Genomic DNA, 72089 nt, shown 5'->3' on the forward strand with positions numbered 1-72089 from the left:
GACTAAAGCATACATATGTAAGAATAAACACACAATTTTTTATAAACAAATTCTGATTTTTGGGTTCCCCCTTGTATGAATTACAACAAGTCCTAAGATTATGTAGGTGCTGCCAGTTCAGGAACCACATTTGATTGAGAATCACTAATCTGAAAAGAAAATACTACACATACAATTTAGCACATTTGTGTGGTAGTTTTTTCTTCACTCATGGTACTCTCATTTTCCCAAAGAGATAGTGGTTTTCTGGAAGCTTTCATTTCTCCAAGATGTTCTCTACTTAATATCCTCTACAGATAGAGGAAATAAAAACTATGTGTGAATTCTTTAAATAAATTATGAGCCAGGTGATTCTTACATATTTACCTTGGATATACAAAATTTTAATCACTGTCTTATATTACACTAAGCATTTTAGTGTTTGTTTGATTACTATGCCTATTATGATGCCTTTAATTCTTAGGATGGCCCTGGAGCCTGCCCCAGCTCAGAACTGAGTGTATATAAATGCATATGTATTCATATGTATATTGCAGTGCACACATACATATATGTACATGTATTTATAAAGTACTAGGTTAAAACCGAACTACCAAATAAATATTCTGATGAATGAATAATAAATAAAAACAGTTTAGAACATCTGTGAGTGAAGAAAAACAAGTCAGATATAATAAAGGTTAAAGTTACCCAGGCAATGAGATACATACAGGGTCTGGAAGGAGCAACTCCTGCCTTACTGTGGTTGGTAGGGTAATAATTTGGGTGTAATATTATAGTGTTAATTGGAGCATTTCACCTAAAATGTCATATGGTGTGCTTGAGTGTGATAGTGTTATGTTACAGATTACATGCTCATGATTTTGTCACAACAGATTTTGTCAGAAAAAGGGGTGTTATTTGTGCCAGACCCTTCATTTTGGTGGTAAATGGTGGTTAGTTTAGATGCTAACTTAACTAAAGCTCAATATTCATACCAATATTCTATTTTAAGTTTGATTGATGTACTGCATCTTGAAATAATGATATACATGAATTAAGGCTACCTGCTACATTTTATACTCTTAGTAGATGAGATGGGGTAAGAGGAAGCCAGCACACTTTGCATGCTTTGTTTTGTCACGGTTTCCAAAGTTCACCTAATATTCAGCAGTTAAGGTTGTTGTTGGGAAGCTACTCCATAAGAAAAAGTGGCAGAGAAGAGAATGCAGTTTCCAACCATGATTCATTTTAGACTATATATTTTCTTTCAGTTATAACACTTAAACAAAAAAATTGGATGGGATCCCAATTGAATTTTAGACACCACAGATATGCAAAATTTAGCTTGAGCTAGTCTTCAAGCATACATATGTAACACATTTTGCTATTTTATACTAAAATTGTTGAATCCTTCACAAGTCTCTGAATTAAAATGACTACCATGTGAAAACGCATCCTCATTAAATTTTGAACAAACCTGTTTAACACTTACTAAAGGTCAAGATTACAATTTCAAAATGGACTCAAAAGATTTGTTTAAGTGAACACTCTGATATGTTTGAGAACAAGGATCACAATTCTGTTGCATTTATCCTATAATACAAACTATTGTACAGCCAGTGACTCCTTTGAAACTCCTGAGGACACAAGCTTTTATGAGTGTACATATACAAAGATGCTGGGATTCAAATTAAAAAAATTTTAAAAACATTGCAAAATAGGCCTTGAGGAAAAGCTGAAGGAACCAGCTAAATTAACTATAGGTAATTGTAAAGCTATGAGGAGAAATTGAATAAGCCCATGTAAGCAGTCACTGAAAGAAAGATACAACCTTCAAATGTGGTAGAACTGAGTTTGAATCTTGATTCCACCTCCTACTGGCTCCATGATTTAGAAAATTTACTTAATGTTCTCGAATCTCTAATATGAAAGTTACAATAATTCTTGTATAGGATTAGTTAGACTTAATTGACCTAGAACAGTCTGCCTCATAGTGAACACTGACTTATTTTTTTAAATGTGTTTTAATTGTTCAATATGGAATTTCATATGTACACTATGCTTAAAATAGGCTTAACTGAAAAGAAACAAGGCTACTTTTCTACCCTACATAAGTTACTTAGACAAGATGAGCCTTAAGATTCATTTAAAAATTAGAGGAATTAAATTGGATGATTTCCCAGGGCACTTATTTATTATTCTATTATATTCTAAATAGCTGCTCTAAGAAATTCTCAATTTAAATTATATTAAAATTCTGCACCAGATAAATTACCCTAACATTAGCTAATAAATGTCTAATGTCTGTGGCTCTCAACTCTGGCTGTATATTAGAATCAATTGAGTGCATTTAAAAAATACTGACACCCAAATATTAAATCAAAATCTTTTGTGTGGTACTGAGTATCAATTTTTAAATTTAATTTATTTTTCAGTTGCCTGGTAATACACATTGTAGTTAGAGTTGTGAACTAACACCTTAAAGGGAAGTCATAAATGCTCCAGGCATGAGGGAAGTTAAAAGCAGATTTAGCAAGAATCTATTTTTTCCCCAAGCTAAAGACTTTCTGAAATAATCTATTGTTTTCCAGCTAAGGATTCTCTGTACTTCACAGAATCCATTCAGTTTCCTCATCCAAAATCTATTCTCTTATTTCCATCTGTCTGGATATCACAAAACCCCTTCAAACTCAGCTTGTTCAAAACTGAATTCATTTCCATTCATTAGTGCCTGTTCTTCAGCAGTATTTTTATATATCTGTTAAACCTCCATTCTCCAACTTCCCAAGATCAAAATCACATCATGAAATTTAAAACTTTTCCTTCTATTAAATTTGCAGGTTCTCTCTCTCCGTCCCCTCCCCTTTCTCAATTTCTTTTTCATCTTTAAAAGTCACTAATTCAGAAAAGCCTCCTTTGAACCCGTCAACACTGGGTTAGAAATGATGCTACAGGTGTTCGTAAGACCCCTTGTCCTTTCCGCCATAGGAGTTAATATGAATTCAATTTTGGGTTTATTTATGTGATCTGTTCAATGTAGAACATGAGTTTCAAAAAAGCAAGACAAAATATTTCCGCTATTCATATTCAGAAGCAACATAAGCTCTTTAACACACAAGAAGCATTTAGTAAATAATGGTTAAATAGTGAAAAGTAAGAACATTCTTTGTTATTGTTGCTTTGTACTTATTTAGGCACAACATCTTTACATGAGTCTAGTGGTATTGTGCATTTTTTCTGTGAATTAGTTTCACTATAGTATAATCATCCTGACTTATTCAAGTACTGCAGTCTGTTCATCGGAAGACAGAGATTGGGTCTTGATTGGCATATGTGAGATTAAAACTATCTCTTTGGTGTCAAATGTACAGTTCATCACTGAAAACTGACATATAGCATAAAAACATCCAGCAAATTGACCTAATATCCTTAGGTTGTATATGTCATGAAGTAAAATCCTTTCAGTCCTATTCATTACAAGATTACAGAATCGTATTTCTACAGATCCTAAAGGTGAGTGATCTGTCCTATGCATGGGTTAGGTGCTATCTCACTAGATTCTGCAAGTTATACCTCTGGCAATCATACCAGGAGGAAACTAGGTCTGGTTCTGGAGACAGCCTGGGCTCTTACCCCAGCAATTCCTCTGTGGACTTGAGTGACCCTGAGAAAGTGCTTCACTTTTTTTTGCAGCTCTTATTTTTTAACTGAAAAAAAAAAAGAGTTCAAACCAGATGTACTCTCAACTATTTCTTTTGTTCTAATACACAATGATTTTTAGAATTATTTATGTATAATTATTGAGACTTGATTTTTCCCTACAAGTTCTGAGGAGTTAGATGTGTTACTCTTGCATGTGTGCCTGCATTTGTGTCCACGCGTGTGATAACATTATCAAAGTCAGAAATGAGTTTTATTAAAAAATATTTTACTTTTGCCCCTAACAAAAGTAAAGGTATTAGTTTAAAATAACACTAATTTTTTTTTAACTCTTTTAGTTCTAGTGTGTCAGAAATACAGGCACAGCTTAGCTGGATTCTCAGCTCAGGGTCTCAAAAGGTTGGAAGCGAGTGTTGGTTGGGGTTTCGGTCTCATCCGAGGCTCAGGATCTTCTAGATTCCTGTGCTTGTTGGCAGAATTCATTTAACTTTAGTGGACAATTCATAAAACCTAGTTTCTTCAAGGCTAGCAGGATAGAGTTATTCATTCTTCCAGTCTATCTCCTTTTGAGCCCTTTTAAAGATCCCAACTAATCAGGCTTCAACCAGTGTGGTTCAGTTGGTTGGCCATCATCCTACAAGGTGAAGGGTCACCAGTTAGACTGCCAATCAGGGCCTGTGCCTGGGCTGTGGGTTCTGTTCCCGGATGGGGCATGTGCGAGAGGCAGTCAATCAATGTTTCTCCCCCTTCCTTTCTTTCTTCCTTCCCCACTAACAAAAATAGCTAGCTAGCTAGCTAGCTAGCTAATAGATAGATAGATAGATAGATAGATAGATAGATAGATAGATAGATAATAGATAGATAGATAATAGATAGATAGATAAAGTTTAAAGGTCCCAACTGATCAGGTCAGGTCCATCAAATAACCTCCTTTTTCATTAACTTAAAGCCAACTGATTATGGGCTTTAATTACATCTGAAAAATATCTTCACTTTGCCATCTTCAGTGGATTGAAGCATTTGAAGGACCAGCTTATACTAAAGGAGAGGGATATTATGCAAGGTATGGGGCATGAGGTTCATCTCAAAATTCTGCATACCACATTCATATATGGTCTACAATATAACCCAAATAAATCTGCTATATAAGACCTCTGTTTTAGACATATTTCAAATGATATTAATGTTTAACTTTAATTGTCAACCTAAACATTTTATGAAAGTTATTAATGTTTAATTTTAACTACTTACTAATTTACTTTTAATTGGGCTAATTACTATAATACAGTTTTTTATCAGTTATTAACTATTATGTACCTCTTGAAATAGGCTCTCAAATAAAATATAAAGAACTTAGTTGCAAATATACTTATTTTTATCAATTCTACATGACATTGAAAGAATGTAATGTTTTAAAACTCAGAATTGGCAAAAGAGACAATTTATTTGTTTTCACATAATAAAGAAACTAAAAGTGCCAAAAGAAATTATTTGCAAAAATGACTGTTTTGATTTATTTACCCTTACATTACAGGCATAAAGTTCTTTATAGAAATTCAGTATGTCAGAATGTTAAATAATCTCACCTGGATTTTTCTTTCTTTAGGATGAAATACCCAGAAATAATATATTAACATGAATCTAAATTTAATTCTTATAAAAACATTATAGAATGATTAACAAAATCACAGCATTTGGAGCAAGACGCCTGGGTTTGAATCCCGGTACCATCAGTAACTCACCAGTTCTATAACATTGGAGACACTACCTATCATTGTGGGTTTCATTATCCTCATGACAGATGTCAAACTCAGTAGGGTTATAGAGAGGATTAAACAAGTCATTTTGTTTCTACATGTATAGAAGAGCTTGGTGGGAGGTGTGTATGGGTGTGTGTGTGTGTGTATAAAATATATAGTTAAATATTTTAATCCATATTAACATAAAAGTACATATTTAAATTTTAGATGTATATATATATGAAACCCCTAAACAAATATTAAAACATAGAGGGACAAAATAATGAAAAATATATATTTTAAATTCTTGATTCAAAATATTCCTGGCCTTGAAACTGTGGAATAGATATATATTCCAACACTCTACTGCAAGTAACAAAATTCACATTATCATACCAACCTGAGTGTTTTAATGGTTAGGATCAATATATACACAGGGTGCTAATGACTCAAACATGATGGAAACACAGAATATATATTTAATAAACTTGAAATGTAAAAGCAAAGTTAGATCTTCCAGAAAACAAGTAAAGGGTAGCAAGTGAAAAGAAGTGTTGAAGAAAGTAAGAACACTAGTAACCTCCCTAAGGATATTGGGAGTTCTCAATATGCTGCACAAACTGACGGCACAAAAAATCCAAGTTCAAATGAGGCATGTGTATAAGCAAAATTAATCGAGAGAATAATTATAAAAAGTATCTCTATATCACATACTGTGGGGAATGAGGAAGATTGGAAGGATAATATAATTGCACAGCAGTCATTCTTCATAGGTGTGTGCCAAAATGTTATCATCACAAGTTGATAAATTGAGAAATAGAGGTATATGCTTATTATTTACTGGTAGTTCATGAAAGAAATGTAAACCAAAATTTGCCTCTGAAAAGTGAGATTACTGTAGAGAATTGTAGGGGCAAATGCTACTTCTGTGCTATTTTGTGCCATGCATATGAATATAAATACATATAATACACAAATATATACACACATATATGAATAGTGTGTGTGCATACATAGGCATGTCTCTATATATCCACACACATACATACATATCAGGCTATCCATATCAACCTGTAGCTAGCTAAATATCATGAAAGAGAGGCAGAGAAAGGGGAAAATGTAGGGAACAGTGTTCATGTCAGGGTGTTTTACCCAAGTTGCCAGCTTACATATGTAATCAAGGAGCTTGTAAATTGTTCATTGCACAGCAGATATTCTATGGTTCAGGCCTGAAAATCCCTTCTTTGATTTTCAGGCCTAAGATAGTAGTTAACAAGGGTAGGACCATGATTAGCACATGGTGTGGTGTGGCATGGTGTGGCAGTGTGTGTATGTGTGAGTGTGCGCTTCCTTTAGATAAAAGTGCCCCAAAGACTAGCCAGATGCAGGCCTAGGTCCTGTAACCAGACTTGGTGAGTGGAGCTAAACTGACTTTTGGAACCACTTGACCACTCAGCTGGTGTCTCTGCATAGTAAAACCTGAACAATCAGCAGAAATGAATTGCCTCTTAACACTTCATATTCCTAATGCATGCAGCCCTGCGCAGAGACTGTTTCTGGTTAAATGATGATGTGCCCAACTGAGACTCTAAGCACCATCAAAACAAAATCCCTATGCCGATGCCCCAGTGCTACTGCACATGCCCTACCTCAGGCTTCACACTCCCCTCAGGAGGGTATACAGGCACCAGGCAGGAGCCAGGAGAAATGCCATAACATAAGAGGAAGCAAGAAGACACATAGTGCTGATGGAGTTAGTCCCCCTTCCACTGGACAGCTCTTTATTGGTGACCCATTTGGTTTGGGCTCCAATTCCTTCCATGTGCCCATGCCCTCTTCCTCTCACTTTTGATTTCCTTTCTTCTATTTTTTCATGAATTTACAAGCAGCTGTTCCAATTTAGGAGAATCACTTCTAGATGACCATACAATATCCTACAGGCCTCAGCCCAAATGACTAACAGGATGTTTTGCAAAGCAGAAGAAAATCTTTCTCCTAAGAGATATTCTTCTCCTGACTCAAGTTTTACTCCTTCAGTGCTATGGTGTATGGCTTATGTTTATAGAAATGTAAATAACCTAGGAAGCCTCAAATTCAACACTGACTAGAGCAATCCTATATTCAAAGTCAGAAGACACTTATGAATCAATTAAAAATTTGAGAATTTACTCTACAATATTTTAGTAATTTGACCATAAACCTCTTTTAGAAGACATGGAAAAACAAAATTGATCTCCACTTAAAAAATTGTGAGGGGAAAGGTGATTGACTTTGCTTTCATCATCTTAAGAAAAAAATGAATTAGCTTAAAACTTCCATGAAAATTGTAAGGGAAAACATAAACCTGTTTGTATTATTCTTTTAAAACTACTTTAGAAGCAGAATTTTCTGTTCATACTCTCTAATGTCTCAATTAGCTCCTGAGGTATTAGTTTGAAAAAACAACTCTACAAATTGCTCATTCTCAAATACATTACAAGACCATTTCTTTTATTTTTCCACAGAATGTAAAAGACCTCAGTGTATCTGTTAATTTACTGATACAAGTAAAAAAACAATACAATGTAACTTCTTTTTTGTTTGTTTTTGTTTTAGGAACACAGAAAATAAATCTTACTTCTAGTTGGAGGATAAGATGAAAATACAAAGGCTACAACTGATGAAAATCCATTACAAATAAAACATGATGCATACAAATACAAGATCCTCCGGAGGCCAGGGAAGAATAGCAGGAGAATTGGCTTAAGAGATGCAGTTCTTATCATAATTAAAGAATTAGGAGGAACACAGAACTCTACAGTAATGACATGCACTTGGTATTTAAAAGTGTCTCTGGCACGAAAGCTTCATCATTGCCTCATTTACTTTACAATTTCTAAAATATAGATATGGCAACAACCCAGATCAGAACTGGGAAATTAAAAACATTCCTTCCTTCCTGTGGGATTTATTTCAGAGATGCTAAAATATGGTTGTAAGAAAATGTACCATGGTGGGGCCCATCTCACTCTTATCTGTACTCAAAGATACTGACCATATGCCAAGGCATCAGTAAGACACCAGTTAGGAGTGTATGGTGAGGGATAACCAAAAGATTGCTCATGTACTTAACTCTGAATCAGAATGGAAGTTTTTGTTATCTTCTTTTTTTATTTCTTGCAGTCTTTGGAAAAACAAAAGCGAGATTTGAAGAAAAGATTGTTGCCAGGATGTGACTAATTTAAGAGTAGTTATAGTAATTAAACAAAGAATCTATTAGACTGAAGTGTTGCTAGTGATGTGGGAGCTACATAAGCAAACCAAAAATTTAGTCAGTAAATGTCTCAGGCTTATGAAATAAAACCTACAGACAACCAATTGAAAATGGTAATTAGGCGTTAAGGTCTAGCCAATCAGTAGCGCCTCTGCCTGAGCTTCTGTCTTGGAGCTCCCCTAACCGCTTCTGGCTGGGTGCTGCCCAATGCAAACCAATATTTGCTCAAATAAACTTAAAACTTGTAGTATGTTTTTATTTTTTAGGATTCCATGTTATAAAGTATAAAACACATGTTTCTACTCAGTACACACCTATGGAGTGTGAATCATGAAGCAAGCTCCAGTTTTAAGTGCTGGAGATGTGAAGGTGAGCAGAGAAATAAAAAACGTGCTATTATTGCTATGACTAACATCAGGGATGGTACAAATAACTTTTTTGAAACAACATCTTTAATCATGATAATGACAATTTTACTTGGTCTTGAAATCTGAAGAAAAAGTGGGAGTAATTCTGGCAGGGATAGTCCCCTTCACTCCTGACCATTAATAATACTGCAACTGAAATTCGATTAAAAAACTATGGGAAAAAAATCCAGTAAATGACTTCTTGTGTAGACAGATTCTTTATTCATCACAAGAGTTAATTAGGATGTTGTAAAAATGGGACTGAACAAGAAATACTACAATATGATTTGGAACCAAACAGTTATTCAGTAGTTTTAAAGTACCTGTTGTATACAAGACTCTCTCTCTAATAATATATAATAAATATTAATATATAACATAATATATCATTATTATATAAATATAGTCATATATAATACATTAGACATCACACATAACACATCTATAATTATATTATAATTCTATGTTACATATTAATATATTATATCTCTACATATACTCACACATACAAGGTTTAAATTATAGTAATGGAAATAAGATATGAATAAGACAAACTGCAATGAAGTGTGGGATGCAACTGGTAGGAAGAGAGGTGAAAATAAAATGTTCGGGAGTATTTGGAGACAGGGACCTCTTACGATGTATGTGTGGGTATTGAGGAGGGGCAGGGGAAATAGGGTTATAGTTATATTTTCACAGAAATTGTTTCAGTGAAATTTAAAAATGGGCATTCTGGTTCACTTGAATTTATTATAAATTTTAGCACTTAATAAAAACTCAAGACAAGCTAGTGGTCAAATCTTTTTTTGTGCTAGAACAGGCATGTTACATTCCTGAACTTGCAATATTCTAATAAAACCTAGGAATCTCCCCAAAGCCCTGAGAAAACAGCAGTAAACATGGAGTGCTGGTTGGGCTTGTGGCAACTTTCACATTGTAGAACATCCAAACTACTTTTAATTTGTTCGAGAGAAGTCAAGATTTTTCTTCCTCTGTACCTCTTCTTTCTTGTTCCCTTTGTAGGGTAGGCTGGTTATTATTTTTCAGAACTGTTAACAAAGACAATCTTTAGCTGGATGGTTTGCTTTTTTTCAAACTGCAATGATCTGATGGAGGCATCGATGCAGGCATAAACCCATAAATCAGCTTCCAACTTAAGGAAGAGAATGTCAGACATTTGCTTTGGGGATTATAGTATACATGAGAAAGCTGCAGTTGTATCACAGTGCAGCTTCGTGCTGGAAAGCTTCTTTTAGCTTTCTCCCATATGTTTAAAACGACACATTTCACTAAATCACATAATAATATATAAATCAAGAAAATAAGTTATATTATTGATTTCTACATTGGGTTAATCTTCCTAACACTCTAATTTGAGACAGGTTTTAAACAATGGGACCACAGAAATATGTGTTATTTCAAAATATATTTAAAACACATTCATAATAACTGACACACATTAGGTGCCGAGTGGAAGAAAAAACACCAAAAGGCAGCACTCTACACATGCTGAAGTACAATGAGTAAGTGTCAAAGTCACAATGGGTCAGTGTTATTATGGAGGATTCAGTGTCAGCTAGTTTCATAATTAAATGATAAATGATCTCAACAAAGGAAAACATACACATGCACAAAATCCTACCGATGCTTTTGCAAATGAAACAAGCTATCTTGGTATAGAAATGTTAAGCTAATGCTAAAGAAATGTAAGAGAGGCGTTGGCTGTTTACCTAATGTTGACAACATCTAACAGTCTGACCTATTTTTTCTAACACATGCAATTGTTCAGGAAATCTGCATTGATTGTCCCAGTTAGTGATTTATTTAGGAATAAGTTTGTACTTAGATTACTCTTGAGTTATGAAAAAATCTACCTGGAGGGCACCTGTGAAAGGTTTCCCTGGTGATAAATAGGGACACTTAACACAGATGGAGCTATTTTTTGTTCCCTGAAGACTGATGTCTGCGTGTCCTTTCTAGACTGTGTGACCATCATGCAGCCACAATGAATGGCATGTGAATGGTGAAGCCACCGGACTGCAGAAGGCAGAGTAAAAAGGTTGTGCTGTAGGCTGAGTGATAGCTCCAAAGATGTCAATATTCCAATCCCTGTAACTTTCAATGTAACCTTCCTTATATGACAAAAGTATCTTTCAGTTACAATTAAGTTTATGATCCTGAAATGGGGAGATGATCCTGAAATATCTGTGTGGATTATAAGGAAATCGCAAGTGTCCTTGTAAGAAGGAGTCAGAAGAGATCTTTTCACCGAGAGGACAATGTGATGTGAAGGGAGCACAGAAAGATTTGAGGATGTTACAGTGCTGGCTTTGAACACAGAGGAACCAGCCAGGGGCCAAGAAATGCAAGCAACACAGCTCGAGAATCTTCAAATACCAGGAAACAAATTCTCCTCTGGAGAACCAGAAGGAAAGGTGGCCCTGTAGTTGCCTTCGTTTACTCAGTAAAAAATGATTTCAGACTTCTGGCCTCTAGAATTGTAAAATATTAATTTTGTGTTGTTTTAAGACACTAGATTTGTGGGGATTTTTTTGTGGGAGCCATGGAAACTAATACAAATGGAAGGATTGAATGAGCCATTAAATTACTCTCTATTGGAACCACTTAAGCACAGTAGAGCAAGGTGTATGTGAGGATTACCTTAGTGGCATTGGTGGTTATTTTCTCTGGTAAATATCTGTTTATTGGATTGCCATTTTTGATGACTTAAGTGAGTCTTGTCCTAAATTTTCATTCAAATGTAACCTTAGACCTCCTTAGTTAGGTTTATTCCTAGATATTTTATTTTTGGTTTTGCTATATCGAATGGGATTTTTTCCTGACCTGTATGCAGAAAACTACACAGCCCTAAAGAAAGAAATCAAGGAAGACACAAACAAATGGAAACATATACCTTGTTCATGGATTGGAAGAATTAACATAATCAAAATGTCCATACTACCCAAAGCAATTTACAGATTCAATGCAATACCTATTAAAGTACCAATGGCATATTTCACAGACATAGAACAAACACTTCAAAAATTTATATGGAACCATAAACGAGCTCAAATAGCAGCTGCTATTTTGACAAAGAAGAACAAAGTAGGAGGAATCACAGTACCTGATATCAAATTGTATTACAAGGCCACTATAATCAAAACAGCCTGGTACTGCCATAAAAACAGGAACATAGATCAATGGAACAGAATGGAGAGCTCAGAAATCAACCCAACTCTCTACACTCAATTAAGGGGGCAATAACATAAAATGGAGTAAAGATAGCCTCTTCAACAAATGGTGTTGGGAGAACTGGTCAGCTATGTGCAAAAAAATAAAACTTGAGCACAGACTTACACCATACACCAAAATAAATTCAAGGTGGATAAAAGACTTAAATATAAGCCTTGAAACCATTAAAGTCCTAGAGGAGAATATTGGCAGGAAAATCTCAGATATTTCACACAGCAAAATTTTTACTGATATGTCCCCTAGAGCAAGGAATATAAAGGAAAAAATAAACAAATGGGATCTCATCAAAATAAAAAGTTTCTGCATGGCTAAAGAAAACAGTATTAAATCAAAAAGACAACCAACTGTATGGGAAAACATATTTGCCAATGATACCTCAGACAAAGGTTTAATCTCCAAAATATACAAAGAATTTACACGACTCCACTCTAAGAAGACAATCAACCCAATTAAAAAATGGGAAAGGACTTGAACAGACACTTCTCCAAGGAGGACATACAGAAGATCAGAGACACATGAAGAAATGCTCAATATTGCTAGCTATCAGAGAGATGCAAATCAAAACTATAATGAGATACCACTTTATACCAGTCAGAATGGCCATCATAAACAGAGCAACCAACAACAAATGTTGGAGAGGTTGTGGGGAAAAGGGGACTTTAGTTCACTGTTGGTGGGATTGCAGACTGGTACAACCATTATGAAAAACAGTATGGAATTTTCTCAGAAAAATAAAAATCGACCTGCCTTTTGACCCAGCAATTCCACTGCTAGGATTATGTCCTAAGAACCCTGAAACACCAATCCAAAATAACCTATGCACCCCAATGTTCATAGCAGCACATTTACAACAGCCAAGAGATGGAAGCAACCTAGGTGCCTGTCAGTAAATGAATGGATAAAAAAATTGTGCTACATATACACAATGGAATTCTATGCAGCAGAGAGAAAGAAGGAGCTACTACCCTTTGCAACAACATGGATGGAACTGGAAAGCATTATGCTGAGTGAAATAAGCCAGGCGGTGAAAGACAAATACCATATGATCTCACCTTTAACAGGAAGCTAAACAATAAAACAGACAAGCAAGCAGAATAAAAACAAAGACACCGAAATAGAGAACAGGGGGACAGAGAGCAGAAGGGAGAGGGGAGGGAATTTAAGGGGAAAAAATGGGAGGAATTTAGAGAAACATATATAAAGGACACGTGGACAAAAACTAAGGGGGGGTGGAAATGGGAGGGAGGTGGGGTGCATGGGGCAGGGTGGGCTGGGATGGGAGAAATAAACAGAAAACTGTACTTGAAAAATAACTAAATAAAAATTTTAAAAAAACAAACGTAGCCTTAAACTCCCCATTAATTGAAATAATTTTAGGTTTTATATTATCAGAAGTTATAGAGCACAGATCACAGCCCAGGAAAAATTAAAGCATTTATCACAGCTTTATGTAATTAATATTAAAACCTATCTCCATAATAACACCATACTTTCAATTGCTCCACTGAAAGATGCCGAAAACCATCTTGAATGAATTTCATCTCTCACCCCCCACATATAATCAGTCAGCACATCTTTCCACTCTCCCTTTACTATCTCCAAACCCAGATCACCAATTGTCCCCACTACCAGTGCCACCATCCTAATCCTCACTACTGTGTTCTTGTCTACACACTGTAAGCCTGGCAACCACTCTTCTTGACACTACACTTACTACACACAAAGCAGACGAGCCTTTAAAATATGCAATGGATCATGTCACTTCTCCTCTCAAACATGTTAGATATTCCTATCTCTCTTGGAATAAAAGCCAGAGTTTCCAAAATTGGCTAAACGTCCACATAAGTTATGCAGCCAATATTTCAGAATAAAGAAGACACAAGCCCAGATCTGAAACTGGCCCAAAATGCCCACAGATGACACATAACATAAAAAAGAAAGCCATCTTCACTTTTGGGAAATTTTAAGACTGGCTGCTATCTGGTAAAATCTAATAAAATGCAGGAATATGTGGCAAAAATATACCTTTTTATTGCTATTTTTAGCACCTAACATTATACATTAAATTATTTATTTGATTTTTGCCCCATGCATATAAACTCTCTGAATGTCTTTTCTTCACTACTGAGTCTTCACGCCTAAGACACAGTCTTTCTCATTTATGCTACATGAATGAGGAACACTTACTGAGAGTTACTATGCTTGCATATAAAATAATGTTATATTAATTATTATATGATAGAATAAGTGACTTCCTTAATACTGGAAAAACCCTACCTACTTTTATATTTCAGGTGTTCTTGCTTATATTCAGGTGTTCATTTCATATTTGCTGAGTGAATGATTTCTCACAAATTAGACACAAAAATCTCATATAAAAGAAATAGTAATAAAAAACTCTGTTGCTATGGACTGAATGTCTGTGTTTCTCCCAAATTCACATGTTGATATATGGAAGTAGAGCTTTTGGGAAGTAATTAAGTTATGAGAGTAGAACCCTTATGGATAAGATTAGTGTGCCTATAAGGAGAGATATGAGAGAGAGATATTTTTTCCCTGCTATGTGAAGACACAGCAAGAAAGCAGCTGTCTGTCAACCAGAAGAACCAATCACCCTGGCAACTCCCATCTCTGATGTCCAATCTACAGAACTGTGAGAAATAAATATTTTTTTGTTAAAGCTACCTAGTCCATGGCATTTTTGTTATAACAGCCCAAGCCACTGAAAACACCTATGAAGGAGGTGTTATTTATCTCATTTTAAATATTAGAATTGAAGTAGCATAGCTAAGATCATGCAGACAGCAGCCGATAGGAGGGTCCATTCTTAAAATTGCCAGCCTCAAATTCTGTTTAAAGATTCCACATCAAAATGAGATAACGTGGCCAGAAAAATTCAACAAAGTGTTGGGGAACCCCTGAAAGAGCCACGGGCTGAAACACTCAGTACTTCTTTACTTTGTAAAAAATAATTTTATTTTTCCTAGACCAACACATAGCATTCTGTCATCTGTATTTCAATGAAAGCATAATGAAAATGGCAATTGTTTCAAGGTATACACAATTATCAAAGTTTTGTAGGTGAAGGAACTAACATTTGACAAGAGACTTACTTTAGACTCTTCAGAGAGGAATAAACAAAAGGGCTAAAAAGATAAGGTTGAAGAATATTAAATTTTGTTACACAAATTTTATTTACTAACTCTTGCTCCATCATTAAGGGCACTTCTTAAGTGTTTATAAAATCTAAGACTAAAATGACAGGAAGCACTCTGTAGTAGAATGGGCAGTGGCGTTACAAATCTCCTCTCCTCAAATTCAGCATATGCTGAAGATGTACATTCATTTTCAAAAGTATAGAAAATTCACGGACAAATTATGTTACTCAGAATGTTTTTTTAATATTTTATTTATTTTTAGAGAGAGAGGAAGGGAAGGAGAAAGAGTGGGAGAGAAACATCAATGTGTGGTTGCCTCTCATGTGTCCCCTTCTAGGGACCTGGTCTGCAACCCAGGCATGTGCCCTGACTGGGAATCCAACCGGAGACTCTTTGCTTCACAGGCCCGTGCTCAACCCACTGAGCTACATCAGCCAGGGCACTCAGAATGTTTTGAGATATGACTTTAGCCCTTTTTGGTTGAGAGAACAACTGTACAAGTCACAAGGGTGACTTTTTCAGAGGCATGGGGGGATATGTGGAGTTAGATAGCTCTTAGCACTACTGTATTTTTCAGACCATAAAATGCACCTAGGTTTTAGAGGAGGAAATTAGAAAAAATTTTGAAGCAAAAAATGTGGTGAAATATTTAATAACAAAAAACATAATATTTCACCAATGTAAATGTAAACAAAACTCAACAGCAGCATTAACAACCATTATTCCTCCCAAATTTGGGGGTGTGTGTCTTATAGTCAAAAATATGGTAATCTAGTCAGAATGTTCTACATTCTTAAGAACAGCATGGAAAAATGTGATGAATTTTTTTTCTGCCATTCTCACTGTGAATGCTCAGTGATCTGCTTTAATTGTGTAAATACACAATTAAAAAATTATATGTTCCATTGATTTTCTCATTACTTGTGTCATATTATCCAAAGTATCAAGTTTGTAAGTATCCATGAATCTATGAAACTCTCTCAAGTATTGTTACAAAATAAGTGAAAAGTTTGACCAAAATTTGGTGCCTTGATAATAAATTATCCATGCCTCATTTTTATATTGAATTTGTCAGTAAACATTACCCAAACATTTTTTGCCTCTTTTCCCATGTTTATCCAGAGAGTTGGAGACATATTGGGCAGTCTAAACCTCAAATGAATTTGATGATGTTCAGTGGTTATAAACACAGAGATGCCCATCTACTGAAAACACAGGGAAAAAAATCCCATTAAGATAAAGCATTTAACTTGAAAGGCAGAAAGAAAAGTCTCATTATTGTGGGTGGTTACAAGCTAAAGTATAATGACCATTAAAAACAATTACATTATGTGGTGTATTCCCCATTTTTGAAAATAACTGAAAATCAACCCAACATAAAAGCTTTATTTTTCTGGAAACTATTTGCATTTTTAATGGAGAAATAGTTTTTGAACTCTTAAAATATTCTTCAGAATTTAATTTTCTTTTATTTTATGCATATATTTTCCTGGACATTTTATTACTGTATTATAAAGTTCTAAGTATTTATAGTATGGAAATACTTTAAAGTTTATTTAATGCTCTCTTTTATGGAGCTATGTAAATATGCTCAGATTACTTAATAGGTAAATTCTGGATTTAGAACGATCAGAAATTAGATAGTTTTAAATTCCTATCTTCTGATTGAAGCCCAGTGATATTTTGTAAGTAATAAATTGCATTTGTACTTACTAATCATAAATGAATAAAAATAATGGAGAATAGGTTTTGTTATACTATGTGAGTATATTGAATATTTTTATCTATTTACCTTTGTTAATAATATATAAAATATGAAGGAAAAGAATATATCATTCTAGTTGGATTAATTTTGCTTTAAGATTTATAATTATTTAATATGCTAGAAAGAGAGAGAAACTTTTAATTGCTGAAAAATCTTTCAAAGAACATTGTATGAATATGGATATTTGAAGATTTCAATGATCCCTTCACTTATATAGTTAAAGATATAAAATTAGTTTTGTTGCTCTAAAAATATGAGTAATAACATATACATTCTAATTTCACCTAAGCTTTAGGTGCCTTCCAGAATCTTTGAGAATTGTGCTAATAACCATTATCACACAGAGAAATTACTAAGAAAATCAACTACAACCATTATAAAAGAATAATATAAAAACAATCTCAATGCCACTAGCTTGACTGAAAAATGATTTCTTTTTTTCCATTTTCTAATTTAATTCTTTTTCAAGTACAGTTTTCTGTTTTTTACTCCCATCCCAGCCCACTCTGCTCTGTGCTCCCCACCACCCTCCCATTTCCACCCCTCTTAGTTGTTGTCCCTGTGTCCTTCATACTTGTTCCTCTAAAATCCCTCTCCTATTTCCCCCGAAATTCCCTCCCCTCTTCCCTCTGGTTGCTGTCCCCCTGTTCTCCATTTCAGTGTCTTTGTTTTTATTTTATTTGCTTGTTTGTTTTGTTGTTTAGCTTCCTGTTAAAGGTGAGATCATATGGTATTTGTCTTTCAACTCCTGGCCTATTTCACTCAGCATAATGCTTTCTTTTAGGTTCACTCCAAAACAACAGTAGGTCCTTGTCATACCATGTTATTATCAGAATTTAGAAGTTTTACTTTCCATCTACAGTTTTATTTTCTGAGTTTGCTCTAGTACAATAAGTAGAATGGTTCCTGAATATATCCCTATTCTAATTCCTGAGTCCTGTAAATATGCTACTTTACAACGGCTAAGTCCCTTGGCTGATGTTAAATTACAGATCTTATGACATGGAGATCATCTCGTGCTGCTTTTAACTGGGTGGGCCCAATCTAATCACAGAAACCCTTACTATGGGAAACCTCTGGCTGAAGCAGAAGAGTTGTCAAGTAAAAGAAATGTGAAATGTAATAAGGGCTATCCATCTTTGTTCTTTTGAAGATGGAAAGGGAACTATAAGGCTAGGAGTGCAGAAGGCTCTAAGGAGCTGAAAGAGGCCTCCAGGTGACAGCCAGAAGGAAATAAAGAACTCAGGTCAAAAGCCCCAAGGATCATCCTTCTGCAAAAAATCTGAATAGACTTGAAAAAGGATTCTCCTCAACAGTTTCCAGATAAAGAGCTCAGGAAAATGCCTTAATTTTGACCTTGTGAGACCCAAAAGAAAGGAACTAATCAAACAAACACACACTTTTGATCTACAGAATTGAGAGATAACAAATTTGTACTGTGGTACTTTGTTATGCTAGCATAGGAAACCAGTTAGCTTTACAAAATCACTAAATATGGGCAGATTTACTTCATGGTCAGAGATAATTTCTTACTCATGATAATATCCTTAGTCTCTCCAAGTGCCTTTCATATAGGATATGGTCAATAAACTTTATTGATTGAATCTAATGCTCTGTTATCTACATCCTTGATCTTAAGTTGATTTATTTATAATCTATTTTCAAGAAGGATATAACATAATTTACAATAAAAGCAATGGAAATGAAGACCCAAAGATGGAAGCAAACAAAATAAAAAGATAAAATGGGATACAAAGAATAGTGGATCTCTAACTTGAAAAAGCAAGTAATAATTTTTGAATCTAAGTTTATCACCAAGTATCCTATCAGTCAAAACAAAAGAGAAAATACAATTTCTTACACAGTTTTCACCACCCATAAGTATGAAACTACCCAAAATCATCAAGAGACAGGCTTCTCTTTTTTTTAACCCAGTGTCTGTTATGAACAGCATTGAATGTCATCATGAACATTATCTTTTGCAATGCATGGCAGAGGCCTAACATACACTTCTATTTCTGATATCAGACTTCAGTTACAGCTGGACAGTTTGAAAATATAAGCACATCCAAGAGGAGCCAGAGTGCTATAGCTTGCATTTGTGATGTTCAGATTGCCAACATTAATAAACAGAGCATGCTTAGAAAATCCTTGGGTGTGTTAACATGTTTGTTGCCACTACCTTTCAAGGTTGATTCTCTGGGCAGGGAGAAGAATTAGCAGCTTGCTTTGATCCCAGACTAATTGTGTGCATTGGCCAACAGAATAATCTTCAGTTTCTCCGTCTAAGACTTATAAACAGTGATTCCAAAGGATAGAACCTCACAGCAACATAAATACACAACCATGTACCTGATTATCTGCATTGAACTTGGACCACAGACAGAGGAGAAACAATAAGTTCATGCTTTGTACAGAGGATTGAAAGTATATATACCCAACTAATGTCATTTGCAGATAAACTCAAATTATTTCATCCCCGACTTTATTCTTTCCTGCTCAAAAAATACTGTCGGTGGGAATGCGGACTGGTGCAGCCACTGTGGAAAACAGTATGGAATTTCCTCAGAAAACTAAAAATGGAACCACCTCTTGATCTAGCAATTCCACTGCTGAGAATATACCCTAAGAACCCCAAAACACCAGTCTAAAAGAACCTATGCACCCCAATGTTCACAGCAGCAAAATTTACAATAGCCAAGTGCTGGAAACAACCTAAGTGGCCACCAGTAAATGAGTGAATAAAAAAACTATGGTATATTTACACAATGGAATACCATACAGCAGAAAAATAGAAGGAGCTTCTACCCTTTGTGACAGCATGGATGGAACTGGAAAGCATCACACTAAATGAAATAAGCCAGGTGGTGAGGGGTAAATACCATATGACCTCACCATAAGTGGAACCTAATCAGCAAAACAAACAAGCAAGCAAAATAAAACCAGAGACATTGATATAAAGAACAAACTGACAGTAACCAAAGGGGTATGAGGGATAATGGAGGAAAGAAAGAGGAGGGTTGTCAAGGGCCCCTGGGCAAAGCCAAAGGGGGCTTAGGATTGAGGGTGAGACATGGGGATAGGTGGGGCAGGCCAGAGTGGTGGTGGGAAAATGGAGACAACTGTATTTGAACAATAATATTTTTTGATCTGTAAATTTCTGTTTACTTAATAAGATAATATTTTTAGCACAAGAAGGGGCCCTAGCTACAGATGTCTGGGAGTGAGATATAAGCAGGTCAGCCTCTGTAGAACTCTCAGTTTAATACAGTAGACTTCCAAACATGGCATTCACTGGCTTTGCTTCTGAGGTAGCAAGAACATGAATATTGTGACCTGTTTTTGATTGCTTCTTTCTTCTTAAACTGTTGTTAAAGTCTTTATATTCTAAATCACTGACTTTATCCATTGTATTTCTATTATTTAATCCCCTAGTATTTCCCACCCTCATTAGAACAATATGTAATGATAATGCCTACCCACTTAGATCAATGGTACTCAATCTTTTGACTGATTAACTCCTCATAATAAAAGTGGTGTATATGAGGTGCCACAATATCTGGAACATACCTCGATACAGTGTACACGAGGAAAATATTTCATTTCTTATCTTTTTTAAATTTGTGAGACTATCTATAACTTTATTTCCCTTAATTATTGAGTGTTATAAATAAAAATAAGTTACAAAAAGATGCACTATTGTTTTTGGTTTTTTTTTTCAGTTTTACATACTCCCTCACACACCAGTGTGCAAGGCATGGACTTAGATTATGTGCTTTTAGTTGCCCTATAATTCTAAGAGAAAAACAGGATTCAGGCAAACCTACAATATCTGGGCTAGATTTTCCTTCCAGGATGTATTTTCTGCCAGTAAGGGAAGTGAGTTAACCAGGGTTGGCTTGAGTACTAAAAATGCTTAAAGTATGGATATAGCCCACTTCTGCAAGGAGTTATTCTCTTAAAGTTTGGAAATAGCACACTTCTATAAACAGTTATTCTATAAAAATTGCTGATGCATACTCCAGAGTAATTCAGGTATAAATAAATAAGTAAATCAATAATCAATTTGTCAAACAATAAATTGGATTTCTACAGGGCTGTATAACTAATACTTGGCTATGCCCTGAGGGTAAAACCAGAACTTTCATCCTTAGTTGTTTAATGAGGCCAGTGAGAAAGTGACAGAGGAATGTTGATACAGTAAATATTGCTTGAATATTTACTTCTGGTTATGTGGATTTTACTCCAATAAATTGAAAATATTTCAGACATAGAATATGGCATTCCCAAGTCATCCTTCATATTAAAATGTTCTATTGTCAGAGTTGCCATTTCCTACAACACAGTTCTGAAGCAAGCAGGGCTAAAGGATGCAGGCATGAATAAATGCAGTGATCTAAATCATCAGGCAGAAAAATGTTTCCCAAAGTGACAAAATATATGCAAAGCACAAAAAAATGCAGCCTGAAGTTGTTCTTCGATTTTGGGGTTCTTACACTAGAGAGAAGAACTAAAAGGTGATAAATACATATCTCATGAAACTAGTTTGATTACTAAATTAAATAGCCATTTTATTTATTTAGTTATTTAGATAATTAGTTACCATGTTTGTTTGTCATAATTCTTAATAGATTTTTATCCTGGTGGCTAAAGTAACAATCTCTGTCCTAAAGTAGGAGGCAAGTTTCCTCCTCTAAAAAGTTAAACCCAAGAATGCATTATAAGTTCTAATAGCAATATACTCTAAAAGATCCATTACTCATGAAGGAAGCCTATTTGCCAAATTAAAGTTCCATTGGTTCCAATTATAGCACAGATATGTTCCTTGCCAAGCCATGCATCCAGTTTTTAATAATGATAAAAGAACTTATTGGTTAAGTTCAAAGAGAATTCCTGGTGCTTGCAATTTTAAATGCAACTTTACCCTCTGCTCATGTAGAATCATTCATTTTATACTTTTCAATCAAGTGTAATAATTTTTAGACAACATGTTTAGTTTTTACTATCACACAATAAATAAAATTTAAAGATCTGGATAAAATGCTAAAGAGGCCCATTGAAGTACTCTCATAACTGAGATCATTTGGTATTTGTTTTTCACTAACTGTTTTTTTTTTAAGGTATATTCTCAGCAGTAGAATCGCTGGGTCAAATTACTAAGTTCATGCAACATAAAAAATTATTACTTCATTTTCTAGAAAAGCCACGTCATAAGTACTTTCTTCAAAGTTCAGCTAATACCTTTCTGGCAAGAGTTTTTCAACCAAATGTGTGTGTGTGTGTGTGTGTGTATGTGTGTGTGTGTGTGTGATATTAATTTCCTCCACAAAATATTGGAATTAAAATAATTTTAAAAGGAAAAGAAGAAACTTAAACTAAGAATGATAAAATTTCACAGGTTAACACTACTGTATTTGACAAAACTTTTTGGAATTGTTTTCCAAATAACACCTTATCACTGGTTATTACTGATTTGGCACCTTTCTTTTGTTCCAAAAAGCGCATCATGAAATAAAGCTTTTAATGAAATATTAGGTTGAGAATCTAATGCTTAGGAGACAAATAGAGATATCTTGGCACATCACACAATTAAGACGGAATTTTTCACAATTGTGAAATAATATTTCACTTACAAATTATTCTCTTTTTAAAAATACAAGTGGTCTGTATGGGTCTTAAAATGAAGCAAGAATGGTATAAATTAGTAAAATCAATGCTAGAACATTTGAAGTTGTTTTAGGTTCAGACCTAGGAATCTAAAAATGGTATGAAGAGAGATGTATGCAGAATTTAACAGAACATGCAGTAAAAGACAAGCACTGTTTAGTAATGTGTAGTCAGAGAAATGTTAAGAAATTATACACCTCCTCCCAATTCCTGCTAGCTGAAACAAAAATAGAGAGAAAAAACATGTAATTAAAAAATTATAAGACCATATAAAAAATAAACTACCATCATCATTATTAGTCATTTCTATTTTAATAAACAAGTTCAAAGTTGATTAAAGTTCCAGAAATAAATTACAAGTTTTGTAAACAGGATGATAAAAAAAAATGATGTGCCTGTGGCAGGAAGGGAAGGGAAGGGAAGGGAAGGGAAGGGAAGGGAAGGGAAGGGAAGGGAAGGGAAGGGAAGGGAAGGGAAGGGAAGGGAAGGGAAAGGAAGGGAAGGGAAGGGGGAAGGGAAGGGAAGGGAAGGGAAGGAAGGAACTAGAAAGAAAAAAAGAAAGAAAGAACATACTAACTGAGAATTACACAACAAAAAACAAAAAAAAAACTGCAGTTGTCTTAAAGGGAGGATGTAATGGAAGTTTGGATCTTCCCCAGTTGTTCGGAGAAAATATTTCCACAAACCCCAGTGGACTCTAAAGCTTTTGGCTGAAGCTCCATTGTGTTCCATTTGTCAATAAGCCATTGGGATATTTATGAATTCCTGAACAGACATCCTTGTAACATTGTCTTAAAACAATGGGCAACTACACTGGAATTCTGACAAGTCTGAATGATTCTTACACACAAAAGACTGCAATGATAGTCTCTCCATTAATATATTGTTGCTTTGGGCAAAGGGCAGCTGAGCACAAAAAAGCTTTGAGAATAAGCTGCTTCTTTCAATCGCCTGCTGTACCTACATTTTCAAATCTCTCTTTGTCACAGAAGAGCCATGAATGGCAAATGGGAACCATTTTCTTTCATGGCAAACTCCATCTGGCCTTTTTCCCATAAAATTGGATACAAGATCCAATTTTGGATATTCGAGTTTATTACATTTATTCTGTTTTATTTTGCTTTTTATTTTGCTTATGCTTTATGTAGATGATATTATACTTTAAATTTGGCATGAAGCCCTTAGCTTTCCCTTTCCCCTAGTGCATGGTGATGTCTTTTTCTTATATTGTCTTGACTTTTCCCTTTTAATATTCTAAACTTGGAGGGAAAATATTTAGCTTTCACAGTGACTCTTTCCAAGCTCAAAGCAAACCATCATACTAATTATGAAAGAACTAAAGCTCATAAATACATGTACCTGAAAGATAAATGACAGTCTTAAAAACTGGTGAAAATCTAAACATAAATGCAATATGCTCTAGAAATGTAAATCTAAATGCTAGTTTTGGTCTTGCTACTCATTTTATCAAGTATCCTTCACAACATCTTGCCCTCAACACATCTGCAAAATGAAAACAAATGCAACTGCACTGCCTATCTCACTGAGCTATTTTTATGATCATCCCATTCTTTATTTATAAATGTATCATTTACTTAATGAGTGCCTACTGTATGGAAGACATCGATTGGTTGTGAGAATGAGGATCACATGAAAAATAAAACATATATAACTCACAAACTGCAAAGAGTTATGCATTTATCAGATTAATAGACATTAATGTAACCAATAGGCATTAATACAACCATCACTGTGCAACTACAAAAAACATGTGAGAGACAGCAGAGAGAGACTGCAGACTATAGTTGCGTTGTACCATTCCTTATATAAGAGGAGATTACTTCAGGCAATGTAACAGGATCAGTTTACCATATAAGGACAACTAGGCTAACCATAATGGGCTTCCCAGTCCCAACAGTTAACCACTTACAGTAATACTGGTACAGTAAAATGCTTTTTTTCAGGGATGGCCACTGGGAGAGATATCACAGCATTTCATTCATTACCTTCCCTTTCTCTGAATTCCTTCCTTCTCCATGCAGAGACACATCTGGTTGTGAAAGGTGCTCACCTGGATTATCTCACACAATGAACAACAGAGAGGTCATGTGCCACTGTTAATATGTACCTCTGGCCTCTGCTCCTACTTAAAAGAATTGAAAATAACTGGAGTCTTGTGATATGGAATATAGTCAGTCACCAGACTGGGTTTTGTACTGTCATTTGATGAGAAAACACTTGAATGCCGGTTATGAGATTTTATGTTATAATTGATTTTTCATTACATACCCCTGTACTAACATTGATATAGAAAGGTAAAGTCAATTCTTCCCGCATATTTGTGCCATTCACTCTTCCTCATCCATTTGAGCCTATTTTGTAAAGAACATTGATCTTAAAAGATCAATTTTTTTCTTGATAAAGTAAGCACATATACAACTAAAACAGCATTTTACATTGTAGGGCTATGGCGGTATTGACCATGACTAATAGAAGGAGAGTACACAGCTGCCTTCTGGTTTTGTTGGACTAGGAATGGAATCTCAAAAGAGAAACTCTTAGTAGGCCTCTTCTAACAACTTGGTTTCAGAAGTTTTAAATTTTATAAATTAATGCTGTAAAGAAAACATTCATCTATTCAATACACTCTTTACTTGGTATGGAAATGAGTGACCAGTAGCACTAGCTAGTATACATCCTTATAGTAGTATATATCAATATAAATATAAGAGCCAATGAAAAAATAAAAACAGGAAAGAGTCAGAGCAAGATAATAAAAACAAAATTAAAGTAGAGATTCACAAGGACAGTCTAAGAATGGGAATTGAAGGTACAATTTCACTGACCTTGGACACAGGATTTTATTTTTTTCATTTGTGGTAAAGTTTGGGAATAAATATGAAAGGTTTGGAATGCAATTGTATAAAATAAAATTTTCTTGTCCTTTTTATTGTTCTTGTGCAGAACAAAAGCATTCTTGCTAGCTTTAAAGATGCATGTATTTTTGTAAAGGACTGTTTGTCTATCAATGCTGTTGATTGATACATGGTAGTTGAAGATAAACAGCCCTATCATGACTATAAATACTGATTGGATATGTGTCCTCTACATTATCCCTGTCTCCTAAGCAGTTTGTAATCTCCATGGTGAAACTTTCTGAACTAGATATTTGGACAGGGTTTTGAAGAGGCACTTCAAGATGAAGCAAAGTAGTCGAATTTTCATCATTACAGAGTTCAGTCCAGAAACCCATCCTGATGCTTATACGCAGCTTCAGAGGAATAGCCTAGATAATATTTCCCTTGCACTATTCATGTAGGACACTGTAGCTAATAATTAGAGATTTGAAGAACTGGAGGACTAAAACCTGTAAATGAAATGTACACCATGCACAGAGATGAGGACAGGGCCCTATATACAGCTCTCTCCCCAAATGGGAAGCAATGTAAAATGCCCATTTTGCTTACCTTCACTTTATGCTGTCATTAATATGGTTATTCTAAAATACAACAGCTATTGATGTTTATTCCAAAATACAACTATTAATCATGGGCCTTCAAATTTCAAAATCCTTCAAATAGCTCTTAACATGAAATAAATATTTCTTAGCAAGAACTAAAAAGCTGTCTGTAGCTACCAGGTTGGAGTTTTGTACCAGTTCCCACCATATCCACCTACATTAACCATCAAAATCAAGTTCTAGGTCCTGAAACATGCCACTCTGATGCATTTGCAAGTATTGCTTGCTCTGTGTCCAATATGCTTTTACCAATCTTCTTTATGTATTGAATTTCAGTTACCAATCAAAACCCAGCTAACATAATACCTCCCAGTGGAAGTCTTCCATAACAGTTTCTCTTCTTACGCTGCAAGGGACTTTATAAAATCTCTAAAGACCATTGTGGTAGCTGCCATAAGAAAGGTATAGCCAAAACCTTCTGGTGGTTCAGATTAGATCATTTCTCACTTCAGTGACTTCTGGTGCAAAGCCACAGAGCAGGTCTTTGAGCTGTGGTGACTTTGTAAGAGGAGCTGAAGATACAGTGGTAGAGACAGAAACCTCTGAGTTAAAGATAAGGTTGAAAAAAGTCTGGTTTCAGCCAAAGAAATTTGAATTCTGATCTTGAGGTTAGTGGGGAAAATTCTGAACGTTATGGAGTAGGGAAAAGACAATCATAATGATCCTGTAAATATAGTAATATGGTAGATGCATACAAGGTTTATTTGTATAGGAAAGGATATGTTATGTATGAAGACCAGATGCAGAATTATTACCATATTATAGAAAAATATTATTTGTACTTGGCCATTTTCATATTATCAAAATGTCTTGTTTTAGTTTGTGGGGTTTTTGTTGAGGGGTGTAGTGATTCTGTGGCAAAGCTGGAGGGTTGGTGTGGGAATTAATATCAAGTCTGCTATAAAGACTTGGTACCTGGCGACAGCATTTTCTATGAAATCTGCTTGGATCCCTTGCCTGAAATTTGGAGGCATAGGTACAGAAATCATTTTTACATTTTATTTTTAATAAATCATTGTTTGTTTGTAAAGAAGGGTAACACTTCTACAGGTTTTAGAGACTGAATCAATGGGATTTATCTTAATCAATGCGAAAACTGTGATTAAAAGCATAGAGAAAATGACATTATTTTGAGTCTGAATGAATAACAATATATCAGAGGCAAGTGAAAAATAATCACGGATCTTTGAGCAGAGAAATAGATGATGAGTTTAGTTCTTGTCAAGGAAACTGAGTTTATAGTGGCACAATTCGAGTAGGCGGATGAGACAGGGACCCAACTGGAAATGCATTTCTAAGTTTGGAAAAGAACTCAAAGCTGAAATATATCCACATATCCACACATTATATTATTTTTTAAAGATTTTATTTATTTATTTTTTAGAGAGAGGGGAGGGGAAGGAAAAAGAGAGGGAGAGAAATATCAATGAGTGGTTGCTTCTCATATGCCCTCTACTGGGGACCTGGCCTGCAACCCAGGCATGTGCCCTCACTGGGAATTGAACTGGTGAGCCTTTGTTTCACAGGTCTGTACTAAATCTACTGAGCTATACCATCCAGGGCACATACATTATATTATAAAATAAATATGTATTATATGTGTGTATATAATCAAATAGACACATACATTTGATTATGGTTTTCATAGTGGTGATGAGAAATTATAAAGAGAGAAGAGACATAAAGGATGTAAATGTAACTAGGTGAAGAACGATGACCATGCAGTGTCACAGAAGCCATGGGGAAAACTTTCAAGAGCACGACTCTGGTTAATACTATCCAGTGACCAAGGTACCGTCCATCATTAATAAAATACTTGAAATAAATGGTTAAAACAGAATGAGAATTCATCTCTCTGGACTCCAAGCTCTCTGCCTTTTGACAATAGCACACTGCAATATCACACCTACCCTTTCAGAATTGTAGGTTTGATGTGGAATTTGAGAACTTGGTTATAAATTACTTCTGAGTGCTGAGATAGGTTAATGGAAACTTGTACAGTCGAACTGTAATTCTTTGCCATTTAAATGCATGTGGGGATGATGTGAGAGTTAGTAGGTAGAGGAGATTTGCTAACATATGGAAAAGAAAGACCAATATCAACTTGATATTCAAATATATGCACATATAGTTAATTCTTATGACAAAAATATATAATTGTAATTCACTTCTATATGAGACATCCAGAATAAATGCCTTTATGTTTCTGTTAGTTTTATTGTATACGTTTTTCAAATTCATCTTGGGAATATTTTTTTTTAATTTTTATTAGTTTTTAATTTTTAATTTTTAATTTTGTATTGATTTTTTTACAGAGAGAGAGAAAGGAAGGGGTAGGAGGAGAGAGAGAGACAGAAAGAGAAACATCAACTTTTTGTTCCACTTATTTATACATTCATTAGCTGTTTGTTGTACGTGCCCTGATCAGGGATCAAACCCGCAACCTTGGCGTATTGGGACAACACTCTAACCAACTGAGCTACCCAGTTACTTTTTTTTAAAAATTTTTTATATTTTATTTATTTATTTTCAGAGAGAGGGAAAGGGAAGGAGAAAGAGAGGGAGAGAAACATCAATGTGTGGTTGCCTCTCATGTGTCCCCCACTGGGAACTGGTCTGCTACCCAGGCATGTGCCCTGACTGGGAGTTGAACCGCGATCGCATGGTTCGCAGGCTCACGCTCAATCCACTGAGCTACGCCAGCCAGGGCTACAGTTACTTTTTTTTTAAATAAGGTCAATCACAGATTCCATGATTTGGAAACCCTGATGGATGCCATGCATACAAATTAATATGAGATAAACCTAAATAAAAAGATGGATAAAATTAATTTACTTTTGTAAAATCTAGCTGCAAGCATCATAAATGGCCTGACTCCATTACACTCACCAACACAGCACTTCTGATATCATAATGCACATATAGAACTATAGATATAAATATAAAAATATTTAATTAAAGTATTAAAAGTATAGGTTTTTTATGATATGTAATATAGAAATAATTCAAAACCAAATTTGTAAAATTTTCCAACAATGTACCTACATTATATTTCTATGTTTCAATCTTACTATCATAACATCTTTTTGATATTAAATTTCTCCTTAAATTTCCCTACGAGGTAATCCAAATAGTCTGTGTGAGTAAAAATATAACATACCCTGTTTTATTAACCCTTTACAGTTGTGCAGGGCTCAGCAATAGGCCCCATGGAAATACAGAGAAGAATTAACCTTCTTTCCCAATTTTGCCCTCAGGCTGGTTGATCCCCAGAAAATGGCTCAGCTGTTAGCTGGTGGCTTATGCCATTTTTAGAAGTATATTCATAGAGCTGATTCTTGCTCAGGACAACTTCATGCTGCATGTGGTTCCTTACATTTTACTTTTGGGATTTTCTAAAGTTTACAGCCCTGTCATCAGAATCTCTTCTGGGCCCAGATAAGCCACTATGAAATTTCTAAGAAAACAAGAGGTACTGGTAGTTTCAAACACAAGGTATGCTGGACGTAAGATCTGGGGTTTTGAATCTACATGGTGATATATATTTTATAATTGTTTTAAATCACTGTTAGTCACACTCCCTAGTTGTTCCAGCGTAATTGTCAGACTGTCAAAATGTCTTCATTTGGAGATAAAATCTAAAATACTTAATTAATATTTTTCTCTACAAGCCAGAGACACACCTGACTAAATTATGTAAAAGAAACCAACCCAGGACAATTCCAAAAACAGGAGACAGGACAAGCTTAGACATAGATAGAGACAGAGCTTGAGATGAGAGAGAAAGAGAGAGACAAATATGGATAGAAACAGAGACAGACAGACAGACAGACAGAGATCAGATGAGTATTACCTTACTACTACATGGTAAATACATATGATTGCCACTGAATTATTTTACAAAGTAGAAAAATAATACCGTAGTATTCCCAATAATTTAGCAAACAAGCATGCTGTTTTTAACCATAGACATTAAGTGTCTTTGGAATTTAGAAAAAGACAACTGCCATGAGAATAATAATTGTATTTAAAGTGTAAATAACTAAAAAAGGAATGTCAACATGAAATAGTTCCCACATGGTGGGTTACATATTGTGTTTCATGTAACTGCAGATCAAGTAACGTAGATGATTAGCCCTGGCTGGTGTGGCTCAGTGGACTGAGCACCGGCCTGAGAACCAAAGGGTCACCAGGTCAATTCCTGGTTGAGGCACATGCGTAAGTTGCAGGGCCAGGTCCCCAGTAGGGGGCATGTGACAGGCAACCACAGTTTCTATCCCTGTCTCCCTTCCCCTCTCTCTAAAAATAAATAAATAAAATCTTTTAAAAAACTAACGTGGATGATTAACAGAAAATAGAAAAAATCATAAAGAAGCGAGATTCATTGTGTATGTTTATATGAATGTGGAGAGGACACAGAGAACTAGGAATAATGCCTTTGGTCATATTTACCTTTTTTAATTGTGAAAGATTTAGTGTAGTCTAATTTTTTGTAGGAAATTTACTATTATGTTAAAATTAAATTAGATTAGGTCATTACATTATATCTCAATATAGTGTTTATATAACATATACACAATGTATATATATATTAGATTACTTTTAGGTCAATACATTCCTGAAAATGTTAAATTAGATGCCTTTTTAATGCACCTTTCCCGCATATATACTAATAACAGCAATTCCTATCAAAGTTATGAGTAATACATTACTCTAAATGCATAAAAAATCTTAGCAGGGCAGTTAAAACATTTTCAGTCTTGGCAACATAAGTATAGATTCAAAAATGAGGAAATAATTTCTCAGGTGAATAAGAAGCTAACAATCTGCATTTGGGTGAGTGTTTTAATTAAAGGTTTTAAACCTAATCCCAGGTGCTTCTTTAGATAGTCCTAACTAAGAAAACAAAAACAAAACAAAAACAGCAATACATGCATGCATTCATAAGACAAGCATATTTTGTTTCCAGCACAAAATCCCTATTAGCTTACTAATGCATAACTTAAATGTAATTTCATACACTACGGGTTTATTTCCCTGTTGACACTAGCTACAGAAATTCACACTTGGAGTTGTTCAGAAGCACAAATGCAAAAAGCTAAACTATATACAGTGATTTGACAACTGGAAGGGGAAAAATAACCAAATAAAAGTTATCATCTACCTCAATTATTAAGTTTTATGCTGTCACTTGAAATTAGGTTTGAATAAGTTTCTCCATTTTAATGATAACGTGAAGACTTGAAGATTATACTATTAAAGTATGTCAATTTTACATTATCTTATAGGCCAAACCAATAATAGCACCTTTAAGTAAGAAGTTCTTTTGGCAAACCCAATTTGCAGCTTTGAATGTCTGTATAAAACAAAAAGGTAAGTAAAACAGTCTGGGAAACCAGAGCCAGAACCAAGAGAGACTTTAAACAGGTCATATAAATCCTATATACAGGAAACTAAAAATAGCAGGCAGGAGTTGCTTAGTTGCAGCTAAACTTCACTGGAAAATGGCCCAGTGTTGCTCGGTATTTTAATATACTAAGAGAAAATTTAAACATCTGGATTTGTGCAATCTGTTGATTTTTAAATAATGTATCTTGTTCAGATAAAGTTGAAAGTAACAGACATAAAAAAACAAACAAGCAAGTAACTCACTAAAAATCACTTTTTGACCTTCAAGCTGGCAGCACACTACCTCTGACTATACTATCTAATGTACAAAAGTCACCTTTGGCTTCTGCATGTGATACATGCATATAACGACGATTTTCACTATTCTACAGCTAATATTTCTAAATTCCAGCTTTAATTCTCTAATTTTCACTGTACATGTGACATTTGAATTGTAGTATAAAAATATCTTCCTTGATAAACTGTCTAAAACTCAGCCCTTTAGTAATTTTACACCTCTAGTACCTAATAAGTAGCTATTGCTTTTCTTGTGAAATTTGGTCTACCATTTGTAAGCAAACAGGTGTCTGCTTACAGGGCGTGCCCTTCGAAAAATGGTGGGGCATGTGCTGCGCTTGCCGTTTTTCTCTGCCACATGTTTGCATTCATGGGGATGGTAAGTGGCTACATTTGGTTATGCCACAGTGTTATAAACAGAGAGGCAGTTAATATTCTCACATGAGAAAAAGCCAAGAGATGTGGAATCAGAGTTTGCTCAGAAAATCACCAGAGATCTAGATTATATCAAATTTCATGCTTTGGTATCCTTCATTTTGGAATTGTTATGACCACAACACAGCACCTCCATCTCAGGTATGAAGAAGCAAAGATGTTAGGAAGTAAGATGGAGAGTCTCGGGAAGGGCATAAGGTTCCTGGCAGACATTGTTAGAGTCTCTTTCAGTCAGGAAATCAACAGTTCTACTGGGATCCCTACGCAGTATATGTCCCCCCTTATCTGGTCAGCTAACTTGCGTTATAGGGCCAAACTAGGTGTATCAAAGTCTGGGAAGGGGGCATTTTTTAACCGTGTGCATTGCTGCCCAAAACAAGATAGATTTCTGTAGTAAGAGAGAACATATCCTTGTCAGGCATCTACCAACATCTGCGTGCCATGGTTCTTTTACTCCTACATCTGGATGTGGGGCTGAGTTTCAGCACAAGAAGCCATCTAAGAGCTATCAATCCCACGAACATGTTGTTGCTGCTGCTGCTTCTTTCTCCCTCTTCTCCTCTAACTTCTTTTTTAGTCTTATAATCCACTCTTAAGAAATTACTCATTAAGGACAAATGGAAATAAAGGTGGTAAAGCGCACAGTTTCTATTGGCAAACTACCAGCATGAGCTACTGTAAGATGATTCAAAAGGATGGGCAGGGGACAGTGCCTACCTAAGCTGTAATGCATTATTAATCTGTCTCTGAAACTGTAATTACCTTCTCACTCTGTCTCTCCCAGCTTACAAACAACTGCACTTAGCCTTCTCCTTTGTGGATAAATTAGTGATCATTTCATACTGTGGTTTACAGTCTGGTACTACATTAGATTTCACATTGAAAATTCCTTTAGCTTGTAAACACATCTGAAATGTATAATATATATGAGGCAGTCACTATCTACCGCCCCCCACATGGGTGACAGCTTCTATGGGTATTTTCTAGAACCCCACTTTACAAGCTCAATTATTAAATTAATTTAGAATATTTCTGGATTATATTTATTTTGCAAGGGGAAGAAACTTGTGGAATTTAGGTATTTTTCTTCAATTATTTCATAAAGAAAGTCACACATAACATAAAATCAGCCACTATTTATAAACCAGTAAGCTTTTAGATTTTAATCAGTAATAACTATTTTATAATAAGAAAGCATATTTAAAGATATATAATGAGAGGAAGCTAAAATATTCAAAAACTCAAAACTCAAATGATGTGAAGACAGGGGTTCTAGATGAAATATTACACAATGGCATATTTTCCTTTCTCCTATAATTTCATTCATAATGTTATCAACCCCCTCAGTTCAATCAGTGCTAACCTAAAATATATACTTTCCAGTGAATTATTTTCAGCCACCGAATGTTATTTCCCATGGAAATTCTAATAAAAATGCCTGGAATGCATTATCTGACATTTCAGTGGATCAGTAAGTAGCTTGTCGATTGTGATTCTACAAATCTTTACATGGTATGGATTTCTGCTTTCTGTCCTAAACTCTTGACTTTTTACAGAATAATTTACATCTCAATGCAGCTATTTAGCCAGGGATGTCTAAAAAATCAAGTTCAATTATAAATAACAGTTTCAGTTACACATGTACACTGCATTATGAAAAGCTAGCAATTGAATAGTTCTGCACTTAATATTGATAAATAATGTCTCAGACTTGCTTAAGTCAGCAATGCCTATGCTGAGGAAAAAAAGAGCTGACTATATAAGCTTGAAATTCCACTCTCTTAATCACACTAAGCCTTATTAATATAAGGATAAAGAATTTAGCAAAGCTTGGCCAGTAGTCCCTCCAAAAGTTTGATTAATTTTTTAAGCACCTGGTTCATCATGTGCTTGGTAGATACCTTTTGCAAAAACCCATGGATCCTTTGATTTTGCATTATCTCTTTATTATTACAGAAATTCAGCTTATTACTAACTAAAGCATTCAACACTAAAACCACAGAGATGCCATATATTATTGCATTGTTAAAATGCAAATTTGACTGTTTTCTCTTCTCGAGTTTTTAGAAACTACTATCTAGAACATCTAATTAAAGGTTCTTCCATTCATTTATTCACTCACAAAATATGTATAAGAGTAATAGTTAAAATTTAGACATTGGATGGAAAACAAGGCAGACAACTTCAGCCCTCATTAATCCCTAGTCAAATAATGGATTGTACACTAATAATCATTTAAACCAACAATTAATTAGAATTATAATAATGGCACCAAAGAGAAAATAGTAACCGCTATAAAATTATATTCCATATAGTTCTAACAGAATCTGTAGAATCAGAGAAAAACCACTCTGAGGAAATAACATTTAAACTGGAATAGGAAGAGGGGAAAGAGGGTTGGTGGAGAGAGTGGTTGAAGAAATTATCATCAAAACAGAGTGAACCACAGATGCAGCAAACAAACAAAATAGAATTACAAAGAGTCTGAAATAAAGTGAGGGCATCAAAGAAACTGAGAGAAGCTTAACGTTTTAAAAGACAAGAGATACAAGATTACGATGGAGACACAGCAACACCAAACAGAATGTTACATGTAGAATGTTAGACTATAGACTTCAACCCAAATTGGAGCAATCAGAGGAATTAGTGGGAACTTAGGCGTGGTAGTCAAGTAGGTGGAAATGTAATCTTTTAACTATTGAAACAAAAGCAGGTCTTTTATTTATTTTCGTTCATTACAAAATTTTAAAGGAATTATGATAAGATATAATTTCCTAAATATTTATGCCTGAGATTGACATCCAAGAAAATAGATAAATAGAATCAAGAACCACCGACTAAAACAGTTAACTCTTAAGGCACCTGCAGGATCATAACAAAAACATTACACAATGCCATACATTAAATGTTCCAAATTTTTCTAAAGATGAATTGATTCCCTTTACTCCTTTAAGCATTTTATCTTTGAAATAAATGTGTCAAAAAAAGGAAAGAAGGAGGATTTATCAGTTAGAGATGCATATTATCATAACTGAAGTCTTAAATATAATGACAGAAATGGCAGCATGGCAAAGACTATGTCCCAGGAATCAAAATACATTCATATTAAAGACAAAGTGAGAAAAATGTATGTTTTGAACAAACTGCGCGAGGGGTATTGAATCACTATTTCCAACAAGCTCAAACCAAAACCCTATTAAATACTTGATCAGTTTGTGAAAGACCAGTATGTACTCTTCACAACCATGAATATGAACATCTTGCAGACAGTTTAATACATGACAGACCCATAAAAAAAAGATTATGCATGTTAAAGTAGTGTAACGTTGGCACATCCTAACTGAGTGTAAAAATAAAAGTGATGAAAACCATAGAACAAAAAATGAGAGCCAAAGTTAGTTATAAAATAAGCCATGTTTGGGAGACATGATTGCGGGCTGAATCAGGGGGTTAACAAGCTAACACTCAAATCACACAATTTCAAATATAGACTAAAGATTTCTCCATTGTCCTAAGCCAATCTCTCAAACCTAGTATAAACAGGTTTATATTGTACCAAAAAGCCAAGAGAACACACATGTTTACAAGTCCCCTTGCAGCTAACCACCAGAAAATTATTTTCGACTATATGTAGACAGGTAGATCAGAAGAGTACCTATTCTCTGATGGAAAAAAATAGTCTGGAGAGTGCATTGGTATGAATATTTAAGAGAAAATCAAAATAAATTGCAAGATTGCCTTTCAATGAGTTAAGTTAGCAGAAAAGAACTCATTTTAATGGGTAGATATTGAAGTTCTTCTATAAACAAAGCAAGCTCTCAGTAAATTACAATGCCTCCTCTCTCGCTTTCTTATAATTCAGGTTAAAGTATGAGAGCCCCTCTATAATCCTGGGAATTGACTGACTCTTCTGTAATGAGAAGGAATACAGCATACACCAAGGGAGTCTATCAGTACACAATCCCTTATAAGAAGAATGTCCAGTTCTTAGATACCCTGATAGATCCTCCTCTCAGTGGAAAAATAAATACACTTTTAAACCAATATCAATGTAGATTTTTAAAAGTTTTCAGAATGTTTCAGTGACACTAATTTGAACAAAGATTTTGAGCATGGCAGGTTTACGAAATATCATTCACTTTTAATGTAAGACACAATCAGTGATAATCAGGTGGATATGATTTCACAGCAAGAAAAAATTCAAAGATAAAGTGTGTTTCCTGCTTGTTCAATAGGTAGGTTGTTGTTATTGCTAATATGAGAAAAATTAAAGCATATGCAGAATCTCTCTGTCTGAGAGCTGTCATTCCACTGTTTCCATGTTTGACTGAGCTGATGGCGTCATTTAGTCAGATGACCCGGTTTTCTCCAATGGCTTTGGAAGAATCCCTCCCAACCCCATATTCCACAGAATGCAACACACGTTCTGAGGTATAACCTGCTGCAATCAGGACTAGCCTACTGAGAGTCTTTGTCTTCAAAGAAGCACTCAGTCTCTTTTTGTCAGACCACTATTAGATTTTGAAAACATAACTTATACTTCTAGCTTTTGAAACACTGTATCAATAATGAGGTCTCACCAACTTGTAGGGTCTACTACCAGAATTCTGCATGTGGCACACTCAAAACTTTATTCAAAAATAAAATATTCAGTTCAATAAGACATCTGAACTGCAATTTATGCTAACATATCTATAATCTTAATATGCAAAATACCTTTTTGTATTTTACTTAAACGAGGCTCACAACAACCATTTTCAGTGGGTTTTGCTATTAATGGATTTTTATCAAGGAGACTCAGATTAGTTAAATGACATGGCATTTAGGTGCTGCACATTAAAATCAATACTTGGTCTAGAGTGGCTCTAGATTCTAGAGCTACTTTCTTCATCTCCAAGCTAGTAGTACTCAATGTCAAATGAAGGAATGGGTATTCTAGAACTGGGCTTCTCAAACTTTAAAATGCACCAAATCACCTGAGGGTCTTGTTGAAATGTAGACTGTAACTCTTAATAGGTCTGGGGTAGAGCCCGTGATTTTGAATTTCTAACAAGCTCCCAGATGTTCCTAATACTGTTTGTAATACTGATAGCCACACTTTAACATGCAAGGATAATACACTTTAAGTAATTTAAAAAGGGTTATGTTATATTTATGCAGCACTGGAATCTTTCTTCTGGCAATAGTTCTTTTGTTTTAGGGGAAGATAAATTCTGAGTAAGTACACAGCAATGTGTATGTTTCATGCTATATATAATTTTAGGCATATAATCTTATCCTATTATTAAAAAGAAAGGTGTTGATAAATGAGGAATCGCACACTGCCAAACATTATCTTAGATTGTTTTTACGTTTCTGAAATTCTTTGCTTTCAAAGCTTCCTTATAAGAAATTCAAAGAGAAGAAGCATTGAAAAAATATTTTAAAAATATTTTTATTGTTGTTCAACTTTAGTTCTCCACATTTTGTCCCCATCACTCTCCCCTGTCCCACTGACCATACTTCCCACCCTCAATCCTTCCCCTGAGTTGTCTTTGTCCATGGGTCCTTTATACACATTCTTTGATGACCTTCCTTTTCTTTCCCCCTTTATCACCTTCCCCTTCATCTCTGGTTACTATTTTGTTCTTTATTTCTATGTCTCTTGTTATATTTTGCTTGCTTGTTTTGTTGATTAGGTTCCACTTATAAGTGAAACCATATGGTATTTCTTTTTTACTGCCTGGCTTATTTCACTTAGCATAATACTCTCCAGTTCCATCCATGCTCTGTCATGAAGGATAGAGGTTCCTTCCTTCCTTCCTTCCTTCCTTCCTTCCTTCCTTCCTTCCTTCCTTCCTTCCTTCTTTCTTTCTTTCCTTTCTTTCTTTCTTTCTTTCTTTCCTTCTTTCCTTCTTTCTTTCTTTCCTTCCTTCCTTCCTTTCTTTCTTTCTTTCTTTCTTTCTTTCTTTCTTTCTTTCTTTCTTTCTTTCTTTCTGCTGCATAGTATTTTATTGTATAAATGTACCACAGTTTTTTGATCCACTCATTTACTGATGGGCACTTAAGGCTGTTTCCAGCACTTGGCTGTTGTATATAATGCTGCCATGAACATTGGGGTACCTTTGACTTGGTGTTTCAGAATTCTTAGGGTATAATCCCAGAAGTTTTCAAATACATCAAACAATAATAAAAACTTTTGAAATCAAATCAAACCAAAACTCCTAGCTGAGAATATTGTTTTCAGCCTATAAGATTAATCTCACATTCAGTAATAATTTGTTAATTATCTTATTTTTTCTACATAATGACTAAAGGGATATTGGCCTAGCTAACAAACTGACTATTGATGTATGGTACCACTCTCATGAAATATTAAGTACATTTTCATTAGTTAAACTGGTAAGAAAAATATGAAATTCACAATCTGGCATTTAATAATTTTTATGCAACAGACAAAAACTGCATTGAGGTAATTTTCTTTTCAATTGGGGAAGTATTAGAACAAATATCCAAAAAGAAAATTTTGTCCAAACCTGGAATTTGCTAACCAATTAATTCTTAGGTAGACACATTTCATCCCTCTCTATAAATTTTCCCATTTCTCTAAGCTAAAAACACAAAACAAAGCAAAATTTAAAAAGTAACCTACCATGTTTGACTGGAAAAAAAACATTTTTTTTAAATCTTAGTCCATATAAGGATGCTGTCAGCTAGACTAAGAGATTTTTATGTCCCCCAATGAAAAGCTGCCAAATAATTCAGGTGAAATGCTAAGATACTAAAAGGAGCCCCTCTGTGCTTCTTTGGCCAGATAGAAATCTGATTATGCACAGACTTAAGGGCACATTTTTAAGGCATGTATTTGAAGTTCTTCTTGTGAAAAAAGTAATTTATTAATTAAAGTTCAAAGTACTCTCATTTTAAAGAACTTAAAATTAGGAATAATAAAATTTAATAGGATATCATAAAATGTGCTAATGTATACAAATCTCAAATTTGAATTTCTGTTGTTGTTGTTGCTACTAGAGTTCTTAAGACAATTCATAAAAGCACCTTATAGACAGACAGGCTGGTGTTGTAGCAAGCCTCCACATCAGTCTGCAGAAAACCAGTTACAGCCACAGTATTGAGATCCTGGTGTTAGAAGGATAAATCTTCTTTGTAGACCTTAAATTTCCCACTATTGAATACTGACTTATATGCTACTGGTTAGAGACAAATTCAATTTTATGTCATTGAACTATTTTAGCTGAGACTGGCTTTGCTTATAAACATTCTTTAACAAGATTCTCAATTTATTTCCTGTCCACTCTTTGTTTTCAAATAGTCTCTCATTTTGGTCTTATTAGCATATTTATTATGAAAGTAAACACAATAATTTTTAAATCTTTAGGAAAGTGGAAACATGTGAAGAAAAATATCTACTATAAATTTTATTATCAGAAGAATATCTCTTTCATTATACATGTGCGTTAGAGTATCTGTAAATAAAAACATGTACTCTATGTTGCTGAATTTTTTTTTTACTTTAAAATGTATTCAGACCAATTCCCCATTTAAGATTATAACTGGCTCATTTGGGTGGTGCATCAGCCCATACACCAAAGTATTGCGGGTTCAATTCCTGGTCAGTGCACATACCTAGGTTGTAGGTTTGATCCCAGTTCCAGAAGCATATGGACATAAAACATCAATATTCCTCACATCAATGTCTCTCTCACTCCCCTGCTCTAAAATCAATAAACATATTTTTAAAAGATTATAACTGAAATATCAATAAATGAGTTCCATAATGCAATGTCCATCTCTTCAAACTAAAATTTCTTTGGAATACAATATAACTATGGGAATTCAAATGTCAGTAAGTGCTGTGACATGAAATACTTGCATGCCTGATAATCCACATTCAAATAACCCCAGAGTTTTGTGATGCCTATAGATAATGTTTAATTCATCAGAATACCAATTATTGTTCTTATTATAGGCAATTTGGCAGATACCGGGAAAAATATATATATTCATGTTCTTCATCCTATATCATCATAGTGATTCTGCTTCCCTGACCAAACATGAACTGATACAGACATTAGTATGGAACATGAGTACTATTACAATAAAACCTAACCACATGATAATGTCTTTGGTCCCTGTGATGAAGAGAGCTCGAAGGACTTATTTGAAAAGACCATTAGCAGAAGCTTGGCTGGCCTGCAGGAGGCTGTCAGTGAGGTTTTAAAGATAGGCCAGACTGTAACTACCTGAATTAAAGCCAGCTGCTCAAGTCTTCCAGCTGAGAACCCTAGCACAGCAGAACACAGGCGACCTGTCCCTTCCATGCTCTGTCTGAAATTCTGATGCACAGGCTGTTTTATGCCACTCAGCTAGAAGTAGTTTATTTGCAGAAAAAGAGGATTTTTTTAAAAAAATGGCTACTGAACAGGCACAGAATTGCATCTGCATTCCTGATCTCGAGTTTTGTACTATGCTTCTAGAATTCTCTATGCTTATAGAACTCGCCCCCACTTTTTATTCATTAGTCTAATTTGAGTTTCACTACATAGCAATCAAAGAATCTTTTCCAGTCACACAATGAATAGAAATAAACATTTTTTAAAGTTTGTCATGTACATTGCTTTCAAAAAATTACCCCTTCCCAATTTCTTTCTCTGTGTGTGTATATAAAAATAAATATAAATAATGTAAATATAACCACAACCACAACCATAACCATAACCATAACCATAACTATAACTATAAATATAAATGTGTGTGTGCATGTATGTATGTATATATGTTGTAGACCACTCTGCCTGGTTCTAGGAATTGTATCTCAACCCACTGTGGCTAAGGGTGAGGGATGACCTTTGGGATTTGAGCCGCAGGAGACAAAGCCTGTCTCTGGTAGCAAATGCTGCCTCAGTTTCCTCCCTGCCCCCAAAGCTTGGTCGGAAGTCAATGACAGGTAAGACCCCTCACAGCAGGGGGCAACCTAAGCCAGACTTGATCACTTGGGAGGCCTTCATGGAAGGACTTGGGGGCTGCAACAAAGAGGGAGCAATGGTCTCTTATGCCCCCTCACCCCTCGCCCAGCTTTGACATAGCCTGAGTCCCCATGTTTTCTGGGAGAAGGGCTTCCTGGCTCTTACCCCCTTAACCCTCAATGCCTGTTGGGGAGAGGTGCAGCTCCTTGCCTTGCTAGAGTATTTCCTGGGGGAAAATCTGGCATCACAAAGACTTCCTGATAAACCTGTGAAATCTGCTCTGCTAAGAGTGCTTTCATTCATATGTTAAGGGTCTCAGCAAGAAACCCTAAAACTCTGTTCCTGACAGACTCTGACTCATACTAAGCCCTCAGATTTCTTCAAAATGTTATCTACTGTTTGATCCTTGCTGCCCTGTATTCCTGTGTATTACAGCCCAATAAAAGCCCCTAAAGGAGTGGGCTCAAGGCCTTTTTCCCCTGAGAAACTGGCCACTGCTCACAGCCTTTTTCCTCTGAGAAAATCGCCACTTCTCCTCCCCAGGCAGATCACATCATGTCTCAGTCATGATTACTCTCATCCATGGTGGCTGGGGGGACTTGTGAGGAAAGTATACACATACATACATACATACATACACACATGTATGTGTGTATATATAGTGTGTGTATATATTCACACACACACTAGGTATGTATGTATATATGCATATGTAAGTAAGTATATACTTATATAACTATATATATATATAGTCACACATATATATATATAGTTATATATACCTCTTTAAGAGGTTTGTCTGGAAGAAGTCCAGCCATTGTTAATACAATGAGAATGGTTTGCACTACATCAATATAACCTGTCAGCCAAGGAGAGTGGACTGGAATGCGCTTGTGTGAACAATAATGACTTCACTGCACTAGTCAGTGGGGGCTGTAGATGCTGGTGAGTGAGCATGTGTACTGTGTGGCTGTCACATTAAAAAGAACTGAGCGAGTAGAGCAATGGAACTGAGCAATGGATCCGATTTTACATTAAGCTTAGACATCTTCTGTGGAAACTACTGAATGACTCAGAAGGCTGCAGCTCTGGGCAGCTGGTGATTGGCAGCTGCATCACGACAACACACCTGCTCACATGTCACATATCATGCAGAGTTTTTCCCACAAAATATCAAATCAACCAGGTCATTCAGCCTCCCTACACCCCAGATTTGGTTCCCTGAGACCTCTGACTTTTCCCAAAACTGAAATAATCTTGGGAAGGAAAGAGACTTTAGACCATTGGTGAGATTCAGGAAAATACAACAGGGCAGCTGATGGCAACTGAGAGGGTTGTGTGAGCCAAGGTGCCTACTTTGAAGTGGACTGAGGTTTCATTGTCCTATGTACAGTATTTCTTATATCTTATATCTTCTTTAATAAATGTCTCTATTTTTCATATCACATGGCTGGATACCTTCTGGACAGACCTCATATATATATTCTTACTATTTATATAAATTTTTGAATGAAGAATGCACCCTAATTGAAAAACCATGCTCTGCTTTCATTCAGTATTTATGTATAAACTTAAATCAGTTATTTTGTTCAAGGAATTGTATGGTCATCCATTTAATCATCTAGGAAATATTTATTGAGGTCCTCAATGTGCAAGGTGGTAGATTTAGAAAATAGAATGGTGCAAAGAATTTCATAGCTTCTAAGTAGTAAATCCCATAGTAGCAGTAATGAGTTATAAATAGAAACAAACACATTTTCTTGATTCCATAAGGCATTATCTTTCACATTATGAAATCAGGGCACGGTGTATAATTGAAGGGTGAACTTAATGTGAGATTGTTTCTCCCCCCACCCTTGAAAAGCTGCTATTCAATCAACAGGGTAATCATCAATGGTATTTTAGAATGAAGGAAATCCAATATAGCACAAGCTAGTATGTGATAACCAACATGAGTGATATTAGGAGAGTTAAGCTTTTCACTCACTGAAATAATATAAGGCATCAAAGCATTTCAACTGGGTCTAGGAGAAGAAAAGGCATGGCATTTAACCAAGATCTCCTATGAACAGATAATAAAAACTCTGTTCTAATCCTGACAACAACTCTAAATTGTAGGAATTATCTTAATTTTCATGATCATAAATCTGACAATTAGTTTAGTGAGGAGGAAAGAATAATCGTTGGGTATTTACGCTCAGATGTTTTTAAATTGAGGCCTATACTCTCTTCAGAAGTTGATAATGAGACAACTCATATTGTACTTATTACAAATACTATGTAATGTGTACTCCACACTATGTTCCAAACCCTTCCCATATAACAAGATTCCTTAGGTACTAACACTATCCCTGTGTTAGAGATGGGCACACTGAGGTCTTGAGAAATAGAGTGAGTTTCCTGGATTACAGGACTAAAAAGGGATAAAGCTGGTTGGATTAAAAGGCCCAGGAGTCTGGCTAAGAGTTTGTTACTAACCACTGTCCTATGAGCCTCTCAGGACCACATAAAACACTTTCTCCCACAGTCTGACCACCCAATTAAAAACTGAACTCCCCTGAATCTTGATTTCCCTTACCCACCTGTATAATTGACAGATTTAGGATGCACATAATTTACTGTCTCTTTCTACTACCTCGAAGCAATTTCCTTAAAAACAGGGTTTTGTTCGACGATGTAGCTTAGTCTGGATTTGTCTCGAAAATGAGAAAAGAGTTCAATAGGTTATTTGTTTAATAAATAAATGTATGGATTTTTTAAAACAGGAGATAAGAGTGCATTCCATGAGTGAACAGTAATTGGAGAAAAACAGAAGCAGAGTGAGGGAAATTGTATCCTGAAACATTGATCAGCACCATCCACCTAAAGCATTGAGTGTAAAACCGGGGAAATTAGCTCAAACCTCCCAGAAAGGGAGGTAGAGGCCCTGCAGGCTCCTACAGGCCAGCCTTTGCTCCCGCCCATTTTGCTTGTAGCTTGTTCAGCAAGAGACACTGAAAAGGAGGTCAGGATGACATCAAAGTAGCTGCACAGTTCATATTTTTCTCCCTTTGGCAGCTATTTGCTCTATTTACTGCTGACACTACAAGTTTAGCAATTTAATGATACAATTGTTTCTGAAAACAACACAGAAACAGACACCCTCAGCCATTTAATTGGCTGCCTTGATGAAGTGGAATCTGCTATTTTCTAATTTCATTTTGGAGGATGTAGTATACAGAGAGGCTGAGAGAAAGATAACATTTACTTCCATTACAAAAGGTAAAATCTTCAAGAAGAATATTAAACTCGGCCTCTCTAATTAAGACCTGCCACTTCCGTGCCGCACACCAGGACACCTACGAAGATCACTCAGTCCCTGCAAAGGCTTTGCTGTACTTGTTTATCTTCCGATTCAGCACGCCTCTCAGTTGATGGAATTTCACTTGCCATAGGAACGCTACATTATTTCATGTCAAGTTTCCTCTGAAGTGGTTTCCTATCCTTAATAAATCATAGCAGGAAGCAAAACACCGTTATAAATGTCTGATCCTTTCTCCTACACAGTGGAAGGTCGCTGTATCCGGGCTTCTCTGTGTGCTGTGCAATCGGCTCCTGGATCTGTGCACTTGAGGGGGCCTTGTTGCCTTCTCAACATTTTTAAAAATTTCTATTTATTTATTTTTAGAGAGAGGGGAAGGGAGGGATAAAGAGAGGGGGGTAGTTCAATGTGTGGTTGCCTCTCACCTGGACCCACTGGGGACCTGACCTGTAACCCAGGCATGGGCCCTGACTGGGAATCGAACTGGTAACCCTTTGCTTCACAGCCCACACTCAATCTACTGAGCTATACCATCCAGGGTCCTTCTCAATATTTAAACTAATGCATTAAATACAGTGACATTTATATTTTATATTATTGCAAAAATTTGTCCTCCTTCCACCAACCATTACAAATATATCAAATTTGACACAAGACTTTCTTATTTTTATTTTTAACATACAAAATAAAATACAGCCATCCCTTGGTACTGATTGGCCTCAGAACTTGTCAAGCCCTGTATTTATTTTGATGAGGTAAATGTTTCAGCATTGGGTGCTTGGTTGGCACCCCTTGCACTTTCTAGAACTTGTATGAGTCACACTGCTGCACCGCAAGAGTGACTCATTGTTCTTGTCAGGAGTTGGGGAGCAAATTAATGACAAGTACCACTGTACTAGATTTCTAAAGAATCCAGTTTACATGGTGATGAAAAACATGGTGCCCTAACTGGTGTGGCTCAGTGAGTTGGGCATTGTCCTGCAAGCCAAAAGCTTACTGATTAGATTCCTGGTCAGGGCACATGCCTCAGTTGTGGGCCACATAGTGTTATTCATGCCAAGGTGCTAAAGCTAAGTATTGTGCCCAAGAGTCAGTGTAAAACTAAAGACTGGAGAAAGTATGAAATCAGGTCATTGATTTACCTATTTTGCTGTGTATAATGAGCCCCTGTGTATGGTACCCAATCATGTTTTTGGCCCAAACTTTCAGTGAAAAAAATAGTTTCATACTAATTTTAATGCATTTATTTGTTTGTTTGTTTTATTTAGATACTTGTTTTTTTGTATTATGATGAAATTTTAGCATTTATTTTTGAATATACTAGGGTACAAGAAATTTTATATAACAAATAATTATAAAACATAATAACAGATATAAGGTATTTCAGGTAACCCATGGATAATGCACATCCTTATTTTGCCCTAAAAAAATGTGGACAAAAAAGTGTGCATTATACACTGAAAAATTCAGTAGTTAATGAAGATTATAAAAAGAGGCTACAAGATGATAGGCCAACAGAGCTATACTTTAAATCAAAATTTAAATGTAACCTTTCCCAATCCAAAGGAAATACTTCCAAACTATTTTTTTCACAATTTGTCTAGTATTAGTTCTCCTCTTCCTTCCAGGAACCTGGAACTTTTTAAAGCTATTGACTCGAAAGCTTTTGTCTCAATGTTCCTTCTCCTAATAGCCTCATTTTAGGTGCCTCAATTTTGCCCCTGCAGGAAGTCTTACTGAAAATGATCTGAACTTAGTTTTAGTAGGTTCCCCTTCCTAGCAAACTAACTTTGTCAAAAGTACATATGAAAATTCTGTGGAAATATAATAGGCAAACACAAATAAACCAGTGCTGCACTCAGCAAAAGGCTGGCAGGACATCATTCATTATTTGTGTTTTTGTTTTTTGCCCTTGTAATTAAAATGAGTATGTGTAGTGCTTATTAAATACTGTAGAATTCAAACCAATATTTTGCCAAAAAAAGAGGTGAAAGCCAAGACTGAATCCCAGAGTCTGGGTGGAAGGAGATTAGCAGTAGTCAGAGAAAGGACACAAAAAAAGCAGAAGAGTTTTGAGAGAGCACTAATTTTACGTGGCTCCCCAAGTTATCACGGGAAGGGAAAGTGATTAGAGGACCAAGTGTGGGAGGTCAGTATGGGCTGGGAGTGGGACATGTAACTTTAAGTTTGTTCCATTGGGCAAAATTCAGTCCCAGCAGGAGCTTCATAAGGAGAGAAACTGGGGTCAGTGGGCATAGGTGCTCCAAAAGTAAAGAAAATTATGTTCAGAAAATCTTTGTTTGCCCCAGGTGATATGAGATTTAAAATTTTTTTTTAAGTTTCCTTTTTTTTAAGTGGCATCCCCCTGCAAAAAGTTTGCGAATAAATATAGGGCAGTCATTGACAAGAGCTATGTCAGAAATAAGACAGTAAGTCACTGGAGGAAGGGAGACAGTGAGTTCCAATGAGGAAATCAGGGAAGTAATATTAGAAGCAGACTGTAAAGGACACTGGAACCATGGCTAGTGTAGCTCAGTTTATTGAGCACAGGACAGTGAACTAAATGGTCGCCAGTTTGATTCCCAGTCAGGGCACAGGCCTGGGCTTCAGGCCAGGTCTCCAGTGGGGGCCACACGAGAGGCAACCACACACTGATGTTTCTCTCCCTCTCTTTCTCCCTCCATTCCCCTCTATTTAAAAATAAATAAATAAATATATATTTTTAAAGGACACTGGAGCTTTAACATTTTGGAGACAGAGATGAAGGTCCTTCTCCACGGAAACAGAGATGAGATATTTCCTGATGTGCATTGAAGAAATTATTTCAGTCCAGGACGTTTCAGATGGAGGGGTAGGTGAATTAATTGGCTTGCAAGCACAACATCAACAAATACAAGTATGTACTGAACTTCTCTGGAGTATCTCATTCTTTTAACAAACAAGAGATCTTTCTTTTTTAATTTTATAAATTTAAAATGCAGCGCCCAACTGTTGGTTTATTAAATGTGTGGAAAAGTACTATATTAAAATTGTTTTTAAATCTGTTTATCTCTTTAATAAATGCCATTTATAAAACAGAATTCTCCCTCAATATTCCATTATATGTGATGCACTTGATTATAAATTCAAATAAAATTTTAATCCAAAAATTTGTAATAAATTAGGGTTAGAAACATAGACTTATAAATTTATAAATGTAGATATACTTCCAACATAACATGCTTTAATTTTTTAATATCATATTCCAAGTGGATTTAGATATAATTTCAAAGAAATTTATCTGTCAACTTACTATGCATTTCAATAAAAAATTTATGTGGAAAATATTGGGCAGAGTATAGCTGAATACATATTAAGTAAATTAGTAATATTTTAACATAAAAAGCTGTGCTTTTACAAAGGTAAATACAAAACAAGACTTTGAATATGTGCCGAAGAAACCAAAAATTTTACCTGTAATTAATATTACAGTAAGTCTGCAAACTTTTTAACAATTTAAAAACAAAAACTTATATATGCCTCTATATCAGAAACTTTACATGCATTTAATGCTAAAGAACAACTGTGTCAGTTAGATGTTTTTACAGGGAAAGAAACTGAGGCACAGAAACATTGGAAAACTCTTAAGATCCTACAAATAATTAAAAGTGGAACTCTTATTTTACATATATTGTGTTTCCCCATAATCTATACTCTTTATCTCTGTGAAAAATTACCTCCCACAATATAATTTTATATTTTAAAAGTTTTTACCAATGCTTTTGCTTAAAACTTTTATAGTATTATAACATTGATGAATTTATCATCTTGGGAAACAAAGCAAATATTTTCCCCTATTTCTCCATTCCAGACATTATAGACCCAGGAAATAACACTTTGCCTCTATTATATGAATGTCATTCTATTCTCAGCTCAAAGACCAACTTGGGATGTATGAAAAGAAAACCATAAATAGAGTACCACTGAGTCCTGCTAACAGTATCATAGCCACAATCAAGACACAATGCTGAGAATGCCATGTTCATCTCTAATTCTCAGCACAAGTGGCCCCTCGGAGTCAGTCCCTGCACACACAAACCTTTTGAGCTAATCAATGGCATTCAGCAAGCAGAGGAGTAATGCTTGAGGCAGTTGCCTAAAATCTAATCCTAGATATGTGTCCATACCCATGTAACTTTTTTTTTTTAAAGATTTTATTTATTTATCTTTAGAGGGGAAGGGAAGGAGAGAGGGAGAGAAATATCAATGTATGGTTGCCCCTTGTGAGTCCCCTGATGGGAACTGGCCTGCAACCCAGGCATGTGCCCTGACTGGGAATCGAACCGTGGTTGCTTGGTTCCCAGGCCCGCGCTCAATTCACTGAGCTACACCAGCCAGGGCCCATGTAACTTTTAATTGATAGACCATATTAACAAACAGAGAAGAAAAACAAACGAAAGAATTGTTGACTGTGAGTCAACAATACATTAGTCACCCAACAAATAATATTTTTGTGTATCAGATACACTCGTATTGACACTCAGTGCTCACACCAAACCTGCACATGTTTGGCCTATTTTGATTTTTTTACATTTATAATAAAGGTGTAAAGCTACTTTTCTTTCCACCCAAAACACTAAGTCATCTTTTCACTGCAAATACCTGCCCCCCCAAAAAATATTGCATCTTATAAATAAAATTGACTTGAATAGCCCCTACATCATAGTGCTGCTTTCCCAGAAGTTCAGAAATGTTAACCTGTATCAGTTTGGCAAAAAAAGATCTCTACTGGCAGAGGTATTGCCTTCACAGGGATAGTCCATATTTGGAGCAAGAGAAAAAAAATTCTCTAAAAAAGCAGCCCAGAGATCCAACATAGTAGGAATAAATTTCACAGATGTATGTGCATTGCATAAAGACAAATTAATATAGATTAAATGAAGTTAATTCTTAAAAGGTGTCTGAGATCAAAAATATAATGCAGGACAAAAATTTCTTAAGAAATTTTCATAGATATGGATTCAACGAAGCAAGAAGAAAGAAAATTGTTCAGAGCGTAGTTTCCATTTCTTGAGAGATTATAGTTAGGAAGCTATGGGGTTGTATCGTTCATGTGATTAATGGATGCACATCATTCTTGGAAGAGGAAGGTTTCTAAAATGCCGAGATTGCTGTTTGAAACGAAACTAAGCGCAGGAGTTGCCCTGAATTGTTCGTCTACCAGGGGAACAGAGCTTTCAGGGCTCTTTCCTCCCTGTATGGGTATTCAAACAGAACAGTTGACCTTTAACAAGCTAAATGATTCTTAATTTGCATAGGGAGTTTTCCACTGCTATTGTTCCTTTGTATTCCCAGCAAAATGCTTCAGGATACTTCCTCTTTGTTTATACCCCTCAGGAGAAAAACAAGTGTCCTTTACTTTTATCCTCTGCCATCTGAGTGAAAATATTAAGAGGATCTTCAAAGGACAAGGGAAGTTTTCACTCAGAAAGGCCTCTCTTCTAGGTATAGCTAGGATTCGATGATAATAAATAATAATATTATTAATAAAAATAACAAAACAACTTTCGTGGTATCTTTTTTCTCCCTTACATAACAAAATTTTAGGTGAATAGGGAGACTGTAAAGGAATTTACGCAATATACAGATGATATACTTGAGAATTGTATACTTGAAACCAATATCCTCCCAATAAATTTAATTTAAAAATAATCTGCTGTAAACAAAGGCATTTATTTATTTATTCATCAAATATTTATCAATAAAAGGGCAACTGGAAAGAAAATGATTGGTGGATTTACACAATTTTATGGAAGTTTGTTTCTTTGAGGAAAGACTGACCTAAAATTTATACAAGAGATCAGCAACATTTTCTCCTGAAAGTTACCACAGAAATCTGAGTGATTACACCTGCTGTGAAAGGGAAATTTATTATCTTTAAGGGATAAAAAATTAACTATGGATATATGCCATTATTATTTTTATACCCTCTATTTGTTCTCCTCACTTCTGATTTTTTAGCTATATAGTCCACCCATCATAATGCTATCATAAGTTCCCCCAAGACATAGTTTTGACTATAGCATCTTACAGATGAGAGAAATAAACAAGTGTAAAATAACAATGAAAGACCAACATGATCAATAACTAGTTATTGCTTATATGGTAAAATATATTTTAGATCAGACTTCAAAAACTTCTACCAATAAATTCCAGGCCAATGTTTTAAAATAATGTCTCATTCTCCTTATCATATTCTATGATTTACCCTAGCCCCTATTGCTAAAATGTCCCTGCTCAGTTCTACCTCCATACTTCTGATACTCTCCTCTTGAAAGAAAATTTTATTCAACCCCATCCATCTATATCCCATCCAACTCAAAATGCCTCTTACTTTAACAACTATTTCCTATTTCAACTGCTAAAGTAAAATCTCCCTCTTTTTAAAACTCTCATTCTCTTGATCTTAACAAGTTATCAATCTCTACCATTAGTGTCTATGTATATGTGTTGCCAATATTTTCCATTCATATTGTACAGGTATCATTACTTCTAGTATCTACCTGGTAACAAGCTTTAAAAGAATTTCTAGTTGGGAGTCAATAGCAAGAGCAGGTCAGTTTTTTCAGTGTTTGCCCAAACTGACTTCCACTACTTAGCTTTCTCTTAACACCTCAAATGATGCGCAGTATTACTCAACTGTTATATCACACTAGTTTTGAATTATGTACTATTTGTATTAATTCCTGCATTTGCTTGTTTAATTAGAGAATTTTATATTACAGAAAGTGGGGGTCTTGAATTTAGAAAGATTTAGATTTGAAACTAATCTGATATTAAGTTGCTTTATAAACTTGGACATACCATCAACCATCTTAGAGGTTTAGCTTATTTCTAAAATAAGGATAAAACCATCTCTCTTAGATATTTTTCTGATGATTAAATGGGATGACTCATATTAAGCACACAGGACATGAAAAGCCTTCAAATGAATTCCCGCATTCTTCTTTTGCTACATTATTTTATAAACTACATTCTTTCTTCTTAAAAATAAAGCCCTTATCTTCCAAAGTACATAGCAGAAGTGAACACAGGTGACATGCAATTAGTGCCATTGACCACATGTGATCTAACCAGGGATGGAAACAGAGTTTCACACGGAATTTTCAACACTGTGCCTGAAATGAGGAACTATAATGCAATGGATACAGCTTGGGTCAACGTCCAGCATCTCCCTCTAGATCTCCAGATTTTACTTACTAGTAGTGTGATTCTGAGACTGGTCCTTTACTTCTTTGATTCTCCATATCTTCACCTGCAAAAATGAGGACATTGGACTAGATCCATGATTTTAATTTAATTAATTTTTAAAAATTTATTGACATATATTTATTATGCAAATAAAAATGTATGGAAGTAAAAAAAATGAAAGCAGAGCTACTCTTGATGATATGAAGAGCAGGTTTAGAGCTTCCATGTGTTGGCCCCTTCCTGTACACCAGTTTCAATCTACTTAGCAATGAAAGGAGGATTCATGGAGAACTTGAGAGCTACTCCATCACGTGGGCCTACTCAAAGGAAATGATCATTTTTATCCATTCATCCATCAAGGGATGTTTAGGTTGATTCCATCGCTATTGGGAAAAACACTGAAATGGTCATGGAGGGCAGATATCTTTTTGAGAAGCTGATTTTGTATCTTTTGGATACACATCCAGAAGTAAAGTATTGGATCCTAAGATAGTTCTATTTTTAACATTTTTGAAGAACCTCCATACTGTTTTCCATAATAATAGATAAATGCATTTAAAAAAGAAGGAAATACTGCCATTTGTGACAACATGGATAAGCCTGGAGACTTTATGCTAAGTGAAATAATCCAGAAGCAGTAGGACAAAAAGATTATGTTCTAAATTACATATAAAAGCCAAAATGTCAAATTAATAGAATAGAATGGAGATTAGCAGAGATGGGAGGGAGTGGAATACAAAGAGATATTAATCAAGGGATATAATTTCAGTTTTGTTAGATAAATATGTTCTAAAGATGTGATGTACAGCAATGTGGCTGTATTTAATATTGTATTACAGACTGGAAAGTTGCCAAAAAAGGTAAATCTTAAGTGTCCTCACTACATACACACACACACACTCAAATGCTACCTATATAAAATTATAGATATGTTAATTAGCTTGTGGTGAATATTTCACAACGGATATATATGTCAAATTATCAATTTGTAACTTCAAATATGTGTAATTTTGAGCTGCCAAAAATTAAGACATATAGCCTTTTTAATTTGGGGGAAAATAATGGAAATACTAAGCTTTCGGCTACTCTTTATATTCATCAAATATTTCCTGAAACTTCTTTGAAACTATCAAAGTTATAACTTACCAAGTATGCTGTATATATTATCTAATTAGCTGTGAAATTCCACAATTCTCAAGTATAAGTAAGGAAAAATACCTTGGCATATGCAAAGTAATACAACTAACCAATGAGATTGATTAGGTCTTGATGTGTTGTATTTTAAAGACTGTAATGAGCACAAAACTCATGTAGGTGAGCTGTCTTTACACTTTCAATAACACATAGTGTATATTAAGATAACCACAATATTGTAGAATGGTTAGTGTGTCAAAATCTTGCAAGAGGTCATGTAAGAAATGAAACATGTACTTTGGAGTCATATAAATTATTTTAACATTTAAATACACAGTTCTGGGTTTTGGCTGGTGTGGCTCAGTGGATTGAGTGCTGGCCTGTGAACCAAAGGGTTGCTGGTTTCATTCCCAGTCAGGGCACGTGACTGGGTTGCTGCTGGCCAGGTCCCAGTAGGGGGAGTGAGAGTGGCAACCACACATTGATGTTTCTCTTCCTCTCTTTCTCCCTTCCTTTCTCTCTCTAGAAAATTAAATGAATGAATGAATGAATGAATGAATGAATGAATGAATGAATAACAAATATACAGATCTGGGAAATTTGCTTGTTTTCTAAGCTGAAGCTTATCTATAAAATGTGAATAATAATATTGACCTTCCTTGCTTTTTTGTTTTGTGATTCAAGTATTTTTCTGTATAAGAGAGCACCAGATCATACTAAATGCTTAATAAACACTAGTTTTTTCCCTCCTCCTCTTATACAATGTAATTTCATATATATATATAGTAACATTGCTCAGCATAAAATGTGAAGCAATGTTAGCAAGGCAACTTTTTAATGATCTCTTTCACAGTGGTTTCTAACTTTCTAACATTTTGAAGCTGTTAAAATAAAGTCAAATAATGATACTGCTGTGGCATTAAGTGTATGCCTGAATCAATAAATTCTGGTTGTTGGAATAAAATGCAATTAAAGGGGTAGTGCTTGATTGCCTGACAGTAGGTAGTCTTTCTGGACCAAATAAACTCAAGTATCAGTCTGATTTATAAGCTAATTAGTATGGACTTCACATGCTTTTCATTGGGAGACCATCAGACTGTATTGACTTCAGTCCCCATCGTGGGCATGCCTTCGACTTTGTTCTGTGTCACACATGACAAAACCTCTTTACTTGTTTACTTTGTTATTTAAAAATGCAGTCACCATTTTAATAAAGTGGAATATGGAGGAAATTTGTAGCACATTTGTAAATAGGCACTCAAATATTTAAAAAACTTCAGTATTGCTGCTGGCTTCTTTCTCTACTTATTTCTATATATTTAAGACAAAAATATATGCCAATTCAGAAATGACAAAAACATCAACATTGTAAAGAAGGGTGATTATCATAGCAATAAATATACATATAAACAATTAATTTATAGGATAGAAAAATGTTGGGAACCTTACACCTGGCTTCTAGCTAAAAACATTGCATTGATTACAGGAACCTGTGCGCTCCACAAGCCAATCGGCTACAGGCACATGAGGTGTCCACGAGTACCAGTTGCACCCAAGTAATCAATAAGCGGGCCCTTCTTTGTCTCAAGCTAGCCAATAGCAAGCAACCTAATCTCCTTCCTCTCCCTCCCCCCCATATATATACCCAGTTTGGAAAAATAAAGTTTGCAGCTTGATCAGAATCTTTTGTCTTGCTGCCATTCTTCACGCCTCTTGTCCCCCCAGCTCATTTGTTCTAGGTAGGTGGTCGAGCCCTAGTTGATTGCTCCGCGGGCCGGAGCAGAAAAACATAGGGTACATATATTTCCTAACACGTTATTTGAATAATTCATTGAAAAGCTGATTTTTAGGGTATAGTCCTAGCAGTGGAATTGCTGGGTAAAAAAGCAAATTTATTTTCAGTTATCTGAGAAAATTCCATATCTTAAGAACCCTGAAACACCAATCCCAAAGAACCTATGCACCCCAATGTTCATAGCAGCACAATTTACAATAGCCAAGTCCTGGAAGCAACCTATGTGCCCATCAGTAAATGAATGGTCTGTCAAAAACTATGGTCCATTTACACAATGGAACAGAAAGAAAGAAGGAGCTCCTACCCTTTGCAACAGCATGGATGGAACTGGAAAGCATTATGCTAAGTGAAATAAGCCAGGTGGTAAAAGACAAATACCACATGATCCCACCTTTAACAGGAACCTAAGCAACAAAACAATCAAACAAGCAAAATATAACCAAAGACACTGAAATAGAGAACAGGCTGACAGTGTCCAAAGGGGAGAGGGGAGGGAAGAGAATTTCAGGGAAAATGGGAAGGGTTTATAGAAATAATTATAAAAGACACAAAAACTAGGGGGGGGGGGTAAAAATGGGAGGGAGGAGAGAGGGCTGAGATGGGAGTAAAAGAAAACTGTACTTGAACAACAATTAAAATTTAAAAAATAATAATAAAATTAAAAAAGAAAACCCAGTTTTTGTCTTCAAATAAATAAATATGCTTACCTAAATTATAATTTTGTCTATCTTTAATTTTTCTATTCAATGTGTCATTTTATATATAATAAATATCAATATATGCCTGTATAATGATCTAATGAAATGAAACATTTAAAAATTAAAGCAAGTAATTTAAGTAGTCCTTCAGATTGTAAATTCCATTAAGGCATATACTCTGTGTTTCTTTTCCTCCAGTAGGTATTTACTCACAAGCATATTTCCTATTTGAATTTAAATATTTTTTTACTTAAAATACAAACGAAAATAGCATGATTCCTCAAAAGGCATAATAATATATATGATATCACTGTTTTACAATAAATCATTCTTCTCATTTAAATGGCCCTACCCCACTTCTCTTATACAGGCCACAACTTTTATTTTAAAAAGCAGATTCAAAATTATATAAAAAAATTCCCTGATGCCGCCTTGTCTGTTGTCCTATATTTATGCTTGGTATTTATTTTAGGCACTTTTCACCCAGTAAATCTCTCATCATACTTATTATAGTACAATTATGTAATTTTCTGTTCCTGAGCTCTACTTGCCATTTCTTACCTCTTCTGGAAAGTAAGTTTGTGAAGTTTAAAGCTAAAAAGACTAATCTTTTCTTTTCTTTGTACACTGATGAATTTCAATCACCCAGCAGGGTTTCTGACTCATAGCAAGTACTTGATAATTACTTCTTAGATGAAGAAACTAATAAAAATTATTATTATAAGTTATAAATTACAGTAATATATTTCTGACTTTACACCTAAAATGTATTTTGATAATTTTTTAAAATCTTTACCCAAGTATATATTTATTTATATTAGAGAGAGAGAAAGAGAGAGAGAGAAAGAAAGAGAGGGAAAATCTATGTGAGAAACATCAATCAGTTGCCTCCCACGTGCTTCCTGAGTGGATATCAAACAAGCAGCCTAGACATGAATCCTGCCAGGGATCCATCTCACAAACTTTTGGTCTATAACATGATGCCACCCATCAGGGCTATATACTGATAATTTTCAATAATCTTTTAAGAGCTTTTATATATGACAATACAAACATATATTAAATTAAAGAAATTTTACCACAAAAAAAACATATGAAACACTAGAATCAATGATAGCTTGTCAAAGAACAAAATAAGATTCTAAAATCAAATATTGAAATAAATGTTTTAATATAAAAATTAGTAAAAGTCCATGGGAAAAATGCAAGAAAAAACACATTAAAAGCAAAAGCCATTCCCTTGCTCTTAGTTCATGGCATGTAAAATAAGAAATTGTGTGACTTCCAGCTAAGATGGTGGTATAGGCAGATATGGCTCACCTCTTCACACAACCACATCAAAATTACAACTAAAACATAGAACAACCATCACTCAGAACCATCAGAGATCAAGATGAATGGAAATCTAACAATTGCAGAATTAAAGAAACTACCATCCACTGGTAGGAGGGGCGCAGAAGTTGAACTGGCTGGTTGCTCACCCACATGTGGTGGATAAAAATTTGGGAGGGACATCTTGGGAGTGATATGCACACAGCCCAGGATTGCAGTGGCAAGATAAGTCCCCACAACATTGGCTGCAAAATCTGGCAGGAATTGAGTCTGTGGAAGAAACTGTTGGAGCCCCAAGCAGTTTCTCTTAAAGAACCTACACATGGACTCAGCTACTCAGACTTGCTCCATCTGAGCTCCAGCACTGGGGTAGTAGCTTGGAAGACACCGGAAGACACCGAAGGGATAAAGAACTGAACTGTCTGGCATCAAGGTGAGCAGAGGCCATTGTCCTTTTTCTAAATCCTCCGCTCACAGAGCCAGCAAGCTGCTGCCATATCTGAGACTCCACCAACCTGGCTAACACTGTTTGACCCCCTTTTGAGATCCCCAGAGACTCTGCTCCAACCAACTTACCGGCCCACGCAAGCTGCTTTTCCGTATGAAAAGCTGGTCTTAGGTCATGCTCCACAACTTCCAAAATTCTCTCAAATAAGCAACACCTGGCCTCAGTGGGCCCCAGGCGTGGCACTAGCAGCAGTCAGCTTAAATTCATAGTTTGGTTTCACCTGGGAACCTCCATGCCCAGCACAGGTAGCGACTATCTCAGATCACTTTATAGATCAGGCAGGGTGGTTCTGGGAAAAATACAGGTGGGTTTGACCTTGGTCTGCACTGCCTGAGAAACCCTAGGACAGGCATACCCATTGGACAGCTACAGACCATTATGGAGCACCACTATCATGCCCAGCACAGCTGATCCTCCATGGATGGCGAGGTTGATGATAAGTGGTAACAGCCAATCCTTCCAGAGGATAGGCCTGAATAAATTCCTTCATTGATCTGCCAATCGCAACCAAGGCTCAACTACAGGAGGAGGGTGTACTCAGCCCACATGAAGGATGCACCTTGTGTACCCATGTTTGGTGATAGCGCAGGCTGTGCCATTGGGCCCTACAGGATGCCTACTACATTAGGCAGCACTACCAAGACACTGAATCAAAGAAGCTCTATCTAATACATAGAAATAAACACAGGGAAGCTGCCAAAATAAGGAGACAAACATGGCCCAAATAAAAGATCAAAACTCCAGAAAAAAAAAAAAAACTAAACTAAATGGAGATAAGCAATCTATCAGATTCAGAGTTCAAAACACTGGATATAAGGATGCTCAAGGAACTTAAAGGGCCTTAACAGTATAAAAAAAGACCCAGTCAGAAAGGAAGTATACACCAATTGAAATAAAGAACAGCTTAAAAGGAAACAACAGTAAAGTGGATGAAGCTGAGAATCAAACCAAAGATTTGGAACATAAGGAAGCAAAAAAAATCATAACAAGAATTAAAAAATTGCAAAAAACGAGGATAGTATAATCAGCCTCTGGGACAACTTCAAGAGGTCCAACATTCACATCATACGGGGTGCCAGAAGGAGAAGAGAAAGAGCAAGAAATTGGAAATCTATTTGAAAAAAAATAATGAAATAAAACTTCCCTAATTTGGTGAAGGAAATAATTATGCAAGTCCAGAAAGCACAGATAGTCCCAAACAAGATAGATGCAAAGAGACCCACTTCAAGACACATCATACTTGAATTGCCTAAGGCTAATGATAAAGAGAGAATCTTAAAAGCAGCAAGAGAAAAGCAGTTATTTACATTCAGGGGAGTCCTTATAAGACTATCAACTAATCTCTCAAAATAAATTTTGCAGGCTAGAAGGGACTGGTGAGAAATATTCAAAGTCATATAAAGTAGGGACCTATAGCCAAGATTACTCTATCCAGCAAAGCTATCATTTAGAATCAAAGGGCAGATAAAAAACTTCCCAGATAAGAAAAAAATGAAAGAGTTCATTACCTCCTAATATGAAATGTCAAAAGGACTTATTTAAGAAAAAGAAGACCAAAATTATAAACAATAAAAAGGCAAAAACAAAAGCCCACAAATCTAACAACAATTGAATCTAAAAAACAAACTAAGCAAACAAAAAGAACAGAGTCATAATTGTGGATACAGAGAACATTTTGATGGTTGCCAGACGGGAGGGGCTGGGTAACAATGAGTGAAGAAGCAAGAGGATTAAGAAGTACAAATAGTTACAGAGTAGCCATGGGGATGTGAAGTACAGTATAGAAAATAGAGTAGCCAAAGAACATATACCCCTGTCCCATGGACATGAACAATGGTGGGGGGATAGCCCGAAGGTGTGGGGAGTGCTGGAAGGAGGGCAGCATAGAGGGAAAAATCAGGACCACTGTAATAGCATAATGAATAAAATAGAGTTTCAAAAAAAAGATAATCTCCTGGAGGATTCTGGGTGATAGAGAAACTAATGAAGATCCTCCCCCCAATTTTTAATACTTTTGTACTTTTTAAATTTATAAAAAAGCATGTTATTTTTTAAAGAAAATATAAAAACTGACATAAACACAATTCTCAGTCTATAAAATAAAATTGTTCTTCGAAGGAAAATATATGTCTATTGAGCTTCTTATCCCCAGGATTCAGCACAATACTTTATTCATTATGAATACTCAATTCATGTTTTAAGTGCATCAGCCAATCAATTAATTACCTGATCCAGAATGTCTAAAAATCTTAAAATTTTATAAAGTATAAAAGATATTGTACATGTATAAAATATATCATTTAGTAATTTAAAATAATATGGCATAGAATATCTAGGCTATAGTTTAATAAGACGATGATATAATTCTAACTGCAATTGATATGAGAACTCCAGAAATATAAAGTATAGCTGAATGGATAGGTGTGAAAAAGAAATTCCACGATGAACCACCGCCCTTTTCCATTCTAAATTCAGTGTCATAAGGATTAGAGCTGAAGATAGTATTTGAGAGCACCTTTTGTCCATCTCTGTAAGCTGACCTGGTGAAAGAAGGGGGCATCTGGCTTTAGAGTTCTTGGGTAACATTTGAAAGCAATAGTAAAAAAGGATGCTAAGCTGTGGACCTGAAATCGAGAGGTACTATAATTCCACAGAATATATGTTCTTGCAGAAGTCTTATAGCAACTGATGCACTCTGAGTGAACTGGGGTATGTCCATCTGTCTAATTCTCAATTTGCTTGATATCCTGCAATAGAGTTACAGTTTCCTGTGCCACATAACTGTGATGTCATCAAAACAAATACCACTTTTAAATTCTTATATCTGATAGGTGGTCGAATCCTAGCCACGGGGCAAAGAGACAATTCCCTTTCTCCTCACTGTAGCATATGCTGTCCTACCAGTCTCTGTCCATTTTCGTTCTCAGGAGCCGCAGACTACCCAGCTGATCTTTGCTTCCCCTCCTTGCTCCTGCCTCTCTTTACACTCTTATGCCTTTGCTAGGGCTAGTCCAGACCAATTCTGCATTTCATGAGTGCACTTTTTAATTTAGGTTGTTCTCTTTGATTACTTTTTATGAGGCAATATTAAGATTGGTTTGAGCTTCCAACTGTAAATCTTCTAAAATTCCTAATCATATATGTCTGTGATCCTCCTCCTTAATGTAAAATGTTATCTAGATTTTTTAAAGCCTAATTTAATTTTAGGCAAAAGGAGTGTTACACAATAGTGTTTGGGATAGTAATCAGAACCCTACTGCTTTAAAGCAAGTGATGAGCACATACTACGAGTGTGAAAGTGTGGCCCCATGCACAGCACTTCTTGCCATAGTCACAATTCTCTCCCTCTGAGCAACGATGAGGTCTCTGCATCCTTCTTAATAACATGTTATTGGTCAGTTATATGACACAGGACAAAACTTTGTTCCTTACTAAAAATATACATTTTGCACATGCTATTAAAAAAGAAAAATTGGTTACCTACTTCATTTGGGTATAGCATGTGGTATATTATTTTGTCAATTTCAAAATCTCTTTAATATTTTTGTCTAATAAGAGTGAAATGCAATTACTGGTAAGTGGAAAAGCATAAATACACATGTGCACATCTTCACACAAATATGCACTGACATATATTTTGCAGTTTTAATTCTAGTCCCTGAACATAAATCATTCCAGCCAACATTGTGGTCTTTGTTCCTATCTGTAATCTCCAAATAAATAAGGTACTAAATAGTAATATTCACCAACACTTACACACAAATGCATTTGTACAAACCTCTCTGTTTGACATATTATGGATTTCCCCAGGTTCTTAAATATTTTTAGAATGTCACTGAAATGGGTCATTAACTTAAAAATTAATTTATGAATATTTGAATACGTAATAAATGTTAATGGTCAGTTTTATTTAGTAATATCTGTTGAATTGAGGCTTAATTTTAAAGTCATCATTTAGAAATAAAAATGAATAGAAAAAATAGATCATATTTGGTAGGTAGAATAATTGGTCCCTAAAGATGTCCATGTTCTGCACCCCAGAACCCATGAGTATGCTATATTTCATAGCAAAGGGGGAATTAAAATTGCAGAATGAACTAACTTGCTACTCAGCTGACCTGAGATGGTGGGCGTGATCCTGGATTATTCAAGTTTGCCCGGTGCAATGATTAAGTGTCGTTTGAAGTGAGAAAGAGGGGCAGAAGGGTATGAATGGGAATGATAAAACTCAACCAGCCATTATTATGATTGGCTTTGAAGATAGAGTTGTGCATCTGAAATTCAGGCAGCCTATAGAAACTGAGAGAGATGGGGGAATAGATTTATTCTAGAGTTCCCAGGAAGAAGTGCAGACAAGCTGTAACCATGTATGTACAAGTTTTTGTGGATGTATGTTTTTATTTCTCATGAGTAAACCCAGGACTGAAATCACTGAATCATATGGTAACTCTGTTATCCATTTAGAGAAACTGTTCAGTTGTTTTCCAAAGTGGATGTACCATGTATTCTCATAAACAAATGTATGAGGATTCCAATTTCTCCACATCCTCAAGAATACTGGCTATCATCTGTCTTTTTAATTACAAGCATTCTACTGGGCCTGCAATGGTATTCATTGCAGTTTTGATTAATACTTCTCTAATGGCTAATAATGTAAGCATCTTCCCATGTGTTTAGTGGCCTTTCTTTTCACACTTACATTCACAGAGCAAAAAGTTTCAATTTTAATGAAGTCAAGCCTATCAATTTTTCATGGAGGGAATATTATTTAATATAGTTCTTTCACTTATAGAAAATAAACCTATATTCAATGGTCTGTCTGGAAAAAGTCCAGCCATTGTTAATATAATGAGAATGGTTTGCGTGACATCGATGTAACCTGGCAGCCAAGGAGAGTGGACTGGAATACACATGTGTGAACAATGATGACTTCACTGTACTAGTCAGTGGGGGCAGTAGAGAGCACTGAATTGGCATATGTACTGTGTGGCTACTGCACTCAAAATGACTGAGTGAGTAGAGCAATCAATCTGCATCAAATTTTGCATTAAGCTTGAACATTCCTTTGTGGAAAATATTCAGGTGATTCAGAAGGTTACAGGTATGGGCAACTGGTGATTGGCAGCTTCATCATGACAACATCTCTGCTCATTCATCATGTCTCATACAGAGATTTTTGTGAAACAAATCACCCAGGTGACTCAGCTCTCCTATAGCCCAGATTTGGTGCCCTGTGACTTCTAGCTTTTCCCAAATCTAAAATCACGTTTGAAACGGAAGAGATTTTAAACTGTTGATGAGATTCAGGAAATTACAGCAGGTTACTTAATTGCAATTGGGAGAGTGTATGAGGTCCCAAGATGCCTAGTCTAAAGGGGACTGAGGAGTCATTGTCCTATGTACTTGTTTCCTCTATCTTCTTCAGTAAGTGTCTCTATTTTTAATATTACATGGCTGGATGCCTTCTGGACAGACCTCATATCTTTAATATGGCAAGGACTGGAAAAGGGAAAAACAGTGGATTAGATTTGGATATTATTAGAAATTTATTCTGGTTAGATTGAAAAATTTCCAAGATCATGTTGCTGTAAATACCTCAGCATTCAGATCCTTTATCCTTCAAATAATTAAAAGGGAAATACTAATAATGCTTGTTAAAGCAGGGAGACAAGTAGAATTAGCTGTGAGATGGTACAAGTTCATAGGTTATGGAACAATATGCATTAGACCAGTGATTTTGAACCTTTTTCATCTCATAAACTGATTAATAAACTCTGCCACACACCAGACAATACATATTTTGCCAATCTCACAAAAATGGGTATAATTTTGATTAATCTACAATGAGCAACTATTTTTGTGTTCGCTATTATCATTTTTCAAAATTTGACAACCTAAGGCAGGGGTGTCCAACCTGCAGCCTGTGGCCTGCATGCAGTCCAGGACAGCTGTGAATGTGGCCCAATATAAAATCATAAATTTTTTAAAAACATTATGAGATTTTTTTGTGTGATTACATACTGTAATATATTTAATGTGTGGAAGAAGAAGACAACTCTTCTTCTTCCAGTGTGGTGCAGAGACACCAAAAGTTTGGACATCTCTGAAGGGAAAAAAGTTCAGTGCTCCTGACAAAATAGTCAGGTATCGAATATTCTAAAATTTTTTGTGACACATCTATATGCCTCGTGTGGCACACCAGTGGAAAATAGCTGGATTAGATAATACTTGATGGATTAATAAATAGACCTATTATATTAAGCCTACAGAATATACTTTTCCCTCTTTACAGTTTATTATAGGAAAAATGTACCTTGAAAACCTTACCAGTTTATAAATGTTTCAGCAATTAATCAGCAAAGAATTTCCTTTTACAGTAAATTATAGTCGAATAAACTAAAAAGTAACATTCAGAACCAAGTCAATTTATCTTGGAAGTAGGCATTCTAAAAACAATTCTGTTATGAAAAATACTTCCTTTATATTACATAATATTTATTTTACATTATATTCTCTAGGATGGCTTATCTGAACATTATTAAAACCGATGAATCATGTATTTTCCTGGGTCTCCGCAGTGCCTATCATACAGTGGAAAATAACCAATCTGTTTCTCTCACTGCCCAATTACACTTTGATGAAGATTAAGAGTCATACACAAAACCTCTCTAAATAAAGTGCTGGATTTGTTCATACAGAATCTGTTATTCACCACTAAGAAAGGACATTGTATTGAAGCCATGAACTGATTACAGGGTAATAAATAGCCGTGTTAGATTCAGTCAATTCAGTCATGGCTGGGACCCTTAGCCTTTAACTGTACAGGGACTTAGATCAACAGTTTTAATGTATTCAAGAAATAATACCGTGAAATGAGGGCTTAGCATTTCCCAGGTGTTTGAAATTCAATTTGTCAAGTAGAGGATTCCTAAAATTTTGTTTTACACTTGCACAAAAAAAGCGTCATGGTTCTCCCTTTGTTTATTAATTTTATAAGCTTTTGGAGGGACAAATATTTGGGGACGTATAAAATGCAAGTAAATATCCAAGATAATATACATGTTCATTTTCCAGATGGCATTTTGATAGCGAAGCTAGAGGATCAAAAATGAAGGTCAACAAAGATGGATAAGAAACTCTCTCCAGGGGAATAGCAGCTTATGCCTTTCACTAAGCCTCACTCTGAGAACAGAATGTGGTGGGAAGAGGACAGAGTAAGGTAGTTCCTTATTTCATCAATCCGTGGACTCTTGTAGTGCCAATGCAACTCATTTGTTCCTCATTAATCTTTGGCAGGTGGTCCATTTTCACCTATTTTCACCTCATTTTGAAACAAATTGAGTTGTATTCACTGAATTTCTAAGAAAACACTGCACCAAAATCAAAACATACAAAATTAGTTTATCCTGCTCTGCTATGAATAGATTATTATGATTATATGAACACTCCTGCTGATCTGAGTTCTTGTTTCATAACTGGAAGTACTTAACCCAATATTATAGCGCATCATGTCAACAGGGACGCTTTTTATCATAGTTTGTTTTGGCCACTCTCATTTTTATTCATTCTTCATCCTCTCTACCATGTTTCATTTGACTAGAGCTGAATTAACATGATATATTGCTATTCGAGAAGAAATTTTACATAACCTCTGTAGACAGAGCAGCTAAGGACCTGCATATAAAACAGACAATTGTCTTACATGTAAGGTTAAACAAATGAAATACTGATCACAAGCATTAATAACTGTTCATATGTATGTGTGGATTTATAATTCCAAGAGCATATATAATTCCAAGAGCATATATACTGTAATTGATAGTGTGACATCTTCAAGCATTTTGAGGTGTTGCTCAGAATTTATTAGTATTTAATTACATAATAATGACACATTTCTATTATCAGAGTCACTAAAATATTTATATTTAATGTGCTATCTAAGTTATTGAAGGTAAGTACACAGTTTATAAAATGAAATAAACATATTTTATGCAGTATTTTAACTAGATAAATCTGTATTAGCTTTTATTTATCTGCTTCTCTTGTACAATATACATAATACTGATTTTTAAATGCTGTACTATCTTTAGTGACTTTTAAATCATGAAAGATTAACTTATATTCAACATAGTTTAGAGTTGAGTAAAATACTAAGTTAATAAGCCACCAGAGTGTGTATGTGAGGTAAAGTATATATGCCAATTTTCCTTTTAAAATACCCATAAAATTGTCAGAAAATACAATTTTATCAGCCTGTTTACTTGAATCCAAAATTGGCTTTCATCCTATTTAGTAAAATTTATTTCCTTTCTATGTTAGGAAAAAAGCAAAACACAAAATTTTTTTTTTTAGTCAAATAAATGTGGGAGGTATTCAAAATACTCAGATTTCTCAGGTTCAATGCTATGTTAATATGAACATATTTTATATTAAATTATAGAAATTATAAAAAACAGAAGAAATTCTGTTATATACCTACTTCACTATTAATATGTTGATTTGAGATATTAAAATATAGGTTAATATCATTAGTAGAAATTTACTAATTATGCTTACTAAGCTATAGCTAAAGTGATATTAGAGAATACATTAAAATTGTATTGGCTGGGGTTGGGGGGTGGAGGGGCAAAAAGGCAGACAAAACTGGACCTGAACAATAATAAAATAAAATAAATGTATTGGGAATTGTGTGGATACTTTCAGAAAAAATATTAAAATCAATTACCTGAATATGTTCACATGTCAAATTATGAATTCAACTGATTTTTCTTTTTGATTTTCAAAGGTGGGCCTTTAAAGAAAAGAGAAAACTACTTTATTCCTTTTTAGATTTTTAAAAAATTTGTTTGTTTGAACCAAGCTCAAATCTGCCTGGCCAGAGACTAGTGCAGCTTCTTAAAATCCTATTAATGCACTTCAGAAATACCAGCAGCAGGAAGTCGAGTGGCAGAAATAATGCCTCTAGATTATCTGTCTCCTAGAAATTGTCTGACTTTACCATAAAGGGGCCCAGAAGCCTCCGTGTGTAAAAATCCCTCTCCTACGGACTTGTTCCAGAAACTCACAGTATCATTTCAAAGTGTTGGTGAGTAATAATTGAGTGATTAGCCATTGTGTAGACTTATGCTTTTAAAAAAATTCACATTTTATTCCTTTAGTCATCACAATAAAACTAGAAAGTACTTAATATTCTCATTACATAGATGAGAAACAGAGAAAAGTCAAAACAAAAAACAAAAACTACCCTTACATACTCCACCAGAGACTGACTAACATATGCCTTATTGCCACAAATATTATTTTTCTCTGAATTCTAGGTAGTTTCTTTAAGGTGATTATTTCCAAACTTTATAGCTAATATACTAATAAAATATTTTAAAAGTATAGTAATCACATGCTTGTATATTACTTATTTATGAGTCATGTACATATACTACTATACTATATTATGTTTTAACTATTTTATAAAATTAAAATATCCCCCAAATTAAAAAGGCAGAACTAACAAATGTAATTTAAAAAGAAATCCTAATATTTTTTCCTTCATCCTCAGTGGTTCATCTTAATGTGTCTCTGTATTGTATACCAGTCATTTTTGAGAACACTGCTTTGCGGGGTTATATGCATTTTATTGTGTGTGTGCATGTGTGTGTGTTAGATTTTACTTAATCATTGCAAAACTACATTTTTGAGAGCTCTCTGCTAGAGGTACATATTTTTAGGAGGATTCATTCCTCAATCAAAATGGGCAATATTACATAAGATAAATTGTGGTGTCCAGTGACCCGATTTCAAAATATTGCTGTTACTTGTTGTCTGCATCTGATTAAATTATGTATTCTCTTTGCTCAGTTCCTGTAAAATGTGATAAAATTAACATCTGCATTAGGGAGTTGTGAGGATTAAATCAGCTAACATATATGTAAAGTGCTTAGAGCAGATCTTGGTATAGTAAGTGCTGCAAATGTATTTGTTATTACTAATCACAGGGTTATTACATCATTTTGTGACAATTGGAAAGAGGAGGTTGTTTTCAAATAACTAAAAAATGCCTACTACATACAAAACACTGATGGAAGCACTTAGTGCATGCAAGAATAAAAAGAAAGTTCTCTAACATTAAAATAACATAATTCAGTAGAGGTCTGTGAGATTACTGGAAACCTTTCCATTAACCAGCAGTTTGTGTTTAGTGTCTAGTTATATTAAAAAATAAAATTTTGTGAAAAGAATTTAGAAAGACATTTCCATGCAAAAACCACTTTCACAGTAATATCAACCAATTGACACAATAACAATAATAAATCAATTCCTGATGCTGTATAGTCAAAAGCACCAACTACAGTGGAGCATTAGATGAGAAAAAACCTGGTTAAAAATCTAGTGGATAAAAGTCAAGAAAGCAATGGAAGAGAATAAAAAAGCAGTGGGATGATGAGATTTCACAAAATGGATTAATACAGATTTGTCTTCATCAAAGGATCACACTTTTGTTCAGAATTTTTTTATTTTGTAATTTTATTTATTTTTTTTCAAGTACAGTTTTTTGTCTGTTTCTCCCATCCCAGCCCCCCCCCCCCCGTGCTCCCCACCTCCCTCCCATTTCCACCCGCCTTAGTTCTCGTCCCTGTGTCTTTCCTATTTGTTCCTCCAAATTCCTCCCTTTTTTTCCTCTTAAATTCCCTTCCCTCTCCCCTCTTGTCACTGTCCCCTTGTTCTCTATTTCAGTGTCTTTGTTTTTATTCTGCTTGCTTATTTGTTTTGTTGTTTCTTGAAACAGAAAAGTCAGTGACCTTTAATGGTGCAAAGCGGAATAAAAAGAATTCAGGGTAAATTTTTCTGAAGATAAAAACAGTAAATAAATAATGTGCTAATATTATTTTTACAATCTCCTTCTTGTAGGATTATGCTTTCATTGATCACTGAAGCAATCTTTAAGCATTTTTTACATGCAATTAAATTGCACATTTATTTTAGTTTCTTATTCTTTTATGTATAAAATTCCTTAGTGGTTGCAATGTCTGTAGGTTAATTTTGAGAACTTTGTGTGTATTAACATCATGCTCAATATAGCAATGTATCTGAAAAACCATATTTTAAATTTTTTCCCTTTGGATTACATTTAATAGTCACACTTGCTTCCAACTCTAACCCCCTTGTACCACTGATCTATATTCCAATGCTATATAGTCCAATGCTATACTTTTGTCACATATAATGTTATACAATATGCAATCTATGTAGTTTCACTGCTATTTTTTTGCATTTGTGATGTCCCAAATGTCTTTCCATTATTTTTATTGTGTGTGTGTCTGAATGACTACTTTTAGCCATTTTTTTTAGAGATCTGTTGGTGACAAATTCTATCAGTATTTCTTCACCTCTTTCCTGAAACATATTGTTTACTTGCTAAAGAATTCGGGGTTGACAATACTTTTCTTTCAAGATGTGGGAAATGTTTGCCTCTTTCTTTTGCCCCCCAAGTTTCTGAGAAGAAATTTGTTGTCATTTGAATCATTATTCTCAAATTGGTAATTAACTGTATTTCTCTCTTCTCAAAAGTTTTTCTTTGTTTTTTTTTCACCAGTTTGATTATGTGTCTGGCTGTCAATTCTGTAAAGTTTATTGTTTGGGGTATACTTCATTTCTTGAATCTATAGGTTTATATCTTTCAACAAATTTGAGGAGTTTGAGCAATTATTTTTTCAAATATGTTTAAGTTCAGTATTCCTTTTCCTTTTTATTTTACATGTTATTGCTTATGCTATTACAGTTGTCCCAATTTTCCCTCTATGGCCCACTCCCCCCACTCCCATAGTCAATCCCCACACTGTTGAGCATGGCCATGGGTCCTTCATATATGTTCTTTATCTTCTTTCAATCAGTCCCTGCCTCCCCACCTTTCCTCTTACAGCTGTCAGTCTGTTCCATGATCCCATGCCTCTGGTTTTATTTTGCTTATTAGTTCATTTTGTTCATTATATTCTTCTTATAAGTGACATCACATGGTATTTGTCTTTCACTGACTGGCTTATTACACTTAGCATAATAGTCTCCAGTTCCATCCATGCTCTTGCAAAAGGTGAGAATTCCTCCTTCCTTTCTGCTGTGTAGTGTTCCATTGTGTAATTGTACCACAGGTTTTTTGTTTTTTTTTTTATTCCACTCATCTACTGATGAGGTAGTTTCTAAATCTTAGCTATTGTAAAGAGCACTGCTATGAACTTGTGGATGTATAAGTTCTTTTTTATTGGTGGCTCAGGATCTTTGGGGCCTATTCCTAGCAGTGCAAACACTACAGATTTTATAACATGAAAATATTAAAAATATCTTGTATTTAATTTGATTATTATATTTCATTAGTGGTACAGCATACACTAAGTACAACACACACTACCAAAAAGATTCTTTAATCTGAAATTTTATTTACTAACCTATTTGCATTCTATTCTTTAAAGAACTGTTTAATAGTAGGATAATGTCACTAAATAAAGTAGTCTACTAAAATTATATATTTTGAAGCTTCATTGGGTAAAGCATTTTTCTATCATGGAATCTATTGTGCTCTGTATAAGTATAGTATTAGGATTTTCCACTCCAAGGACTGAGGTTTGGTGTACACAAGGCAGATGCATAGGCCACTGGTAAACTGGGCCAGGAATGGTCACTTTAATACCTTATTATTATTGAAATGTGCTGGCAAAAATGTGATTTTGTTACTCACATGTATTTACATATTATAAAGCTGATATTAATGTCAAACGTGAAAAAAATAACCAATGAAAAGAGTGCTTTTTTCTAGATTCTAGAAATTCTTATATTTATTTATATTAATAGATAGGTCTTCAACATTTGAACACTCACTCTTCAGCCATCTTTTCTACACACAAATCAAAATAACAGAAATATGTTGTACCAGAAAGATCATGGGTGAAGACTGTTCCTCACTATTTTTTATATATATATATATATATATATATATTTGCATTTTCTTACATTTATTTTTAAATCAAAGTAATATTAATATGACTAAAATCACGTAATAAAGAAAAGCTTAATCCTGGCTGGTGTGGCTCAATGGATTCTGTACCAGCCTGGGAACCAAAGGGTCACCAGTTGGATTTCCAGTGTAGGTCACATGCCTGGGTTGTGGGTGAAGTATCCTAGTAGGGGAATCTGAGAGGCAATCATGCATCGACCGTTCTCTCCATCTCTTTCTCCTTCCCTTACCCTCTCTAAAAGTAAATAAATAAAATATTTTTTAAAAAAGAAAAGCTTACAATAAAACAAAAGTTGTTATTTTCCTCTTTATCCCTATAGTTTTGCTCCTAAGAGGTACATATTATTGCATCTTTAATCTGATTCTTCTGTTAGTTTTCTTACCATCTCTCAGTAATAGGTATGTATTTTAAATAAGGTCCAAATAGAATCTGGTAGCTTTTAAATCCTGGAGGATGTTAACATTAAAATATGCATGAGCTTTTCAGAAAAGGGGACTATTCTGGCACAAATAATTAATATGTTTTCTTTAGTTTATTTCTGGAAGCAATGAAGAAAAGTGGTATTAACTAGCAGTGCAATGGGTCAAATATAAATCTCTGAAATATCTGTTTTTTTAATTAAAAATAATTGTGTGCTCTGCAGCTAAGTTCTGCAGTAATTAAACATATTTAACACATATTAACTCTATAAGTAATTTGCTTAAATTATCTTGCTTCACTGTTTTAGTGCACAACAAGAGGATATTGTGATTTTTATCAATGCAATCTATTATCTGAATGGATAATGATATGGTTTTAAAAGATGAGGTATAATTATAAGACCCTAAAGATCCCCAAATGACGGTATTATAGGCTAATAGAATAATTTGCAAAAATTACAAGGGAGAATTGCATGTTAATTTGAAAGTTGAAGTTGATCCTCTGTACCTAACCTTTTAACCAATACCAGCATTTATATTTTCCCAAATGTTCCTTTCCAGATTTATTAGTTCACATTTTAGCTTTTACTTAAAGAAATAGTATTATGCATGCAGTTCTCCATAACTGTAGACATAATTTGTCCTGATTGAAAACATGGATAAATATTCACTTTTGTGAGGTAGATAGCAATATAATAAAACTAGGAACTGAAAATTTGATTTTTGATTCTCTGTTTGGTTCCTAAGAGGTAGCGACTCAGAGGAGGTCCTATTGTCAAAACTGGCTCCAGTGTCTTTGCCATAAAATGCAATGGACTTGGACTCATTATAATTCAAAGAGGTTCCTTTAAGTATTTCACAGTATCGGTCACAATCACACTCAATTAGTTGAGTTACTCTACCTATTTTTACTAAGTCAGGAAAAATTGCTTATGTCCTTGTGTACGGTACTGTAGGCACCTGATTATCTAGAAAGGAGCCTTATCTGCATAGCATCTCATATTTTCTTTGGCTCACTCTGTTGTTCTCCTTCCCCTCTATCCTGCAAAGGCAAAACATTGGATAGGATAAAGAACTGCCCAAGAGTATACGAGAGGGATGCCTACATGCCAAGCATCACCTTTCCCCTTGCCCCACCCACACCAAGGAGATAGTGTAGTTCAGAAGTTTCTAGTCATTTCTAGT

Source organism: Artibeus jamaicensis, unplaced genomic scaffold, assembly GCF_021234435.1.
Source record: "Artibeus jamaicensis isolate MK-2021 breed Jamaican fruit bat unplaced genomic scaffold, CSHL_Jam_final scaffold_1964, whole genome shotgun sequence".
In the NCBI taxonomy this organism is placed as follows: domain Eukaryota; kingdom Metazoa; phylum Chordata; class Mammalia; order Chiroptera; family Phyllostomidae; genus Artibeus; species Artibeus jamaicensis.